The sequence below is a fragment of the Arachis hypogaea genome, chromosome 17, assembly GCF_003086295.3.
Source record: "Arachis hypogaea cultivar Tifrunner chromosome 17, arahy.Tifrunner.gnm2.J5K5, whole genome shotgun sequence".
NCBI lineage: Eukaryota > Viridiplantae > Streptophyta > Magnoliopsida > Fabales > Fabaceae > Arachis > Arachis hypogaea.
The window spans coordinates 25,719,563-25,791,651 of record NC_092052.1 but is presented as its reverse complement, the minus strand read 5'-3'; the positions used below and the strand labels follow the sequence as shown (position 1 = coordinate 25,791,651).

Here is a 72,089-nt window from a genome sequence, read left to right as displayed (position 1 = left end):
GGGAAGAACCACCGCGCACGATGGATGGCAGAGAGAAGTTGCGACGGTGAACCGTCGAAGCAGGGGTGGATGTTTGCCTGTGTGACGGTGACTCTGAATGTGCGGCACAACGACATCAACTAAATGCCAAGCTAGACTGCTCCATGCCGGCGTCACAGGGGAGACGGCGATGAGGGCTCACAATGGCTGCAGTAGTGTATTGGGTGTTGTGAAGATAGCGTTTAGGGTAAGTATAATTGGAAGTAGGTAATAGTAAATGGTGAAAGTGAAATCAAGAATCTGGGTAATTAGGTTGGGATGTGTGTTTCATGGTAATTGGGACTATGTGAACAGCCCGTTGTTCATGTTATTCACAACTCTTGTTATCTACCTAGCGGAATTGTAATAAGAAATGTAACACTACTTAAAAAGGGTTAGTGGATCCCCATCTCATGTGGGGCCACAACTTAAAAAAAAATAAAAGAAAGAAGAAGTGGCTTTGAAGAAGAAACAAAAAGAAAAATTGAAGAGAGAAAGTGTATCATACATTGAAAGAAAGAAAGAAAATCAGAGAGTGACGGAGAAGAGATTTATGAAGAGAAGAGAAAAGGGAGGAAAAGAGTAGTTCCCATGTGCTCCTATTGAACCGGTAAACTTGTTCTATTTCTTATGAAATTTTAATATGTTGTTTTTAATGTAGAGATAAATATTAGGATATAACACTACAAGAAAAATACTGAGTACCATCGGATTTAGCATCACAGAGTAGCGGTAGAGTTATCGTCGAATTTACTAGCGATAACGACGTCGAATTCGTAAGGTTAAGTAATTACCAGTGGATTTACGTTTCAGATGGTAAATTCGCCAGTAATATTTGGAGGAAAAAAATAAATTGGCGCGTCCTTTAGGGTCTGATTGATCGTCAGAAAAATTCGACGGTAAACCTACCTAGTGAAACGTTGCGTTTTGGTAACCTGCAATGGTTTACCATCGAATTTTTCCGACAGTATATCCGACGATAACTAGGTCCTAAATTCAAAGCGCAAACCATCTTCCCCCTTCATTCGAATTTCACTCACTCTCTCTCTCTCTCTAACCCTCTTGCCTTCCTCTCTCTCTAACCTTTTGCCCTTCTGCCCATTCTCTCTCTAACCCTCTCGCCTTCCCTGTTGCCGCCGGCCACCCTAAGCCGCCGCCTCTCCCTTCTCTTTCTTCCCTTCTCTCTCTAACCCATTCTAGCTCGGCCCCTGTCATAGAGCCCATGTTCCTAGCTCGTTTTGGCTAGCTTCCAACTTCAGCGATCGTTCATTTTCCGCTTCTCGCACCGAAAACATCATAGTGCCACTGCAACTCCTTTCATCTTTTTCGTTTCGTTTCGTTTTGGTAACCCAGGTTACTACTCTATTTTTAATTTCTGTTTCAGTTAATTTTGGTTTCATTAATCTTATTTCTAATTAGTTAGAATTAATTTTCTATTAGTGAATTTTAAGTCGCTAGGATAGGTTAGATTAGGTTATTAGGTTCTGGATTGCTAAAAAATATTTGGATTATCTGGTGTTGATTGTTGATTTGAAATTGGGGTTGTTAATTGCTATTTGATCTTGATTTTTCATGCTTAATGTCTGACCAAAACTTTTGAATTTTGAATGATTGAGGCATTTATTTAGTAGTACAAAGTTAATTAAGTTGGTCATTTTTAACCCGATTAGGTTAACTTTAATTGGTTTTGGTTTATATTAGGGATGAATTTCAAAAATTGAAATTAATTGGTTCTAATTTCTATTCCTTATTTAGTTCTAATATTAGGGTACTGAACTTGTTTTAGACTTAGGATTTTCTAAAATTCTGAACTTAGGTTACTAAACTTGTTTAGTTTCAATTTTAATTAGAACATGTTCTGATTTCTATTCCTTATTTAGTTTGATTTATTCCGATTCTAATTAAAATATGTTTTGATTATTGTTGATTTGTTTTGAACTAGTTATTATAATTTATAAGGTTGATTTGTTATTCTGAATTTCTGATTATTGTTGATTTGTGTTGATTATTGTTGATTTAGTTTGTTTTGTTGGATTTCTGAACTAAGTTTAACACAGTTAATTGGTATGCTATTTGCAAACATGACCACCGGTGGAGGTTCAGCGGATCAGGCAACTAGTTATGGACGTGGTGGTGGTCGTGGCCTCCAACGAAGAAAGCCGCAGCCCCGGAGTCCTTTCACAGAAGTGAGGCAATTGATGCCCCTCCACCACCTTCTATACGGTTGACGATTTGGCCTGATGGTTGCACGAGGCAAGTATCACTTTAAGTCTTCTATATTTCCTGATTATTGAATTGCTGAAAGTGTCTGATTATTGATTCTAGTTTAGTGAATTTAGGGTTGTAGGTTTGAATGGCTGAAAGTGTGTCATATTTTCTGATTATTGAATTGCTGAAAGTGTATGATTATTAATTCTAGTTTTATAGATTTAAGACTGTAGGTTTGAATGGCTAAAGTGTTTTATATTTTCTGATTATTGAATTGCTGAAAGTGTTTGATTATTGATTCTAGTTTAGTGGATTTAGGGCTGTAGGTTTAAATGGCTGAAAGTTTTTCATGTTTCTTGATTATTGAATTGTTGAAAGTGTCTGATTATTGATTCTAGTTTAGTAGATTTAAGGTTGTAGGTTTGAATGGCTGAAAGTGTTTCATGTTTCCTGATTACTGAATTTCTAAATGTCTGTTGTTCATTGATTGTTGACATTTGGTGCTACTTAAGTAACTATTGATGGAAAGAGTTTGTGGTACTTTTTAGTTATAGATGAAATATTGCCAAAATGTCTATGAAAATCTCTATATATTATGGTTATTTGCTTCTGAAGTTTTAATTTATATTGCCATATTGGTTTATTTGTGGATTGTTGATAGGTTCACACCGAACAACAACGCATGTACTCAAAAGATGACCAACGTCATCAAACTGATGTACGACCATCTTTGGCTCAGCTACAAGAAGATCCCATCTAAGACCAAAGAGCGATGATTTCAGAAATGGACGGTAACTATTTTTTAGTTTCAAACCTTTTAGTGAGTTTATATCTTCTATTTTGATTAACTAATTTTAAAGTTTCTTTGTGCATCTGCACTTTATATGGGACGCCTCTCACGATACTCTCATTAGGAAGATCTACAACCATCGAATGGGTCGGTAGTTGCAGCAGATGCTAGAGGATGTTTGTGAGGGGCGATACCACCTGATGACCTGGCTCCGACTGGAAATAAAGAAGGTTCTGTTAGTTCACTGGGAGACCGATGAAGGGTTCAGGCATTGGCATTTTACCAACAGAGCTAACAAGGCATTGGTCAGGTCATCCAAGTATACCAGCGACTTAGCATTATGTAGTGTCTTTATTTTTGTTATTAACTTAGTTATATTCTTTTACATATCATTACTAGGCATCCTAATCATATTGTTTCAATGCAATGTGTAGTTGAAGTCGTTGCATCACGAGGCGACATTGGCAGAGACGTTTCAAATACACCTAGAAGTTGAAGGAGAATAAAGCGAGATTTACTGATCAGCAGTCTCAGGATTATTATGTTATTAAAAATACATCTAATTTTCAGATATAAAATTAGAGATTAACTGTATAGTTGTCGTACTAATCACAATAACATGTGTTACACAGGAGTCCTACACGCAGATACTAGAGGTCACAACTCAGCAATCTCAGCAAAGTGGGGAGGATGCTGCCAATGAATCTGATGCTTTAGTCGTCGATCCCAATGCAGTTTGGCGCGAGACTGCCTCAGTGCTGTACAAGAACCGCATGGACGGGCTAGGGTCATTCTTCGCCAGCAGCCTCCGCATCTCCACGTTGAGGTCATCGTCCGCCTCTGCCACCAGTCAAGCCGTCGAGTCCAAGGAAGGTGTGAATTTGAGGCCGTAGGTGTAAGAGCTCACCCGTAGCCTTCACCAGCAGGCTCAGGAGTTGTACAATTATCGGGGCAGGTATCAGGAGATCTTCACACGTGTAACAGACACTAATGAAGTGGAGGGAGCAGCTGGAGCGGCTTCAGCAGATGCAGGCTCAGATGGAAGTGTACCAGGTTCAGATGCGTGCCGCTGGCATCATCTCTACTGGTGGCACACAGATATCACCGCCTTCTGCGCTGCCTCATCGGGACCACGGAAACGATGACGACGACTATCTGGATCTTTAGTGATTAGTGTTTCATTTTATTATTTTATTGTATTTATTTGATTTACTTTACTTTTAATTTATTTGATCATTTTATTATTTATTTTAAATAATAGGTTTCTATTATTTATAAATTGACTATTAATTGTGTAAAAAATAAATTTAAATAAAAAATTAAAATTGACCATTTATTTCACAATTTTTTTTTGAAAAAAAATTCAAAAAAAATTGACATTACCGTCGGATTTATCGAAAGAATAATCTGACGATAATAGTGCGGGAAACAACATATTGTGGCGCCAACATTACATTGAAAAAATCTGCCGTTAACCAAATAGTTTTTCGAGTAGGTAATCCGTCGCAAAATCTAACGGTAATTACCGTCGGACGAAAAATTTTGACAGTAAACATTTACCAGCGAGGTTTATACCGTCTGATTCTTTTCGACGGTAACTTAATTACTGTCGGATTTTGTTCATTTTTCCGACAAAAAATCTGACAGTACTCAACATTTTTTTTTTGTAGTGTAACTTACTATTTGTATTGCCTTCTCTTTCATCTGAATTGAAATACCCATTTTTGTGGAAGGTTTATGTTGATTCTATTGGTTTTGATAATGTATTTTATTGATTGTTGAGATGTCTTAGTATTACTAAAAATATTGATTGTATACCCATTATTTTGTGTACCCATTATAGGTATCGTGTGTTTTTTGTTTCTCTTTTTTAAGAGTTTTTTTACAATAAAAATTTTAATATGTGATTATTTAATTTCTGTTACTATATTTGCGGTTTTAAATATTTTTGCAGTTACCTATTTAATTACACAGATTGTAAAAAAATTATTTTTGTGTTTGACTAAACTTCAATTTTTCCCTACAAAAAATGACATTATTATAGATAGCAAATAAAATGTTGGATTGTAGGTTTTATTTTGTAATTTTTTTTAAAAGAATGTATGTATCACACGCAATAGATTTTAATTTTCAAAGATGCTAAAGATTATGACGGATAAATTGCTCTCTAATAACAAAACCCGTAGAAGTTCCCGTATATTTTTTTTATTAATATTTTTTTTTACTAAAGATATGAAGACTCAAATTCGCGATTTTTAAATGAGTATGATAACTTATTAATATATTTTTTTTTATTAATATTTCTCACATATATCTTACATTTAAAAATATAAAATCACATGTTTTTGCAATCCTATCTTCTGTCATTATTCATTATCATAGGGTTTCATATTTTATAGCATCATTCATTGTAATTTGAATAAGACGTATCCCTGATAGAGAAAAGTAGACTGTACCAAGCGAACTTGTTCGTGGCAACTTAAATCATCAAAGGTGAAATAGATGACATAATAAATGATGATATATATGTTAGGAAATTATTTTAATTTTTTAATTTGTTAATGAGTAATACATATATTAATTATAATTACAAATTATGTTATTTTAAATTAAATGACTTATATAATGATAATCTCATTTATTACTATAAATACTAAATTGAATAAGTTATAATTATTTTTGATTTAGAATAAAATGAAAATAAAATCAGATCTTATCTTTTGTTCTTTAGATAATTATATTTTAGATTTTAGATATATTATTTTTTGGACTTTAGATACTATTTTATTTGGGTTTTAGAGTTTAATGGGTGCCATGCTCAAATATAAATAGTGTCTTCAGAGTTTCGGTCTCTAATATACCAAAGCCGCCTTTGATGCTCTTTCCCCCATCAAAAGAGTTGCAATTCAGCCGCCTAAAAATACAGAAGGTTTTGGTTGAGGAAGATCGAAAGAACTACAAGATTGAGACAATTCTTTCATCAATCTCTGATCTCTAATTCCTAATTTTTATGAGTAAAGTTACGCTTCCGCATTATGATATATTTTTGATGATTCAATATAGATGATCTGAATTATTGAAATTAATTTATTCCAACAAATAATATCAGAGCCATCCATAATTTAATCATCGAAAATATTCAATTTTATTATTTTTTTGGATTGATACATGTATATGTATGCGCTACCTACATTGAATATTGCTGCGCAACAAAATTATGAATTAAGAACAATCGGCTGTAACTCTGTTTATTGGAGTCACACATATATTTTATTATGTGTGTGCGTCATATGCATTTACTACTGTTGGACAAACACAGAGATTAACTTTTTTTTTATGCTAACGGCGTGGATTGCAGTTCCTTATATGCATATACATGTGTATTATTATGTATGAATATTTATATATATTATCATTATTTAGTTATATATATATATATATATATATATATATATATATATATATATATATATATATTATATGAGACTGATTTGGTAGAGTTATTTTTTTTTATAATAAATATTGTAAAATATTTATAAAATATTATTAAATTATAATTGTCTCAGATTTAATTGTGTGTATCATTAATTTGGTATAAAGTTAATTGAATTAATTTTTTGGGATATAAGAATTATTATGTATATGTCACTTATGCGAATATTAATCTACCCAAACGAAGATTTATATTTGGCCAAGTTATGTGTACACAGTACTAGGGGGTCAGCAACTTTTGTGTTTTGTAACCATCAATTAGCCATCAATAGTATTTTTAATAGTGTGAGATTAAATCCAATAGTGTGAAATCATTCAATTTTCTTTTGATGGTTAAATGCTGGCCAACTTTTTAAAAAATTGCTGGCCTCGAGACTTTTCCTTAATAATATTTGAGTAATAGAAAATAATGTTATTATTTAATTGTTACATAAAAAAATGAGTAACAATTTGGCTTATTATACCCACATATTTTATAAAGATTTGGTTTTGAAATAAATTGATTGAACATTATGCTGCCAAAGTAGCCTTTTTTGTGAAAATTGATTTATTTAAAACAAAGGAATATGGTGATATATAATTCATGCGAATATTGGTTATCCCAAAGAAAGGTCTATATTTGGCCGAATTATATACACATATTGATGGTAAATACATGTTTGGGTAACTAATTAATAATAAAGTAATGCTTATTATTTATGCGGACAATAATCGGCCCAAAGGAAGCTTATTGTTTGGCCAAATAATAAGCATTGCACACTTTTGTTTATTTTATATTAATTATGCGATAAATAATCGGCCCAAATGAAGGTTATTGTTTGGCCAATTAATAGAAAATATATGCGGTAATAAATAGGTTGCGAAGTTTAAGTTTGAGATAAGCCTCAAAGTGGTTCCTGAAGTTACCATCGAGCCTCATAGTGATCCCTGAAGTTAAAAATTACTCATATTCATCCCTGAAGTTACAATCCGGAACTCAGACTCGTCCTTCCGGTCAATTTCGTCCAGCTGGCGCAACCGAAAAGCTGACCTGGACTCATTGGTGACACGCTGTCAGCACAACGGCTAGCTGACGTGGCGACGTAAACTGTTTTGACTCAATTTGGTCCCTAAATTGAGGTTAAAAATCCTAACACCCAATTGACTCTCTTCTCCTCTCTTCTCCATCGCACACTCTCTTCTCCTCTCTTCTCCATCGCACCAGAGGTGACTCTCCTCTATTGCTTCTCCTACAGTGTCTTCTCCATCTTTGAAAATCACACGTTATGGCTAGCGCGAGCAACGCAGCTGGGAGCTCCAACAACCCACGATCATTTGGAAGCATCATGAGGAGAATGAATAGAAACAGAGATGCACGTTTGCCAGAATGGTGTGAGTGCAGGTTGAGACCAGTGTTGTGATGGTCAGCAACAGATTCTAATCCAGGAAAACCGTTCGTGGGTTGCCCAAATTACAATATAAGTGTTTGATGCTATTGTTTGCTGTAATTCTGGATGTAAACTTGGTTGATTCACTTTCCAGGGTGCAGACTGCAGGTAAGAGGTAGTGTGGGTTGTTTCTGTGGGTGGATAAAATTCTGGAAGAAGATGCGGTAACATGTGATGGTAGAACAAGCTCTTCAAATGACAACAAAGAATGTGATTATAAGCAAAACAAGCTCTGTTTCATATTAGATATGCAGAGAATCATATGTATATGATTGCATATGCAATTGTCCCTGTTGAAAATACTGAAAACTGAAGGTGGTTCTTGGAATTACTTCATGAAGACTTGGGAGATTATAAGCAAAACAAGCTCTGTTTCATATCAGATAAGCAGAAGGTACGTTTTAAAAATTTATTTGTTGTATAATTAGTATTGGCTGCTGTGATAATAGAATAAGTGAGAAGATATTCATTACAGGGTAGTTGGATCACTGCTTATATAATGAACTGCTGTGTATATATTGAACTACTGCTTTACTTAGTAGATGGACTAATGCTTGATGAACAGCTGTGTATATAATGAACTGATTTGTATGTAAAGAATAGGGACCATTTTGATGTCACTTATAAAACTGAAGGGACCATTCTGATGTCACTTATGTAACTCTAGAGCTGCTAATGAGGATGCTGCTGCTGCCCAACCCCTTGCTGCTAATGGTGGTGAAGTCACCCTTGTCCCACAACCCCCACCGAAATTCAGCTTGAACTCAGTCAACCACCCATGTCACAAACTGATGACTCTCAATAGGTTCAAAAAATTAGATGACATTCATTTTATTATGTGCATGTTCTTATGCACTTTTACTAACTATTTTACATGTCTTCACTAATAGGTTTTGCCTTCTCCTGTGAAGCCACCAAAACTCTCTCCCAAAAGGAAGTCCTCCAAATAAGAAAAGGCAACTCCAAGAAGCAACAATCAAGCAACAACCACCCAACCAGCAACCAGTTAACCCACAACAAATCATCTGTCTCATCCTATGCAAGGTGCATCACAGGAGACCGTTACAAGGCTTGCTATTTTGATGAAGCAACGTGCTTTCTGAATTTTGAACCCAGTGTTGGGAATTTTAGTGTTCAAAACTTGTGTTCTCAATATGTTAAGAAATTTGATATACTTGTTGAATATTGTCCTGACTCTGTAATGCCTATTTTAAATATGTTTTCTGCATTATGAATATATGAATATGGATTATGACTCCCTTAAATTGAGCTATGGCAAATTTTTTTTTCTTGGTCTCTGATATGCAATTAAGATTAATTCCATTAGATGAATCTATTAGTAGTGCAGGAACAATTATTTACATATAACCTCTTGTTTATTCAAATTCCAAATTATTCTTACACAGTCATGTCAAACAATTTAATCTGCATTTCTTTCAACCAAAAGGACAGGTACAAGTACATGAACAAAACAACATATGCATATCCCATGTCACATATTTTTTTGCTAAATACAATTGACTCTGTTGCCTATCCAACCTTAAGACAAGCACAACAACTGTAATCAATAGCAGCAGCATACATGTAAACAGCAAAATCCCCCCCCCCCCATTTTGAGAACTCTAACTTCAGAATCTAATCTTCATCCTCCATTCTTTGTTGTCATTTGAAGAGCTTGTTCTACCATCACATGTTACCGCATCTTCTTCCAGAATTTTATCCACCCACAGAAACAACCCACACCACCTCTTACCTGCAGTCTGCACCCAGAAAAGTGAATCAACCAAGTTTACATCCAGAATTACAGCAAACAACAGCATCAAACACTTACATTGTAGTTTGGGCAACCCACGAACGGTCTCCCTGGATTAGAATCCGTCGCTGACCATCGCAACACTGGTCTCGACCCGCACCCACACTATTCTGGCAGATGCGCATCTCTGTTTCTATTCATTCTCCTCATGATGCTTCCAAATGATCGTGGGTTATTGGAGCTCCCAGCTGCATTGCTCATGCTAGCCATAACGTGTGGTTTTCGAAGATGGAGAAGACACTGTAGAGGAGAGTCACCTCTGCTGCGATGGAGAAGAGAGGAGAAGAGAGTCAATTGGGGTTAGGGTTTTTAACCTCAATTTAGGGACCAAATTGAGTCAAAACAGTTTACGTCGCCACATTAGCTAGCCGTTATGCTGACAGCGTGTCACCAACGAGTCCAGGTCAGCTTTCTGGTTACGCCAGCTGGACGAAATTGACCGGAAGGACGAGTCTGAGTTTTGGAGTGTAACTTCAGGGATGAATATGAGTAATTTTTAACTTCAGGGATCACTATGAGGCTCGATGGTAACTTCAGGGACCACTTTGAGGCTTCTCTCATTTAAGTTTCCATGTGTGCATTCAGTCCGTCCAAAGAAAGGCTTAATGTGTGACAGTAATTTTGACAATATTTGATTACTGCAATGAGAGTATCACTTACAGTTAATTTTCTATCCAAAGATTAAAAATTAATGTTGTTCTAGATATCTCAATATGGATTTTTTCCCATTATTTAACTAATGTTTACTGCATGTTCTTTCATTCTAATCCAGAAACTATGACTTCAGCTACCAATGTTTCTGCACAAATTAGCAGTATTTCTATGCTAAATGGTTCAAACTTTAAAGTTTGGAAGAATACCGTGGAGATTGTCCTCGGTTGTATAGCTCTGGATATAGCTCTTCGAGAGGAGAAACACACTTCCACTCTGAAAAATTTCAATGAGGCTAAAATAGAGAAGTGGGAGAGATCCAATCGAATGAGCATTATAATAATGAAACGCTCAATTCCTGAGGCGTTTCGGGGCTCAATTACTGAGGATAAAGATGCCAAACAGTTCCTGAAAGATGTTGAAAAATTCTTTGCTAAGAATGAAAAGGCGGAGGCAAGTAGCCTTTTGAGCAAGCTTGTCTCCATGAGGTATAAAGGTAAAGGGAACATAAGTGAGTACATTATGAAAATGTCTCATCTTGCTTCAAAATTGAAAGCACTAAATTTAGAGTTATCTGAAGACTTACTCGTGCATTTCATTTTGATCTCCCTTCCTGCGCACTTTGGGCAATTCAAAGTGAGTTATAAAACTGTGAAGGACACTTGGTCCTTAAAGGAGCTTATATCTCACTGTGTGCAAGAAGAAGAGAGGCTACAACAAGATAAGACTGAAAGTGCTCACATGCCTTCATCTTCTCAGTATAAAAGAAAGCGTGATACTACTGCGGATGTGCCTTCTCAATAGAAAAAGGGTAAGAAACAAGATCAAATTTCAACTTATTTTTTCTGTAAGGTGGGACACATGAAGAAGGATTGTACCAAATATGCTACTTGGCGTGTAAAGAAGGGTATAATTCTTACTTTCATTTGTTCTGAGACTAGTTTAAGTTATGCACCTATTGATACTTAGTGGGTAGATTTTGCTGCTACTACTCATGTAAGTATTACTATGCAGGGTTGCCTGTGGAGCCGATCTCCAAGTGATGCTGAAAAATACATCTATGTGGCAGACGGCAATATAGTTGCAGTTAAAGCTATAGGAACCGTTAGATTATGCTCCACGAGTGGATTTTACTTGGATTTATTAGAGACATTTATGTACCGTCATTTATACGGAATTCAGTTTTTATTTTTTGTTTGGACAAATCAGGTTATTTTTGTTCGTTCGAAAATAATAAAGTTAGTGTCTTTTATAATTTGAATAATATTTGCTCTGGTCATTTGGTGGATAATCTATATAGACTTGATTTGAATTCTTATAATAATGAAATACTGCAAACATGTACAAAAGAAAACTAAATGAGAATTCAGCATCATTATGGCACAAACGCCTAGGTCACATCTCTAAACAGGAAATTCAGAGGGTCGTGTCGGATGGAATTCTTAAACCCCTAAATTTGGCAGATTTTGAAGTCTGCATTGAGTGCATAAAGGGGAAAAAGGACAAACGAAAGGAAATTAGGTGCCGAGAGAATTAAAGATGTCTTAGAATTGATATATACCGATATATGTGGCCCATTCCCTACTGTCTCTTGGAATGGACAACGGTACTTTATTACGTTCATAGATGATTACTCTCGTTACGGGTATCTATATTCAATTCATGAAAAGTCCCAAACCTTGAATGTATTCAAGTCTTTCAAAGATGAAGTTGAAACTTCAACTTGGAAAGAAAATTAAAGATGTCAAATCTGATCGGTGTGATGAATACTACGGAAGATATAACGGTTCAGGTGAGCAACGTTCTGTGCCTTTTGATCTTTTCCTAGAGGAGTGCGGTATTGTTCCGCAATACACCATGCCAAGCAAACCTAGCATAAATGGTGTTGTAGAGCAAAGGAACCGAACTCTTAAGGACATGGTGAGAAGTATGATTAGTCATTCTTCCTTGCCTGAATCACTCTGGGGAGAAGCCTTAAAGACCGCAATGTACATCCTTAATAGGGTACCAAGCAAAGCAATTAACAAAACTCCATATGAAATTTGGACTGGGAAAAGACCTAGTATAAAGCATCTGCATATTTGGGGATGTCTAGCTGAGGTGCAACCTTATAGGCCACATGAAAGAAAATTGGATTCAAGGACAATTAGTTGCTACTTTGATTACGCCGAGCTTTTACGGGGTACAAGTTTTACAATCCTGCATCAAAGTCTATTTTTTGAAACGGGAAATGCGAGATTTATTGAGGGTGTTGAGTTTGGGGGAAAGAAAATATTAGGAATATTGCTTTTGATGAGGATTCTGTAACTGACAATGACCAAGTCTTTGTACCTATTATTGTTCAAGACACAGTTATAGTACAAGAGCACAATGAAGATCTTACTGTAGATCCAGTTACAGTATAAGAAAACAATGAGAATATCATTATTGCTCAAGATACTGCTACAGCACAAAAAATAATGAGAATCCTCCTCAATTCCAATCTATACAGCAAGCTCAACAACCTCAAGAAGTGTCATTAAGGAGATCCAATAGAGAAAGGAGAAAATTTATCTGTGATCTCAAACAAGCTTTCCGTCAATGGTATCACAAGTTCATCAAGTCATTACCTCATGATTTTGAGGTAAATATCATAGATGAGTGTATATACCACAAGTTCAGTGGGAGTAAATACATCTTTTTGGTCTTATATGTTGATGACGTTCTACTTGCCGGTAACGATATAGGCTTATTGCATGAAACTAAAAAATTTCTATCGATTAAATTCGAAATGAAAGATCTTGTTGATGCCTCTTTTGTATTAGGAATTGAGATACTAAGAGATCGCTCTCAAGGTATTCTTGGATTATCACAAAAGAACTATATCAAAAAGATTTTAAGTAGATATGGCATGAAAAGATATAGACCAATGGACACACCCGTAACTAAAAGAGACAAGTTCAGCCTCAAACAATTCCCTAAAAATGATCTTGAGAGGACAGCAATGCATGATAAACCTTATGCATCAGCACTAGGGAGTTTAATGTATGCTCAAGTCTGCACACGTCCTGATATATCATTTATAGGGGGAGTATTGGGTAGATACTTGAGTAATCCAAGCATGGATCATTGGATAACTGTTAAACGCGTAATGCGTTATTTAAAGAGAACAAAGGATTACATGCTTACTTATCGGAGATCAGAAAATTTGGAGATCATTAGGTACTTTGATTCCAATTTCATGGCATATGGTTGCGAAACTTTGTCACTGAGCTTCGTATAGTAGATGACATTGAAAGGTCATTAAAGATATTTTGTAACAATAAATCAGCAGTACTATACTCCAACAACAATAAGAACTTGACAAAATCGAAGCATACAGACATCAAGTTCTTAGTTGTTAAGGAGAAAGGTTGAGAAAAACATATTTCCATAGAACATATAAGAACAGAGTATATGCTAGCAGACCCATTTACCAAGGGATTGATCCCTAAAGTCTTTCATGAGCACACTGCTCGGATGGGTGTCAATATTTGTGATGCCTTGATTTAGTGGGAGTTTATTTTATGTTATATATCTTATGACAGATATTAAATTATTTTTTTGCAGAATTAAGTTGATGGTTTATTTCATTTGTTTTGTATTTGATCTCAATAAAGTTTTAATGTTGGACCAGCTAGAAATAGACATGCATGAGATCACTTGACATGTAATTTCCATATTACTAATCCAAATTTGATCTATGCATTAAGTATGTTATGATGGTAATTGTCATGGTTTAGTCACGACATTAATGTGATAAAAGCTGCAGTGATTCCATATCTAATATATGAGACGGACCAGATTGTTAAAGTAATGAGAGATGTAGCATTCAGATGCGCGCATAAAATTTATAAGATGTGATTATGTCAAAAAAATATATATGTATAGCCCAAGTGGGAGATTGTTAGGAAATTATTTTAATTTCCTAATTTGTTTGTGGGTAATACATATATTAATGAAAAAATATAATCACAAATTATGCTATTTCAAATTAAATGACTTATATAATGATGATCTCATTTATTGCTATAAATGCTAAATTGAATAAGTCATAATTACTTTTGATTTGGAATTAAATAAGAATAAAACCAGATATTATCTTTTGTTCTTTAGATAATTATCTTTTGGATTTTAGATATATTATCTTTTGGACTTTAGATACTATTTTATTTGGGTTTTAAGGTTTAATGGGTGCCATGCTCAAATATAAATAGTGCCTTCGGGGTTTCGGTCCCTAATATACCAAAGCCGTCTTTGCTGTTCTTTCCCCATCAAAAGAGTTGCAATTCAACCGCCTAGGAATACAGAAGACTTTGATTGAGGAAGATCGAAAGAACCACAAGATTGAGACAATCCTTCCATCAATCTCTGATCTCTAATTCCTTATTTTTATGAGTAAAGATACGCTTCCGCATTATGATATAGTTTTGGTGATTCAATATAGATGATCTGGGTTATTGAAATTAATTTATTCCTACAATATATATATATATATATATATAAATAAAGTCTAAGTAGTTGTCACGACAAACTTGTATTTATGTGGTGGTGAAGAACATGAAATCTCAACCATTGAAGCAGTTGTCTCCTAATAAATTCTTTTTTACTACTGTAACATATATATTGGTTTTTGGCTGATAAGGAAAGAAATAAATTGCAGCCGACGAACGAAGACAAAAGTTTAAATCGAGTAGTAGATTGTTGAAGATTGGATTTTCTATCCTCACAAGTCACAATTATTGCCCAATCATACTTGAAGAAAGCTAGCAATTCCAAATCAAAAGCTTTATAAGATCACAGCAGCTGTATTTTCAAATGGTGTCACCTAAAGTTTAGTATGTATAGCACAAATTAAAAGTGAAAACTCATAGGTAATTGTTTTCATTTGAAGTTGTTAATTAAAAATTATTAGATGATTTGACATATTTGATTAAATTGTTATCTAACGATCTCAACTAACAATTTTACATGAAGATAACTGCATGTGAGCTTCTATCCAAATTAAACGTAGTTATAAGTTATTTATAGGAATAGGTGCAAAATAAATTTAGTATCCTAAGTTTAGAATTTTCAATACCCTAAGTTCAGAATTAAATAAGGAGCACAAATTAGAATATATTCTGATTGAAATTGAAACTAAACAAATTCAGTATCCTAAGTTCAGAACTAAATAATCAATAATAATCAGAAGTCTCAAAACAGTAAATAAACCTTATAAATTATATCAACAAATCAAAATTTTAGAAAATTCTAAGTTCAGAAGCAATACCTAACGAAGAGCACCAGAGCTGAGAAGAAGAAGCAGCGTAGACAGCAACGACGTAGGCAGTGGTAGCAGCGGCATAGATGGCGGCAAAAGCAGTGGCATAAGCGACGACAGCAATGGTAGCAGCTTGTTCAGAATCCGATAGGTACAACGATGACAGCGAAAAAGATGAGGAGTGGCTCTTGGAGAGAGAGAGAGAGAGAGAGAGAGAGAGAGAGAGAGAGAGAGAGAGAGAGAGAGAGAGAGAGAGAGAGAGAGAGAGAGAGAGAGAGAGAGAGAGAGAGAGAGAGAGAGAGAGGGGGTTCGCGCTTCAAATTTATGGCACAGTTAATGTTGGTTTTACTCTCAAAAAATCCGACGGTAATGTATTAGTATTGCGAGTCGTCAAAACAAAGCATTTCACTAATAAGTGGGTTTACCATTAAATTTTTCTGCAGGTAAATCTGACCCTAAATGACGCGTCAATTTTTTTTTTCCCTTTAATTATTACCGGCAATTTTACCGTTGGAATCATAAATTCGCCGAAAATAATTTGACCTGACGAATTTGACACTTAACTCGTCGGTAAATCTACAACTATTTTGTGATGTTAAATCCAACGGTACTCAACGTTTTTTTTTGTTAATTTAGTTAATTTAGTTTAATTAATTAAATAAAATAAAAATATCTTTAAGACAAAACTACATCTATCAATTTTTTAATTAGTTATAATTGATTTAGGGTTTAGTGTAATATATGCATTAATTAAATCAATTAGTTGTATAATTTATTTGTTATAATTAATTAATTAATTATAATAATTTGTGTAATACTTGAATATCTAATTAAATTAATTAATTAATATAATTAATAAATTAGATTTAATGAATTAAAATAAATAAATTAAAAAATATTTTTAAAAATATGCCAATTTAACTCTATTATTTAGTATAAAAATTTAATTTTTATATAATAAAATTAGTATATATTTTCATATACTGCACGAAATAATATATAAAAATATATAAAATTTTTTATTAAAAAAATTAAACAAAAAATATATAATAATTATCACTATAAATATTTTATAAATTATAATTAAAATAAAATAACGATTTTTAAGGAGGGGTTGATGCTGGTCCGCACCTTTGCTGCTGGGCGGCTGCTCCCCACATGATAAATAATGATTTCATAGTCCACAATCATCTGACCACTGCTGAACACACTATTTCTTGTTGAACCATTATTTGTTAATCATCTTTTGGTATGGAGGATAATAGCAAAGCGAGCATAGTGAAAAAGCTCCAAGCTGTGAAGCAGGAGAACGGCAAGTCGTACAGTGAGTTAGCGGAGGAAACCGGACTGACCAACGTGTATGTTGCCCAGCTCCTGAAAAGACAAGCTCAGCTCAAACCCCAAACTGCCCCTAAGCTCCGGGCAGCCCTCCCCGAGCTGACCGATGATCTTTTGGAAGAGATGATGAGGCATCCCTTGAGGTCTTATGACCCTCACCTCATCCAAGACCCCACTGTATACAGGTTCTTCTTCTTCCTCCTCACATTTCAGTGCTGTAAATTTGGTTTAAGTTCAAAAAAGGAATTAATTATGAAACATGGTGTAGAACTGAAACCAATCTATCACTGTCTGAGAATGGATAAAGATTAATGCTATTGTCTTCGTTCTCTTTTATTTGTCACAACGAAATTTGGTAAATTCTTGGACCAGTGTATCTGAATATAAATTTAGATAAATTAATTCAAGAATGTACGAGATTAGTGACTGATAAAAGGGGAATGGAGGCAGTGGCATTCAATTCTATATGAGCAAAATATAAGGTCAGTAAAGATATAATACCTGCTTCAGCTTTTGAAAATGCTTCTGTTCACTCAAGGAATATGTGACATACTTCATTCCAAGTGGTTTACAATTACATGTACTTTGTGGACCTGTGTTACTCTCTTTTTTGGTTTCTAATATTAGGAATGTATTACGCATGATGCATCATATTACTTGCAGTTTTTGGAAGCTTAGTTTCTCGGGTTTTATTGATATTCTCTTTCATAGGTTGAATGAAGCTGTTATGCATTTTGGGGAGAGCATTAAAGAAATAATCAATGAAGACTTTGGTGATGGGATGTAAGTTTCGAATTTTTTATTTATAAATTTCTCTTGCTTGATCAAATTATACTCTATTTGTGATGCTTTTTTATATTGATAATGCTATGCCGCAGGTCATATATGCTATGCCATTCAATTTTTACAGCTTATTGTTTAAAAAGAGGATATTAGATTAGGTCTAAGGAATTCTCTAAATTATTGTCAAGACTGGTCCTTATTGAAAAATTGAAACTAACTCTTGCCGCTGAAATCAATTTTGATTTTCTTATAACGCAGTAGGCTATGTATGTTATATATATATATATATATTCTTAAGTTACAAATATAAATGTACACTAAATATGTTGAGGCTTATTGAAACATGGTTTCCATGTTAGAGAGAATATTCAACTGATAATACATTATGTATTGATATTCATATGCTTGTGGTTATGCCATTTTCAATCAGTGTTGGGACATTTTTGAATCCTTGTTTTCAATATGAAGCGTACAAATTATTAAGCATTGTTAACTGATAATTTAAATTAATAATTCAAAGTGCTGATATAATATACTCTGAAATCAGGATTTTAGAATTTTAGGATTCTTTATGTAATATTGATGTAAGGTTTTATACTTTTGATTAAGATTATGAAAATTGAACCAATCATTGAACCGTTTTAATTATTGATTTACTATTTTATAAGTTCAACTAGTTCAACCGACACACTTAAATATAAATATATTCTAATATATATCCTAAAAATACATAAATCAAAAGTATAACTAAAGTCTCACAATCCTATATAAATAAGATTTTAAAAATTAATTCGTTAAACTACCAATTCAAAAGTTTAATTAAACTGTTCAATTTATTTAATTGGTAATCAAACAAATTATATTAAAATAAAATGAAAAATATATACAAAATTATTGTATTATATAATATATATTGTGAAATAAACATCGAACAATAAAAATATTTATCATTTAATAATAATAATAATGATAATAATAATAACAATAACTAATATTTTTTATTCTTTAAAGTTATTTGTCTCGACATTTAACATATAAAGGTTCCTTAATTTTGATGTTTAAATTAATATTTTTTATTTTGCCTTAAAAATATAAGTGACAAAATGGTTTTTTTTTTTTTTGTACAAGTGAGTGATAAAATTTTTAATGTAAAAAATGTAATCACAAGGAAAAAAAAGAATGTAACCATAAATTTGGACCTACCTCGATATCCAATGAATATAATAAAAAAAGTTTTCTAATACAATAATACGTTAAGGGAGTCACTCAGATAAAGACACATAAAATATCTTTTTTTTTAAATGTTTTTTAATAATTAAAATTTAACACATATAATCGATTAGATGGTGCTATTTTTGTTATAATTAGGTTAGACAAATTAATTTGACCAAAAAAATAATGAATTAAATCTTAAACTGGTCTAAATTAATATTATTTTTCATAAAAAATGAATACAATATCCTTATTATAAAAAATGACTAAAATACTCCTATTATATATATTAATTTTAATAATCATAAATTCTAGCCCTTTACTTCTCTATCGTCATAAGTTAGAATTTAGAGTTTTCGATATATATAATAGGAATATTTTAGTCATTTTTTATGATAAGGGTATTGTAGTCATCTTTTATAAAAAATAATATTAATTTAGACCGTTCAAAATTTGATTCACTATTTTTTCAGTAAAATTAATTTATCTGAACTAATTTTGACAAAAATAACACACGGTTTAATCGATTATATGTGTTAAATTTTAATTACTAAAAAACATCTTTAAAAAAAGACGTTTTAGACGTCTTTATATGAGTGGCACCCATACACTAATACCAATTCAGTAATCTCCTTCTCATTCTTGACATTGTGTCATCGTCCTCCCTAACTACTTCCTGCAACAAATTAAAGAAGGCAGAAGGTTAATAAATGACGGAAAATAACACGGGTACAATCCAACAAAGAAGAAGAAGAAAACGATAATGGAAGGAGTGGTGAAGATAATGACGGAAGGGGCTTCTCTGGTGAAGGGGAGGCGAGACGGTAGCAGAGGGATGTGCAGCGGTTGGGTGCGAGGAAGAAGATGCATGGAAATGGAACCACTAAACCTTGGGTTTTCTGGCCTTAGGGGATTAGGCCATTAAAGTTAAGGGTTACCGTTTTTTTCTCTAATTAATGAAGGAAACGACATTGTTCAAGCTTCAAATGTGAAAACCTATTGGGTTCCAGTTCGGATCGATTGGACGGTTTCCGTCCGGTTCAGCAATTTAAAAGCGGTTTCTAAAACAGGCAATTATACCTACTGACCAAATTGTTTTTCGTCGGTTCATAGTTTGACCGGTCTGACCGACCGATTCGAACCGATTTCAGAACCTTGCTTTTTATGATAGAACCAACACTAGTAGAACGGGTAAGTTTTACTGCTACACGGGAATCACCAATTAGCACTTCCTAGAAGATTCTATACAGTTAGAACTACCAACTCAGGGAGAGGGATTCTCTCCAGTTTCTAACAGAATTCATAATAGAAAATGCATAGTAAACTAAACTAACTATAACCTAACTATTTAGTAATAGAGTCTAACAACATATCAGCCAGTTAGACTATGCTAAAACTTCTAAACTGCCACTTAATTGCTACTTACCTCTCCTTTGGTAACACAACTCAAACCTGATAGTAGTATGCGTCTCTCTATCAATACTTTCCCCTTGAACAATCACCTTGTCTTCAAGGTGAAACTCCAAAAAAATATCCCGCAATATTATCACTCGCTCCAGCTGTCCTCACAAGGAGAGAGGCCCTCCCAACACACCAAATACTCCAAAGTCCCATCTTTTGCGGTACGCGATGCCACGATCTAAGAAGGATTCATCACCAGCTCACCATCCTCAGCCAACCCAATGGAGGCGTCTGCACTTGCTGCTGTGGCGGGACAGCCTTTTTCAACTTGCTAACGTGGAAGACCATGTGAAGTCTTCACCCTAGAGGCATGGCTAACCTGTATGCCACCGTCTCTATCTTTTCAAATCACTTTAAATGGCCCATAATAATGCGGGCTCAGCTTTTCATTAATCCTTCGAGCTAGTGTCTGCATCCGATAAGGTTGCAAATTCTAATAAAACCACTCGCCAAGCTTGAACTCCATATCCCTTTGATGCCCATCCGCTGCTGTGCTTGCAACAAATGCATCTTTAGCTCTGCCAAAATAGCATCCCTGGCATCGATCAATGCTGTCACTTCCTCGACATGTGATGTAAAATGTCTCTCCATGGAAAAGAACTAGTGCTGGCACCCTATAAAGTGCTTAAAATGGTGTTGTTTGGGATGAGACATTATAGGAGGTATTAAACCAAAACTCCCATCCATTTCTTCGGGTAGCCACCCACAAAGCATCGCAAATAAGTTTCCAAACAGCGATTCACCACTTTGGTTTGGCCATTGATTTGTTGATGAAATGTCGTGCTATACTTGAATTTTTCCCATGTGGCTTGGAATAGTTTGGACTAAAACTTACTTATGAACACCCTATCCTTATCCGATATGACTGACTTGAAAAACCCGTGTAGTTTAACCACTTCCTTCTTAATAAAGGCTTTTGTCTTCTTTGGCACCACCAAAGGCACCTGTGTTTCCAGAGAAGAAATATCAGAGTGATAATCAATGTCATAAATCTCATTGAATGAATCATTTCCAAAATCTTTGGATGGTAAAACCAAAAGATTCAGAGATCTTATAGTAATAAAACTCTGACAGAATAAGAAAAACAAAGATAAAAAATATTCTGCTTTGTATTTCTTGATTGAAAAATCATAAAAGTAAAACTGAATATATATACAACATTGCCTATGAAAGATAAGAACCAATAAAGATAAGATAATAAATAAAGATAAGATAAGAATAAATAAAAATAAGGTAAGAATAAATAAAAATAATAAAAGCTAAAATTGTGGCGAAATTTATGTATTCTGTTAGACTGAATTTGTAGGTTGGTGTGTGAATTTTTTGTTGTTATCATGGGCTAATATGGAAGAGAGGTTTAATACGCTCCCGCGAGCTGGAGGATGAAAAATGTCAAGAACTCCAAGTTTATTTAGATTAAGATGGAATGGTTGAGGTGACAAAAGCTTAATGAAGATGTCAGTTAGCTGGCCAGAAGAAAAAATGGGGAAAAGTTTCATCATAACAACTTGAGCTTTCTGTCGAACCAAGTGAGAATCAACCTCCAAATGTTTAGTCTGTTCATGAAAAATTGGATTAGCAACAATATGAAGCACACTATAATTATCACAATATATAACTGGTGGTCAGATAGGAGAAATGCATAAAAATTATAACACATTAAGTATCCATTGAAGTTCACAAGTTGTATTGGCAAGTGCATGATATTCTACTTCAGTAGATGAGCAGACAATAGTGGTTTGTTTCTTGGTCTTCCAAGAGACTAAAGAGTTGCCCAAGAAGAAATAATAGCCTGTTAAAGATCATTGATTATCAGGACATTCGACCCAATCAGAGTCACTAAAATAAAAAATCTAAATTTCTGAACTTCTGGGAAAGAAAATTCCTTTTCCAGGGCTACTCTTTAAGTACCCCAACACTCGCTTTGTGGCTTAAAGATGAGACTGAGTAGGAGATGTCATAAATTGATTTAATTGTTGTGTTGCAAACATGATGTTTGGTCTCGTGGTGGTAAGATATATGAGGCAACCAACCAAACATCGATAAACAAAAGGATCCGAGAGAAGGTCATCCTGATGAAGTTTTATAGCACTATCCATGGGAATAGAAGCCGGTTTGGCACCTAACAAACCAGAGTCTTCTAAAATATCAAGACAATATTTTCTTTAAGAGAGAAAAATTTTCTTTCCTGATTGAACAACTTCAATACCCAAAAAATATTTCAAATGACCCAAACTTTAATTTTAAAATGATGGTTCAAAATTATTTTATCAGCAGTAAGTTCCAAAATAGAATTTCCAATTATAACAATATCATCAACGTAAACCAGAAGAATAGAGATTTTAACAAACAAATTATGATCAGAAATAGTTAGCTGGTATTCATGAGATAGTAAAAGATTGGAGAGTTTCTCATACCATATGTGACTAGATTGTCGTAAATCGTATAGAGATTTTAACAATTTGCAACATTGATTCGGATGAGTTGGCACAATTCCAGGAGGCAGAGGCGTATAAACATCTTTCGAGAGATCACCGTGCAATAAAGCATTATTGACATCTAGTTGGTGTATAGGCCAGTACTTCATGGATGCCAAAGACAAACTAATCTGATAATGACAGGCTTAACAACAGGAGAAAATATCTCCAAAAAATTAATAACCTTCAATCTGAGTGAATCTCTTAGCCACAAGACACACTTTATATCTATCAATAGAACTATCTGATTTACATTTGATTCGGTAAACTCATTTACAACTAATTAACTTAACACCTGCAGGACAATCAACAAGACACCAAATTTTGTTTAACTCAAGAGTATCCAATTCATCTTTCATGGCACACGCCAACTAGATGATTGTTGACATCCTTGAAAGACTTTGCCTCAATCTCAGATTATAGAGATAGAAGAGATGTTTTATAAGTAGGAAAAATAGAAGAAAAAGACATAATATAAGAGATTAGATAAAGGCACCTTGAGGAAGAGAAATTTGCGTAGGTGAAAGAGAAATTACAAACATAATAAAAAAGGTAGATTGGTGGTGGCGAGCTTGGTGGCTGTGACAGGAAAGAAGGGGCTCCTCTAGTGAAGGGGGTGGTGATGATGAGGCTAATGAAGAAAAGAATTTGGAGGAAGATGGTGTTATGTTGGATGTAGAGGATTGAGATGTGTTTTGGCTTGGTGCGGCTTCGATGGAGACTAAAGGAAGAATAAGAGATGTTGATGTTGTAGGTAAAGATGAAAGAATGGGTGGGTTAGTGGGTGGATTAATGAAAATGAGGTGTGAGTCAATAGAAATAGGTTCTGGTTCAATAAGAAAACTAACTGAATCTTGCTTTTGTGAAGATGTGTTTAGTAATGTTGAGTTGGGTGTATGGAATTAGACATTTTTTATGACTAAGGGCAAGATCATTTTATAAAAATCACGTTTTTAAACATTTTAATTCTTTTATCTTCTAAAACATAAATAATATATCCTTTAAAACCATGTTGAAAGCTAATAAACACAGTCTTTTTTAGCTCTTGGATCAAATTTTGATCTATTTGCCATTAGGGTAGAAATAAAATATAAGCATCCAAAAATTTTAAAGTCATGAGAATTTGATGGATAATTAAATAAAATCTCAAATGGTGTTTTAAAATTAATTGCAGATGATGAAACTCTGTTAAGCAAATAAACAACATGATTAACGGCATAAGACTAAAAAGATGATAGTTAGATTGAAAAATAAAAGCACGAGCTATATTCAAAATATGTTGATGCTTACGTTTTACCTTTCTATTTTGTTGAAGGGTTTCAATACAACTATATACGTTGATGAATAATGCCCTTTGAAGCACAAAAATCATGTAAAATAAATTCTGGTCCATTATCGGAACTGACAGTTTTGACTTTTGAGTTGAATTATATTTCAACTAAATTAATTAAATTTTTTATATGATTTTGTACTTTTTCTTTTGATTTTAATAAAATAATCTATGTAAAGCGACTAAAATCATCAATAATAATTAATAAATATTTATGATTTAGAATAGAAATGTAATAAATCAAAACTTACATTAGTTTTATTAAAGTTTTGAGAAAATGAGAGTTTTTTTTTCTTAGAAAGATGACAAATGTCACAAGCTTCATCATGATGCATAGAAATAAAAGAAAAATATTTATGTAAATGATTTAAGTCTTTGTCTAAAAAAATATTCTAAATGATTAATGGGTGAGAATTGGATGAAATTTATAGAATGTGTAGTGAATGAATTATTAGTGAAGTTGTGTTCAAGGACATATAATCTCTCTCTCATTCTACCTAAACCAATCGTCTTCAAAAAGAAAATGAAAAGGTGAGTGTATATTTGAATCCGGAAGTAATTTTTGAAATAGAGATAATATCAAAATTGAAATAGGGTAAATAAAGAACATTATAAAAAATTAAAGATGGTGAAAATTGAACAATGCATTTATAAAAAATAGTAATACTATTTGGTAAATAAACAATAATAAAAAAAATTTTGAGTGTAAAAGATGAACCAAAATAAATTTAATAAAATGTGATCTATAGCACCAAAATCAATGATTTAAGTGTTCAAAAATAAATTTCGATTTTAAAAAATTATTAACAATAAAAAAGTACTTAAGAACAAAAATAATGATTACTTGGACTTAACAAAAGTCCAAATTAATTGGAAGCACTGATTTTTTTTTTTTTTTTTTTTTTTTTTTTTTTTTTTTTTTTACTAAAAGAATGGTTGTTTCTGTTTTTACAATCTAAATAATGAGTTTGAGTCTTCCTTAGAAGTGTCATGAGAGAAGAGTTTTATTCCGAAGCTAATGGGAATATTGTATTGTTAAAAGGTTTAATGTTAAATTGTGTTTATTAATAATGTCTTGTTAGGAGGATTTCAGACAAGACACCAAGAGACATTCTGGTTTTTCTGAAACTGAGTCCTGGTTAATGATCTCTAATAGTCTAATTGAAACCTTGGTCTTATGCTTGTTACAACCGGATGCTTATGAATGATTTTCGGATGAGGAATCTAAACCTCGCAAGGCTCAACCACATACAAACATGCTGTGATTTAATGATCGTATTCCTTATATGTTATTTCCTAGTTAGCCAGCATTATCTCTTTCTCCTAGAATATCAGGTTATTGTTTTGTCCTGGATGTCCATTCATATGTTCTTAAACGTATCTTCCTGCACCCTTCCTGTGACAAGAAAGGGTATCTTATCGTTATCAGAGTGCAAGTTAAAATTGAAGGAGCAAAGTCGGAAGTGAAGAAATTTGAAGTTCTTTCTTTGGAGATTGAAAGTTTACCACTCACAGTTTATGACATACATTATTATCACCTTTTATCCTTCTTTCGTCTTTACTATCTCCATTGTCCAATCTATAATGGAACATTTTCACTTAAACGTGCTTAAGATCTCAGCAAATAATAAAATTCTTGTGGAAAGCAAACTGAACATTTTATTTTTAGAAGATTTCCCTGCCTAACAAATAGTTTTTGTTAATTTTCATTTTCAGCACGTCAGCAATAGATTTCTACTGCTCAGTTGACAAAGTCAAGGGAGTAGATGGGAAAGATCGTGTGGTCCTGACATTTGATGGAAAATTTTTGCCATATTCGGAGCAGGTGAGTTGCATCTTATGTCTTTTTTCTCTTGCAAGATTTAGCTGCATGGAACAATGAGCCACACAACGGGAAAATATAAATAAAGATAAAATTAAAAAAAAAAGTCAGGAAAATAATGCTAATACCATGTAAAAGCGGGGATAACAGAAAATTTCTATAATTCTGCAGCCTCAAGAGTGTCTCACTTTGCTAACTTTACTGTCGAATTGACTTGGCTGTTATGAACATTCTTAGTAAGATTTTGAAGCCACAAAATAGCTGAACGTTGGTTTCTTTTATGGGTCAGCTACATTGTTCTGATCTGATCAAGTTGATTTCTTTGAACTACATAATCATGTTTATCCTATTAAAGTCTACTCTGGTTCCGGTTGTGTATATTCGTCATGAAGCTTTTCTTCTTTTGGACTATGAATATTGTTTTTCTTTGCTTCAGCTATACTTATGTCCAAACTTTCCCATTGTGAGCAGAAATCAGAGCACATGGTTTCAAGACAAAGGCCACACAGAAATTAATGAGTGCGGCGATGCGTCAACCGAAACCAAAATTGTACGTCTTTCCGCACAGACAGATTCCTCTCTGCCTGTGTTTCGTATTACTGCATGATGTTTTTGTTCGCTGTTGTCTTGTTTGTGCGGCTTATGTGTGTTAAAGCCAGAATAAAAGGTATGTCCTAAAAAATTTTTGGGTGTCTCTAGCTTGACCCAAAACAAAATAATGTACAAGTTTTTAGGCTAGCCAATCTTGGCCGTGTATGGCTTTTGGGATTCATGGCGTTTGCATCTTAATTCTTAAGTCTTTTAACAGTAAATAAGCTTTTATTGAAGTCAAGGAAACTTAAAAATGTTCATCGTTATTCCGTCCAACATTGTAAATTATCTGAAGTTTGGTGTTGAAAACCTAGGTATGTTTATCAGTAATTACATTTACGAATAGGTTTTCTCAAGTTCAAAATTTATGAAAAATAGTAGTTGGAGACATGTGAAACTGTGAAGTGTGAACTACATAATTTATGTAAAAACTAAAATATTAAAATCAAAATCTGTAAAAATTTATGAATAATAAAAATGTGGTTTGATGGATACAATGTCTAATCTGAAGTTATATTTGTTATAAATTATGTGTTTATATAAAAAATGAAAAAAATAACAGCTTGTAAATTTTACGGTTTTACCTCTCATTACTTAGGACTTGTTTGGATAAATTTAAAAAAAAAAAATTAGTTATTTAAAAAAAATTTAAAAAAATAAAAATAATTTTATATTTAACTATTTTATACAATTTTTTTTATTTATCAATTATATTTAAGTACAATAATATAAAAAATATATATTTTTTTATATTTTTTAATACTTTTACTTTTATTACAAAAAATTTATCACACTAAAAAATAAAAAAAATTATTAAAAAAAACTTTTTTAATCAACTTAATAACATCCAAATAAAAACTTATTAAAAGATATATTAATATATCCTATATTTATTAAAATTTATTAATATTTTTTTCTATAACAACTTTTAATTTTTATTTAATGAGATCCAATGATTTTAGGAAAAGTGACATTTTAATACGCACAAAATTACCTTTCTTATTTTAAACACACCCCAATAGTCCAATTAAAGACTCACTAATGGTTATAATGACTTGAAAATTCTCAAACATTAAAACTAATATAAAAAAGATAACAACAAATATTCTAAAATATCCACCAAATAATTTATACAAATTTAACTAAAATAATACAAAAAGTTATTCTTTAATTCTGCACTTGCAATACTCATATAAGTAATTGTGTTTTGAGAATGGCTTCATTGAGTTTGTCTCCTAACGGAAACATATGCCCTGCACCTGGCAATTCATGGTACTGAATCCATGGAATGTTTTGAGCAAGATAGCGTTGTAGCATAGCAGGAACAAGCTGATCATCTTCACCTTGCCATACATGAACCTGGCCTTCATTCTTTGGAAATGGGTTATCAATCTTGAGGGGATCGAAGTCCCAAGCTCCAAATCCAATGATCATGTCACGGCAAATGGATTCAGATTCACCTTGTTGCACCGCCTGTGACGACAACAAGAACGTACATCACATCTTGTTAACAAACAAATGCCTTTCTCTTAGATATATTCAAATTTATCTTTTAGGTTAACTTTTTAGAACATCTAATCTCCATAGATTTTTTTTTCTCTTTTAATCGGGGAGGGGATGAGAGTGAAACACATACTTTCAAACTGAAATAAAATGTAAAAGATTTAACCATTAAGATATGGATTCATTCTGTACCATATTAAACTTAATACTACCTTTTGAATAAATAATTTAAGAGTGGGTAGTCCCTCGAAGTTTATTTTACAAGATATTTTATTTTACTAATAACTTTTAAAACATCAATTTTATAAGATACTGGGGTCCCCCTCATTTGTAATTTTTAAGGTATATTTCGTTCAAATTACAAATAATTTCTTTAAGTATTTTTTAAGCTACTAAAAACTTGTTTGGGTAGACTTTTATAAAAAGATTTTTTTCTCCTAAATTATCCTTTTTGAAAGAATTTTTTAAACATATGTTTTTCTTTTTAAGACTTATGTTACGATATAATATTAATTTTCTTTTCTATAAACTGAAAATTGTAAGTTTTTTAAAATGATTTTTTATTGCCTTTTTCTAGGGATATAATAATAATAAATCTTCAAATTCTCTTTAACTAGTTAGAACATCGATCCCATTTAAAAGAATAAAAAATAATAGTAGGTAGCGTCGAAACCCAATAAACATGAAATATAATGTGTGATGAGATCTGGTGTGAAAGGTGTGGCATATCACTATACTTGGATATGGGAAAAAGATTGCAATATTATATTTATTTGCTAAACATGGAGAAATAGAGTTAAATAATTGAAATACTTACCTGATTTTCTCGACCTTTTGAAAAATTAGAAGAGCGAATTATGGATAAATCTTGTTGTGAGAAAATAGCAGGATTGTATTCCACAACACTTGATGTTGGAAACCACTTCTGAGTGATCCACCAATATGTTAGCGATGGTAAGTAATGAGCAATTCCAACAGCCCATTGGTCTTGTGCAGGTTGCTTGTAGTAAGTCTTTGTAAACAAGTTAGAAGGGAAAGCATTCCACCAGTAGTTGGTAACTGGGGTCAATAGTGTTGCTCCAGCAAGTCTGTGCAAGTGTGTACCATTTATATATTCTTGTCATAAAGGAGCAAACACTTATATTCAAATAAATTGTATTAAATGTTGTATATAATAATGTGTGCTACAATTGATATAAATATTAAGTATAAGTATATCTATGTTATTAGAATTTGATCTAGCTAGGTGTATCAAAAGTTAAGCTTACATTTATCTAATCGTTGTAGAAATATAAATTTTTAGACTGGCTTTCTAAAAGGTTAATGAGATAGTAAGTGACTTTTTCAAAATAATTAAAATTTTATAATAGAAATATCAAATATGTCATAGTCAAATAATCAAATAATTTTATAGCACTGTAATCAAAATTATATATTTATATGATTATTAATTATTGACTGATTTTTAATTCATATACAACATTGTTATTTTAATATAGCAAACTTATTTGATTATTTTAAAAAGGTTAAAGAAACAAATCAAACTAATTGGTGGACAAACATCCAATAGGCATTAACTGAGAAACGGGAGTAAGTTGCGACAAAATATTTTGTTTACCTGTGAGGGATGTACTTGAGGACACCCCAAACAGCCTGCCCTCCCATGGAGTATCCAAAAACATAAAACTTGGGTCCAAGTCCCAGCTTATCTGCAAGCTCTTCAACATCAAAAGCCAAACTTTTGGGTGTTCGGATGGGATCCGGATCACTCTCCCCATACCCTGGTCTATCAAAAGACACTATATATGCTCCCAGTTCCTCTAGAAGACCCTAGTGATCATTATCATCAATTATTGTTATTTAGCGAGGCTTTACAAAATCTAGAATCAATCCAAGTAAATTCAATTACTTGTCAAAATGGTCAAATCAAAAGCTTCTTAAGCCTTTGTTTGGGAACAAAACATTTTTATAAAATTTTGAGGATATTAAAATATGATTATTAAAAATAATACTAGTAATAAAAAAACTTAAGAATGTATTTTTAAACAAGAAATATATGTCTTTCTTAAAAATTAAAAGTTTAAGAATGCTTTATAAAATATTTACTAAATAAATATTTTTTTTTTAAAGTCTCGGGAGACGCCAATTCAAACACAAGTAAATTATCTCTGTATTGGGGCTGGTCTTGGTGGTTTGAATGGTTGTTGTTTGAAATGGGAGAACTTTACATGAAAAAACATAAGAAAAAGGGAAAAAAAATTAACTCCAACCCTTTCTACTACTGTATGAGAAAAAAAAAAGAAAAAAACAAGCATATGAATTAAAGGAGAATACCGAAGGAAGATTCACTGTAATCACAGTATCATGTCTGGTAGAAGCAAAGCCGTGTAAGAAGACGATCTTGTTCTTGGCTAATTCTCTAGGAACACCATGTTCCTTGTATGCCAAATGCCTCCCATCTCTAAGCCTTATTCTTGGTGCTGTGATGGGCGGACCACCCGGTGAACCGCATGTTCTTGGGGGAGGCGGCTGGATCGCCCTGTATGCCAACGCTATCAAGGCAACCAATAAGAAAATCAATGTTCTTTTTTGTTGCATTATTGTTTTGGGAACAAAAGGGATCACAAATGAGTGACTATGGTATGCTCTAGTCAATGATCTTAAATAATAAGATATTTTGTTTTTGGTGACTCAACGATCTTAAATATTAGTTATCGTAATGAAAAATTCACCTATGGAAATTAAAATAATATTTTCTTGTACCTTCTCTTCAAAAGTATACCAGTAGCGTCAGACACAATATACAAATCAATATTTTTTTATTATGGAGTTTCAACTTTCAACATTGGTAGGGCATATAGGGGAAGAAAAAAAATGGTTGTAAGAACCGAACCGACATCAACCGGTGAAATGACGGGTTCAATGATTTAATTGAGATCGAATCATAATTAAACTGATTTATTTAAATATACAATGAAATTATTAAAAAATTAATATATAATTTCAGAAATCCAAACCCAATAAGAACGGTAGAGATCCTCAAACTAAGAATCATACAATTCTAATACAAAACAAAATTCAATTCAGTTACAAATTTGTAAACCTGCTGAATATAAGAGAGCCAAAGCATATATAATTATATTTAGTTTTTGAAATTCTAATCAATTGATCAGGAACGTGATTCTGACTTCTGAATCCAAATTAAACCAAAAACACATTAGCAACAAAGACTAAATTGAATCCAATTCCAAACTAAGAATTCAAATTAAATTGATTCAGAATCACATCAGCATTCAACAAATCAAATAAATAATCCAATTCCAAAATCACAACACAAACTCAGCTCAGAATCTTAAAAATTAATTGGAAAAACAAAAGATGAACCCCCAAAATTAATTTAAGAGTAACTGAAAAACCCACGGTGTCCATATAGGGAGTCAGGGAAGAACGACAAGGTTAGAGGCGAGGAGCTTACCATGGACGACGTCGAAGAAGCAAGGAGCGGCATCACTCGCGGCGGAGAACGGAGAGGCGAGCAGAGAGGTGATTTGGGCGGCGAGCCGGCGACAGAGACGAAGCAAACAGAACCGTGAAGTAGCAGGGAGAGGGCCGCGGGTGAGATGACCGACGCTGGTTGCGTCAACGACGGCGACAACGATCACTGAAGCATTGAAGATTGAAGAATAACTCAATAAAATTTTTGAAAATAAAACTCCACGAAGCACTGAAGCAAGCAAGCAGCAAGGAGTGGCTAGTGAGGGAGGAGCCGAGGTGAGCAACAGCGAGGTGAGCAGAGGCCGGAGACCGCAGAGGCGAGCTGACAAGATGATCGATGTGCGACAGTGAGGTGGGCGAATCGAGCGACGGCGATGTCTCCGAACAGAGATTCCACGCCGAGGAGAAGAGGGCGACTGGCAGATGGTGGTGGGGGCTGCTCTTGTCTCTGATAGGGTTTCCGTTTAGGTTTGGTTTGTGAATTCACTGAATTGTGAGAGATGAGAGGGTTTTTTTTGTTTTTTATTGCAAAAAGCCGGAAATCTTTAAAAAACCAGCAGGTTCTATCGGTTTATTGCCGGTTCGACCTTTCTTTTACCGGTTTTTTCAGGTGGTTTTCTGTTTCAACCAAACCAGCTAAAAACCGATTCAAGGTTAATTCGGCCGGTTCGATTCGATTTTCAGAAAAAAAGGTAAATACTATAGTAGTGTTGTAAAATAACTAAATAAATAAGGAAGATGTAAATATAAAATAGAGAAATATAAACTTGCTCTTATCTCACTATAATATAAGTAGCTTATCTATTTACTAATATTATAAATATTGTAGTTTGAAATTACAGAGGAATAAAAGAGAGAAAATTTATTAACAGTGTATAAAAAGAAGAATATTATAGAGAGAAGAAAATATTTTATTATTTTTGTGTACTCCTTCTACATCATGTCATGCCTATTTATAGGCGTACAAAAGCATTGATATTTGGTTTTATTAATTTCATTTCATATTGAGAAACTAAGTTCTCATCCTGGGAATAGAGAACCGCCTATTAAATAGGCATCCACATCACAAGGCTTATCTTAACACTCCCCTTGGATGACCATTTAGGAATATGTCTCGTTAAAACCTTACTAAAGAAAATCCAATGGGAAAAAAACTTTAGTGAAGGAAAAAGAGTACAAAATCCTTTGTGATGGGGACTGCCTCATTAAAAACCTTGTCAAGAAAAACCCAATGGGAAAAAAACCTGACTAAGGAAAAAAAGAGTACAGTCTTCCCCTCTTGTCAACATCATTTTATGTCTCGAAATCGACGCATCCCAATCCCATGTACCAATCTTTCAAAGGAGGATTTTGGGAGTGACTTTGTAAATAAATCTGCCAGATTGTCACTTGAGCAGATCTGTTGGACATCAATTGTCCCTTGATTTTGAAGATCATGAGTGAAGAATAATTTGGGAGAAATATGCTTTGTTCTATCACCTTTGATGTATCCGCCTTTAAATTGAGCAATACATGCTGTATTATCTTCAAATAGGACAGTTGGAGCTATCTTATGATCAATCAGTCCACATGATGACAGAATATATTGAATCAGACTCCTGAACCAAAAACACTCGCGACTAGCTTCATGAATCGCCAGTATTTCAACATGATTAGAAGATGTTGCAGCAATCGTCTGTTTCGTGGACCTCCATGATATAGTTGTACCTCCATATGTGAACAGATATCCTGTTTGAGATCTCCCTTTATGTGGATCAGACAAGTAGCCAGCATCTGCATAACCAACTAGTTGTGACTTGGATCCATAGGGATAAAACAATCCCATATCAACCGTTCCATGAAGATATCGAAAGATTTGCTTGATTCCGCTCCAATGTCTTCTGGTTGGAGAGGAACTATACCTTGCTAGTAAGTTCACAGCAAATGATATATCGGGTCGTGTATTATTAGCAAGATACATTAGCGCTCCAATGACACTAAGATATGGTACTTCTGGACCAAGGATATCTTCATTTTCTTCTTTAGGACGGAATTGATCCTTCTCCACATCCAAAGATCTTACGATCATTGGAGTACTCAAGGGATGTGACTTATCCATATAAAATCTTTTCAAGATCTTCTCTGTGTATGTTGTTTAATGAATAAAGATCCCATTTTTTATATGCTCGATCTGCAAGCCGAGGCAAAATTTAGTCATTCCAAGATCTTTCATCTCAAACTCTTCTTTTAGAGTTTTTATAATTGTTGGAATCTCTTCAGGAGTCCCAATGATATTTAAGTCATCAACGTACACAGCAATTATAATAAATCCAGATGCAGATTTCTTTATGAAAACACATGGACAGATATCATCATTCTTGAATCTATTTTTGGCCAGATACTCAATAAGACGATTATACCACATTCGTCCAGATTGCTTCAGACCATATAAAGATCTTTGCAATTTGACTGAGTATAATCTTTGCAATTTGACTGAGTATTATACATTTGCTATTCTTTGCAAATGTATAATCTTTTGAACTTCTAGTTCACATTGCCCTGATCGAGGATCTAAATGCATCAACGATGATGCATTCCAATTAAGTTCCTTTTCAAGAAGCTTATTTTCTCCCCCTAATATTGGAAATTTTGATTCATCAAAATGACAATCTGCAAATCGGGCTTTAAATACATCTCCAGTTTGTATCTCAAGATACCTTACTATAGAGGGAGAATCATATCCAACATATATTCTCAATTTTCTTTGGGGTCCCATTTTGGTGCGATTAGGTGGTGCAATGGGAACATATATCACACACCCAAATATTCTTAAATGGGAGACATTTGGCTGCTGGCCAAAAGCTAATTGCATAGGAGAGAACTGATGGTAACTCGTTGGCCTCAAACGAATAAGTGCTGCGGCATGTAAAACAGCATGCCCCCAAACCGAGGTTGGGAGATTTGTTCTCATAAGCAAGGGTCTAGCAATTAATTGGAGGCGCTTAATAAGTGATTCTGCTAACCCATTTTGTATGTGAACATAAGCTACTAGATGTTCAACACTTATTCCATTAGCCATACAATAAGCATCAAAAGCTTGGGAAGTAAATTCACCAGCATTATCAAGACGAATTACTTTGATTGAATTTTCTGGAAATTATGCTTTTAATCAAATAATTTGAGCCAGTAATCTCGCAAACGCCAGGTTGCGAGAAGATAATAAGCACACGTGTGACCATCTCGAAGATGCGTCTATTAGGACCATAAAATATCTAAAAGATCCACATGGTGGATGAATAGGTCCACATATATCACCTTGAATCCTTTCTAGGAATTCAGGGGACTCAAATCCAATCTTTATCGGTAATGACCTTAAAATTAACTTTTCATGAGAACATGCAGCACAACAAAATTCACTAGTTTTAAGAATCTTCTGGTTCTTTAGTGAATGTCCATGAGAGTTTTCAATAATTCTCCTCATCATGGTTGTTCCCGAATGACCAAATCTATCATGCCAAGTTATGAATTCATTTGGGCTAGTAAACTTCTGGTTTTCAATGGCGTGTGATTCAATTGCACTAATCTTGGTGTAATATAACCCAGATGAAAGTGAGGGTAATTTTTCTAATATAATTTTCTTATTTGAATCATGAGTTGTGATACATAAGTACTCATGACTTCCCTCATTCATAGTCTCAATATGATATCCATTTCGGCGAATATCTTTAAAGCTCAACAAATTTCTTTGAGACTTGGTAGACAATAGTGCATTATTTATTATGAATTTTGTTCCTCCGGGAAACAAAATTATAGCTCTTCCGGAGCCTTCAATCACATTACCTGAGCCGATAATAGTATTAACACATTCTTCTTTTGGCACAAGATGGGTAAAATATATATCACTTTTGAGAATAGTGTGCGAACTTGCACTATCCGCAAGGCATACATCTTCATTACATATCCTTGCCATTTTCTTCAAAGACAAATAATAATAAAATGAGTAGTATGCATAGTTAAAATTGAATACTTGATCGGAATTATTTTTCTAAGAAATACTACACATAAAAATAATGTCATATACTAAAACTTTATTTTAAAATTTGACACATTTAATGATTTCAAAATTCATAAATATTAATATTTTATTATTTATATACATCACATTTGAAACTTAAATACATGAAAATAAAGCTTAATAATAAGTTCTTTACATTATTTATTTACATAGATACTTCACAATCCCACATATTAAACTATTCCATCATCGATCAAATGACCAATATTTTCCTCAGGGTCCTCAAAGAAATCAGATACATCATAATGAGTGGTGGAATTTTCAGCATCATTTGAAACAAAATTTGACTCTTTTCCCTTGTCGTCCTTTTTTAAAAATGCCTGGTAAAGATCGACTAGGTGCCTTGGGGTACGATAGGTACGTGACCAATGGCCCTTTCCACCACAACGAAAACACTTATCCTCTGTTGATTTATTCTGCCCGATATTTCTTTTGTTATCCCACTTCTGATGAGATTCTCTCTTTTGAACATAATTCATTTTCCTTCCATAATTGTTAAAACCTTGCCATTTACCTCTTTTGGGGTAATGAGTTGCCGCATTTACTTCAGGAAATGCGGCGGCGCCAGCCGAGCGCACTTTGTGATTCTTTAAAAGCAACTCATTGTTGCGTTCAGCAACAAGAAGGCAAGAAATTAACTCAGAATATTTTTTAAATCCCTTTTCTCGATACTGCTGATGCAGGAGCACATTCGAGGCATGAAAGGTTGAGAAAGTTTTCTCCAACATATCATGATCAGTTATCTTTTCCCCACATAATTTCATTCGTGAGGTGATTCGAAACATTGCAGAATTATATTCATTTATGGATTTAAAATCTTGTAAACGCAAGTGCGTCCATTCATATCGGGCTTGAGGAAGTATCACCGTTTTCTGATGATTATACCTTTCTTCAAGGTCTTTCCAAAGATCTGTAGGATCTTTTAATGTGAGATATTCATTTTTCAATCATTCGTCAAGATGGCGACGAAGAAAAATCATGGCTTTGGCTTTATCCTTCTGGAATGCATTATTTTCAGCCTTAATGGTATCTCCAAGATCCATTGAATCAAGATGAATTTCAGCATCTAGTATCCATGATAAATAATTGTTTCCAGATATATCAAGAGCATTTAATTCAAGATGAGAGAGTTTTGACATAATAAAAATTTGTTACATGAGTCTTCCTAAAAATTTGATCAGAGTCTCGTGCTGATAACGTGTTGTAAAATAACTAAATAAATAAGGAAGATGTAAATATAAAATAGAGAAATATAAACTTGCTCTTATCTCACTATAATATAAGTAGCTTATCTGTTTACTAATATTATAAATATTGTAGTTTGAAATTACAGAGGAATAAAAGAGAGAAAATTTATTAACAGGGTATAAAAAAAAAGAATATTATAGAGAAAAAAAAATATTTTATTGTTCTTGTGTATTCCTTCTATATCAAGTCATACCTATTTATAGGTGTACAAAAGCATTGATATTTGCTTTCATTAATTTCATTTCATATTGAAAAACTAAGTTCTCATCCTGGGAATAGAGAATCGCCCGTTAGATAGGCATCCACTCCACGTCACAAGGGTTATCTTAACAAATAGATATATAAATAGATAGATATTAATAAAATGAGTTTTTGTTCTTTTGTTTTGGGCCTTCCAAAGATTAGTGATTTAGTGCGTAAAGCAAGTAGTGGTTATTCCGGCTTGTGATGGAGGCCATAGCCCAAAAGCAAGTGTAAAGAGGGCACGGGCTCCACGCACACTCTCCCTATAAATTCCGAACTAGTATGTTTGTTCCCCATTGCTGCGAAAAGAAGAGATCGGAAGCCCTGGTTCGTTCCATCTTTTTAATCAAAGGAATCACAGTTGAGGGCCAAGACAACCTCGTACTCTCTCTCTCTCTCTCTCTCTACTGTGTTCCTTTGGTTAACCAGATGTACTGAATCATCATCATCTTTATTCATCGGCTTTTCGGAACCCTAACATGAAGAATTGAAGGTTATGTTCCAATCATTCTTATTATATGCTCGAAGTATGCATTTGAGAACATTTAGAACTTTTGTGAATTAGGTTTTAGAGGAAAGAAAATATTTTTAATATTAAATTTTAAATTTTGTACACTGCTAATCTTTCCTTTGGTTTTGATGTCAGCTCGAAAACAACCGAATCGAGGAGTAAGTTTGTGGTCCTCGGATAAAACAGAGGTTGTTGGCTGAAGATCGAGTTTGAGGATGTGGCGCCAGTGGCGGACAGGGTTAGTGGTGGAACTGGAATCTGACGAACAGGGTTTTGGACTTTTGGTTTTAGGAACTACCAGATTTTAGATGGATCACCGGTGGTCCAGAACAAGACAGGACCATAATATACAACGTGTACATTATAATACTATTTCCTTTCATTATCAAATATCAAGTACCAATCCGGCTAAAATTTTTATATATGATTAATTTTAATGTGAAATACAAAAGTATTTGATTATTTTAGTGTTTTACATAATTGTGATAATAGAATGATATTTTGCAATAAAAAATATTATTTTAATTATTAAAACACAAAACATCGTCGACGTTTTGATAAAACACAAGACGTCAATGACGTTTTGTAAATAACCATAGCAGTATTTAATACATAATTTGGTGAGTTGAAACTTATTTTGGTCCTAGAATTTTCGATCGGCCTCAATTTCGACCATTTAACTTTTGTCATGTCATTCACTCATCACATATCCATTCTAGCAAGTTGGGTGCCACGTGGATACACATTCTGTCAATTTAACGTGTTATATCAGATCTCCGTAAATGAAGATAGCTACATGTGCAAACGTATGTCACAATCTAATATTTGAGGGTGTTAATTGGATAACTATAAATTTAAAAGTCGAAATTGAAACAGGTCGAAAATTTCAGGAATCAAAATGATTACAACTCATAATTTGGTCATCATGAAGGATTTCACACTTAGTAATACAATATAAAAAAAAAAGTTCTACCAAAGTGATAATAATGCAAACTTAAAAGTTAAAATGAGGTCAACGACATTTGGTAAATCTTATCAATTGCATGTTTAATAGTATTTGAATTTAATTTTGATGTAAAATGTTTTTGATATAGCGGTAAAACCTAATTCAAAAGCAATTAATCAGCTTTACGTTATAGTTTAATACTGTATTATCACTCAATGAAAATGATTGACAAAAGTGTAATTCATCTCACCTATAAAAGGTATGTTATTATTTTATCTTCGGTAATATACACACTAAATATATAATACTGACTTAAAATACCGACTTAAACATTTAAGTACCTTTTGCAGGTACATTCTCATATTCATTATTTAATAACTCAAGTACTCTTAATCTCATCTTATTTAATCTACTTTAATATTATTTAATTTTTATATCCATTAAATTAAGGATTAAGTACGATTTTAATTTCTAACGTAGAGACAAAAAATTTATTTTATCCCAACTTTTTTTTCACTACACAATGATCTCGAATGTTTCAGTTTGTTTTAAAATTATTATTTTTACCAAATTTTAAATTTTTATTCCAAAAATACCCCTAACTAAAAAAAAACAAAACCTTGAATAAGGAGGAAAAGGGGAAGAGAAGAGAGGATAGAAGAGGGAAGGAAAGGGAAGGTGGGGAAGGGAAGGGAAGGGCCGCTGCCGCTGCTCTTCACCCCTTCGCGCTAACCCCAGAGCCACTGCGACCTTCTCCCCTCCTTCCTTCCTTCCCTGTCTCGAACCTCCTCGAACCAGAGCTCACCCCCGGCGATGAGCTATCACAACACTCCTGCTGTCCACCAGTGGCGAGGCATCTATGGCCTTTGGTGGCAAGGAATCTGAAGTAGGCAACTGGTCCGAGACTGATGCGACGTTGGTGGCAAGGGAGGCGGAACAGGCAGACGATGGCGGCGGTGGTGATTGCAGAGTCTCAGTAGTGGATTTGGACTGTGCGCCGCGGACAACTTGATCCCATGGAGAACCTGTTCCACGCTTTTGATTCCATTGAAGAAGAAGATGATGTGTTTCACTTCTATTTCTTCTGTTTTTGTTTCTGATTTCATTGAAGGAGAAGAAGAAGAATGTTTTCTGTTTTCTATTTTCATAATTCAGGTTATCATTTTGCTTTCAATTTCTGTTTTCGGTTTGATTATGGATTAATTTAGCCGAATGTTGATTTTCTGTTAGTGGATTTTAGGAAATGGTTATTGTTGTTGATTTGATTCTATTTTTGGTTTGATTCTGGATTGCTTTTGCTTCTGATTCTGCTTTTGTTGTTGTTCTTATTCCATTATCCATTGTTATTGTTGTTGTTGTTGTTTCATTGTTATTGATTCTGCTGCTGTTTTCTGCTTCTGCCTGCTTCTATTTCTGCTTTTGCTGTTGTGCCTCTGCGCCTTTATTGCTGGTTGATTTTGGGAAGAAAGGGAATGGTATTTTCGTCTGAAGGACGATTTTAAAACTAAGTTAAACCTTCGAGACCATTTTGTAGCAAAGAAATGCCGGGGATGAAATAAATTTTCGGTCTTTACGTTAGAGACTAAAATCGTACTTAACCCTTAAAAACACAACAAATCCTAATCAAACACTTTATTAAACAAATTTAACCACTGATTTAACCTAAACCTTAACAAAATGCTAAAGTCATAAATTTAATATGTAAAAAATAAAATCATACCAACAATAAATCCGATGATAGTGGTTGGAGGGTCTCTCTAATGTGGTGGTGATAGAGGCGGCAGTGATGGCGACGTGAATGCCAACCATGGCGAAGGATGCAGTGGGAATAGCAGCAGCAGAACGACGACGACGTGCGCGACGGCTTCAGTGGGTACTCTAGGTGGCGGCAACGTTGACAACGAGGTCCCGACAAGCTCCCGACGTGGCGATGGTGACAGTTCGACGGCGAGGGAGAGAGAAGACAAGAAAGAGAGAGAGAGTTTGGACAAGTGAGGGAGAAGGGTTCCGCGTTTGAATTTTAACCCAATTTTACCGTCAAATTTTTCGGACAGTAAATGACCAAAACAACGCATAAAATCATTATACCGGCAAAATACCAACGGTAAATTCAACAGTAATATTGGTGCCGTTGAGTTATATTTTTGCGCCAATAATTACCATCGACTTTAGCGATAGAAAATCTCTTCCGACGATAACTTTTTATGGTGACAAATTTCTCCTCCTTTCTGTCAGAAAATTCGACGATAAATCTACCGGTACAAGTCAACGCTAAACCCGATGGTAACTCAACGGTACTCAACATTTTTTTATTGTATGAGAGCACAAAAAGTATTATAAAATATTTTATCAAACTAGAAATGTCAAAATTATTAGGCAATGTTTGGTTACTCGCATCTTCCCATTAGTACAATGACAAAATTATTAGGTAGGTTAGTGGTCTTCATGACACAAATATAGAAAGAGTTACAGATATAAAGATGTACACATTGTTTACTATATTTGCTGATGGGTCATTTATAGCATACAGATTGATTTATACAGATTGAAGGAGATTATGACAAGTGGCACAGTAGGGAACATGCTTGGCAAAGCTCTGTCACCTTGTCTGGGCTTGCTAATTGAATGGAGCCGGCTAATAGAATCAGGAGACAAAGTTGCAAATTTTCAACTGGATTTAAGGAAATGGGCTGCCCTATTGTTTTTGTTTTTTTATTTGGGTCATCAGTGATGGGCTCCTTTAATCTAATTGGACTTATACATCTTCTACCTTACTTCAGGGTTTTATAGAACAGAGCACTACTGTAATCCCTCTTCTCCGATCGCTGTCATCGTGTTCCTTGCTGCTAGAGCTAGGGCCTTGTTCTTTCTGCTCTGCTTCGCGGTGTTCATCTGCTCATGCCGTTCTGAAACTTCTGCTCTGGTTGGCGTTCTGAAACCTTTGCTCTGCTCCGCCGTGGTGCCGTGCTCTGTCGTCTCAAGCAAATCGAGAACTATCCGCCGTTCACCTCTTTCTCTCAAGCCTCTCGCATCATACTCAATCCTTAGGTATCTCTTCCTCCATGTCTTTATTACTTATTTCTTCCTAGTAATTTCATGGAAGTTCTATTTCGGATCATTTCTTCTGATGTGCTGTTATCAAACTACCGAATTTAGAGTTTTTCTCTTGTTGATTTTGGTTTTGGTTTCATTGAATTTTGATTTTGGTCCACTCTCTACGATTGTTAATTTTGTGATTGTGCCGCTACTTTAATTTTGGATTTCAATTTTTAATATTTTTGCTAATGCATAAGTACATAAAGCAGAATAATGACATTGCTCTCTGTGCACCCGGGATGGGTATCAATTACTTTCACTTCTCTACTTTCTTTTCTTCGTACACCTTATTGCCTCATTACTTCTTTTTCCCTTAGCTTTCATGAAGAAAATTATTATTATTTTAATATAACCGATATGGTACAATTACTTGATTCATTGTGTCAAAAACAAATAAGAATTAAGATACAGGAATCTTAGATATGATTAAGTTATCTTGACCTTGTTAATAGTTTTGAATTTTCAGATATAATCCAAATAAAGAAGCTAGTATTAGTAGTTTTGAATTTTTAACCAATAACGAAAATCCATCTTGCATTGTTTCTTCTCGAGTTCTCTCCGTGCTTCTTGAATTCACATCACTTTTGGCTAATGGAGTTGAAGCAAAAGCTGAAGTAGGTGATAACTATGTGTATGCAACTATTGATTTGTCGCCTCATGATAAGTTGTTAGTATATTGATAATTCATATAGTATATGAGAATATAATATATTTTGGAACTAAATTATGAGGGTTTTAATCTTTTAAGTAAGAAATAGGTGTTTTACTCTAACTTAATTATGCCGTGGATTTAATGTATTGGTGCATGACAATTATATTCACAGGAATTTTTTGAAAAGCTCATGAGCAATGCTGTTAATGCCTAGGCACTACACTTAATATGAGCTGTGTATGTAGCAATATTTGAAGTGCTTTTATGATTTTAGCATCTAATTTATAATTGAAGTTTGGTGTTTAAGTGCTGTTTTGGGGATATCAATTGTACCTTTAGGACTCTGTTGAAATTTATATCAATTGTTGCTCCAAAAAGAATTTAAGACTGTTGAAATTAAAGCTTTACCAAATTGAATTTAAGACTGTTGTGACTGAATTTGTTTCTTTGCCATGTACAGTGGTGACTAGGGGTGTTCAAAACCGATCCGGACCGAACTAAACCGAAGGATCAAACCGAAAAAACCGAAAACCGAATTAATCAAAAACCGAAAAAACCAAAAAAAACGTTGTTTTGCTGTTTTTTGCAGTTCGGTTCGGTTTTTGGTTCTTACCACCAAAACCCTAACCGAACCGAACCGAATCGGTTCTACAAAAACCCTAAAAATTAAAAACTACCTACCCCACCCCCCCACCCCCCCAAGACCCCCACCCCCCAAACGAGTCCTAGAGGTGTTCTACTGCTGCGCGACTCCCTCCATCCCCAAATCCCCATGGAAACCCAAATCCCAGATCGGAGCCAGCCTGAGCCACCATATCTCGCCCTCTGCTGCCTGCGCACCCACTCACCCAGCCACGGAGCCAGCCTGAGCCACCCACGTCCTTGAGTCTCGAAGCCTTCCTCCAAATCCCACCGCCGAAGAGAGCAGATCCCCCACCGCCGGTACACCACGAAGACGAAGACCCAGCTCAACACAGCACCTCGCCTGGCTCGCCACCACCCAGTCACCCACTGACCCAACAGCCACAGGGCAGCACAGCAGACAGCACCGACGGGCGACGATCAACACAGGACCTTCGACCTCGCCACCTCCGACCTCGCCGCCTCCACCCAGCAGCGTTTCTGGGTTCTGGGTTTAGGGTCACCCACGATCAAGACACTGAAGACAGCACCTCCCAGTCTCCCACCCAGCCACCGATTCAAGTGAATATGGAGCCCGAGCCATCTATTCAGGTAATCTTTACTGATGCATTGTTGATATTGCTGGTTATTGATTTAATTTATTCAGTTTAGGGTTATTGTTGGTATTGATGTTTACCATCTATTCAGTTTATTGTTGGTAATTTGGTCTTGCTGATTTATTGTTCAGTTTAAGGTTATCAGTTTATTGTTCAGGTTTTGTTCAGTTTATCAGGTTTTGTTCAGGCATTGCTGATTTATTGCTGGTTATTGATTTAAACTTTAGTTTATTGTTGGTTTCTGTCCTTGATTTAGTGTTCAGATTATCGGGTTTTATTCAGTTTAGGGTTATTGTTGGTATTGCTTAATCATTGCTTAATCAGGTTTTATTGATTAAACTTCAGTTTATTGCTTAATCATTGCTGTTTATTGATTTATTGTTGACTTGGTAATTTGGTATTGTTGCTGCCTTACTGGTTATTGATTCATTGTTGTGACTTGGTTAATTTGGTTAAATTATACTCAGCATTGTTAATCATTGCTGTTTATTGATTTATTGCTGACTTGGTAATTTGGTATTGTTGCTGCCTTGTTGGTTATTGATTCATTGCTGATTTGCTGGTTATTGATTCATTTGTGACTTGGTTAATTTGGTTAAGAGAACTTCTAGGCAGGGATGAACATTGTTGTTATAGGCAATTTTTGGTAGTGATACATTGTTGCGCTATCTATAATGATGAACATTATGACTTGTTTAACTTTCATTTATGTTTTCTGCCTTTATTTTGCATGTGCAAGTTTGGGGCTGATGTGATGGAAGTAGTTGCATCTTGGACAAAAGCCTTGTGCGTTGACATCTCTCAAGGCCGCATACCAAATCATGTTGATGATGTTAAAGCTGAAGCTAGTGAATTAGGAAATAAAGTTTTGTCTAGTTGAAGTGTACTTGACATTGGGACAGGCAATAGTTTGCTTCTCCAAGAATTAGCTAAACAAGGGTATGGTATTTCTTGCGATGTTCTGCACTTTTAGTAATATATGCTGTATAATTCTTTTATATAAAAAAAGAGAAAAGAAAGACTTTGTTAAAGTTAGCAAATTTCTGAATTACTATTTATTATAACAAAATGTGTATTGTTGGAAATCGGAAGGCATGTGAATCTTGTGCCATATAAATTTGTTCTACACAAATATATTTAATTGTTAATTAAATGAGAATTCCATAGCATCAAAAGTAAGGTGTGAATATGTGAAAATCATGAAAAACAAAGATATATTCAAGTAAACAAAGAAAGTTGCTACATAAAGGTGGCATGGAAATGTATATACTATTATATGCTTTTTTTGGAGGGAAGGTACACTTATAAGTACTTGGAAGTTCTGCCTATTGGTTTCTGAGAGATATCTGGGTTTTTTTATGTTGCATTGCATGTGTTATTAATCTTACTCTTGCTACCTTTCCAGGTTCTCTTATTTGACTGGTACGGATTATAATGAAGGGGCCATCAGCCTTGCTCAAAGCGTTGCTAATCGGGATGTATTTTTTTTGAATTGATTGAAAAAACCGAACAAACCGAACTGAATCAAACTGATTTTAATTGGTTTGGTTTGGTTCGGATGGCTTCGATAAAAAAATCGAACCAAACCGAACCGCAGTTTAATTACACGATCGAATCGGATGACTTTTTCCTCAAAAATCGAATCAAACCGCACCGCGAACACCCCTAGTGGTGACCACACAGTAATGATAATTGATTGTGAAACTTGATAGCTTAATAAGCTAATCACAAAGTATTAAACTATTAATCTTATTATGATCATGTGATAATTTCTTGCTAAAGGCATGGATAATGCATAGGCCTGCTTTATTTTATGTCAAACCACTAGTTAATTATAAGCATTATTCACCACGCCTGATGTTTGAGAAATCTAAAAGTTGGATAAATGTGAATTTTATACCTAACCAAAGATATTTTTGCATCTTACTTTCTAAGTTTGGAATAATCTTTGTTGACTGAAAATTGCTAGAGACAGAGCTAAGTACAGCAAAAAGAAACATGGTGGGGGTTTATAATGATATTCATTGTTCAAGACATCAGTCACCGAAAATGGAAAAATAGAAGCTAAGCAAAAATGAAGATGTACGGAAAATGGAATAATTAGTTATGCCCTTCTTGTATTGCTGAGTCATTAGATTTGTATTCAACTCTTTTTAAGTCAGAATATATATTTTGTTTAGAAGTTTTTTATTAAATCGACTTGTCATATATTGATATTTGAACTAAAAATCTTTATACAATATGTATAATGTTTTTGAAATTTTAACATGATAAAATTTATTGGTTATCTTTTTTTTTTTTTGTGTGTATCTTTATTATTATTGGATCCAAGTTATAATGGAATGCTTAAAAGTAAATTAAAAGTAAATTATGTTTGTCTTTTTGTCATTCTTTTAACACTTGTCATTAATAATTGATAACATGAAATATTAATAAAGTATTTTTTGACTGAATTATTTAGTCTAATTTTGAAATAATGGTAAATATTATATTATATGAATTTTTTATATATAAATAAATAATTTAAAAAATATTTATATTTTTATATAATTTTACGTATTTTATTTATAGTGCAAACAAAATAAGTATATATATACTTTGAATTATTAATGTTATTCCTATTAAAGATGGATTGTTAGTTAGAAAAAGAATTATTAATTAAAAATTTTAAAATTATAAAATTTATATTTAAATTTAAATTTTTATGATTACACTTAAATAGGAAAGCATTGTTAATACTATCTTATATTAGGCTAGAAAAACATGATAGTAGTTAGAGGAATAAGCAAGTTGTTTTTCCAATACAAAAATAGTAATCAAATTTTGTTTTTAACCAAGTTTAATCAAATTAAAATTTGCCTATGCATATTTTTTTGTATGTTTTTTTTCTCCTTTTTCTTTATTATTTACTAATTGTTCCAAGTTTATAAGGTCAATAGATAATTTATCTTGTAATATCTGTTAAATAAATTTAATTACTCTATCAAAAAGATTAATAAGACAAAATCTAACAATAATGTAATTCTATCAACTCTTAATCTTTATTTAGTTCTTATCTTCCTTATTTATGTTAACCAAAATTTATGTGTACTTATTTAATTTTCAAATAAGAATAATATAAAATTTTAGATGAAAAATAAGATACAGTTTATATAAAATTAGGCATAATCTTAGTTCACCAATAAAAAAATATATTGACAAATATATCATCTTATTTTTTTATTAAAATATGAATAAAAATGAACTACTAAATCAAACAAATTCTACAATGGTAAAGTATTTTAAATGTGCTCAAATCATTTATGTACAGATAAAAAATATAAATAATTTTTAAGTTTGACATAATGCTTCACTAAAGAGTATTTAAGTTGTTAAACTGTATAATAAATTCTAGCGAAACCTCTTTAAAGAGAAAAAAATTATCTTCTATGATAAATATAATAATTATTGGATGAAATAAATTATGTCATCAAGATAATTAATATTAACTTTTAATTTAACTTGAGTTTTGACAATAAAATTAATTAATTATAGTAAAATCACTTGAAATTCATACTTATAAAATCATGCAATTCTTATATCAACTCCATAAACAATTATAAAAATCACTCTTACTCAATTAACAACTTGTCTACTTTATTTATTTTAAATTTGTGATTCGGCATTTTAGTTTTTCTTTTTATTTGTTCTTTTTTAATTTTTTTTGTATTGTTAGATCTAATTAATATATGTGTGATTTAAAAAATATATATATAAAATTATAAAATAAGATCTCTCTTGTAATTCTTATAATTTACAAAAAAAATTTAAGTATATTTAATTAGTTTAGTTGTCAAAATTTAAGTTAAATTAAGAATTAATATTAATAACATAATTCATTTCATTCCAACCACTATTAATTATTATAATTTCTCATGCATTGTTGCCGTTTTTATTTTTATTTATCATTTTGATCTGTTGTTTATTTTAAATATCTAAATGTATAATTATTATAGAGATATTTATTTTTCACATTTATTTATTAAATAATATTTTATTATTTTAAGAAGATATATAAGATATAGCATTCAAAATTTTTGTAAAGTAACTCCTCTACTTTTAACACTACTTACAATAATTCTTAATCTTTTTTTGGATCAAAACATATGAATTTCTATTTTTTCAAATAATAAAACTTTTATGCTTTTTTAAAGTTTCGATTAATTTTTTAAGGATTTAGGATTTAGGATTTTTTTTATATTTTTAAGAAATCAAATTTTTTTTTATTTTTAAGTTATAAATTTGAGATTAAAAAATTTAAAAATTAATAAATAATAAATTATGAATAAATAAAAAAAAATTATAAGTTATTTTAATTTTTTTTAAATTTAAAATAATTAAATTTGAACTAATTTAGGTATAATACTAAAGTTATTACGTTGTTATTATATGTAACAATTATGATAAAAATTTATAAATGTTTGTAATTTTATTTAATTTGAAATAAATATAAAAATTTATATTTAAAATATATTTTTGTCGCAAAATTTTAATGGCTAAGAAAAATTTTATTATTTTCTCCGTTCACTGCCATGCTTCGCCGGCAATCTCCTTTAATTCTCTTCCATCCAAAATTTCATATCCATCCTATTTTCTGTTTCGATCTTCGCCTGGACCATCACGTGTTGTTGCAGTTCAAGCACGGTATTTATTGCCACCTTCAAAGTCCTCTTCCGCTTGCCGAGTGCCGTCTCCGTTCCACGTATTGCTCCTCCTTTCAAGGCATTTGTCTTTTTTTTTCTTCAACTTCTGTTTCGTTCTCCTTTGACTGTTATAAGAAATAGGAAAATCTCATGAAACGTAAAGAAGCCCAAACAATTTCAGCCCATTTTTCAAAAAATCCATAATCACACACTCACATCAACTTTCTTAAAGTAAACAGCCGACACACTCTGATAACCATCTGCTATAATCTGCGCTGCCAAGCTTTTATGTGCGCAGTCCACAGAAGAACGAAGCCAAAAGTCGCAACATGCTCCATGCCACAACGGATCCATATGTATGGATGTTTGTTCCAGTCCATACTAGAGAATTTGCCTTGTTTATTTTGTGATAAATTTTTTAGTTTCTATTTTTTTTTTTACAATTTTCTTCCTATTATAGTAATTAACTATGAACATAACTTACATTATGTGTTTCATGGTTGTATATATTTATTTATGAATATATTATTCTTTCTATTATTATATTATATATGATATATCATCTCCTTAATAAACCATTGTTGGTCTAACAAATAATGTGAACATTATTTATTGTTACATTTGCTCTGTCCAGAATCAAATCTAAGAGAAGACTGTCTAAGAAGTAATACTATACTTTATTATCTTCAGAAAAGTTGTTAATAATGTTTTATGATTCTATGTTCTTTATATCTTAATGGTGAAGGTAATTCTTGCATTATATAATTCCGTGATTGTTATGCCATAAAATACAATTTTTTGGTTTAAAACTAGATCATTTATATTCATCAATTAGCTGAGAATAATTGCATGTGATTATTTTATTCATGTTCGTGCGTAGCACGGATCCCGACTCTAGTTTAAAATATAAAAAGTTGGAGAGTCCAAGTAAGTATTTCCTCTAAAAAGTTACTGTAGTAATCTCTAATAGAACAACATTTGGCATCCAAGTTATGATAATCTAATGATAATAGAAGATAAATAAACCATATCATTCTGAAATCAAATAAAACAAAAAATATAATAGTTTTAGTTCTTATTCTTATTTTTGGTACTTTCAAATAAATATGACCAAATTAATTAACTTAAAATATAAAAAGTAATAAAAAATTAAAATTAAAATTAAAAAAAGAAATTAAAAGTGTTATTCCATGGTATTTAGAAAGGAAAGGACTATTACTATTCTTTTTTGTATTTACAAAACAAATTAATATTTATCACTAAAAATATTTAATATCTTTTAGGGAGTGACTATGGTGTGGATAAAAAATTATCTACATTTGTGATGACATGCCTTAGAATATAATTGTTAAAATTAGATCAAACCGCCTGATTCGATCGACAAACTAACGAATTAGACCTTAAATTGATTCGTTCTAACATTCAAAAAAATTTTAACATACCGGTAGTTGGTTTGAGATAGCCGTCTAATAAGAGTGATATGACGATTCCAGAGATGAACGAACTACTTGATTTTCAGATTGATCCTTGAATCAAATGAAAAAAGATAAATATAATAGTTTTAGTTCTTATTCTTATATCAAAATAAATTTTTTTAAAAAAATAATATCGTATAATATAAAAAATATTAATTGAAGTAAAAAAATATAATATGATGTTAATAATTTCACTCTAAAATATATTTTTATTATAAAAGGTCACTCAAGAATATTATCAACAAAACAGTCTTTAAATGATTTAAAAATATAACAAAAACAATTCATAAATATTATATTTTTTAAGTAATAAAAAAATTTTATATTTAACAAATAGGTTATCTATTAAATATAAATTTTTTTGACAATATTTAAATAAATATTTTAGAAAATATAAAAAAAAATTTAAAACTCTACATTTTTTTACTTTATAAAAAAAATATAGTCATTCATAAAATTATCAAATTTTAATAATAAAAAATTTATTTTCTAAATTTATGGATTGTATTATAAAGAACCTCAGTTACATAGTCACTCACTTGCATACTGAGACCAAAATTATCAGAGATCCACTGCCAGAGAAAAATGAAAAATGCAGTTTACACGTGTGTGTATTGGGTTTGTTTATCCTTATATCAGAGATCCACTGCCAGAGAAAATTTGTTTAGGGTTATATGTGTAAAAAAAATTTAAAATTTGTCAAAAAAATAAATTTTGACACTATTTTAACTATGAAAATATGTTAATAAAAGTTTTATCAAAAATAGTATTTTTAACATATAAGTAATTGTGAAAAAAGTTTAAATCTTATTTTGATAAATATTGGCTGTCAAAAATAATTTGTTAGAAAAATTTGAGAATATATTTTCTGTGATACTTATTAACCGTCAAAAATACTATTTATTTTGACATTTATTGACCATAAAATATTCTCAACAAAAATTTTTAACAAAGAATGAGATGAGATCTTGAAACTGAAGAATAAATTAAGATTTTGAAGATAAAGAATGAGTAGTAGATCTCAAATTGAGAGCAGTGTGATGTCAAAATTGATAGAACCCGGAAAAGAAGAGAAATAATGGAATAAATTGAAAATAAATGAGTGTCAAAATTGAGAAGTAATTTTCTACGGTCAAATTATTCATCAAGAAAACATAGACAATTTGACATTTGTGATATTTGTCAAAAATATATATTAATTTTGACATTTAATTATGGTGTTAAAAAACAAAGTGTTAAAATAGCTCTCTTTTCTTGTAGTGTCCAGAAACAGTGTTCTATCTTTTTGGACACAATGTGAGGATGGCACGTCCCCTTGGTTTAGTATAGGGGTCTTTGGTTCTGAACGCCCGAAGGCTAGAGTTCTTAGTTTCTTGGGTAACACTGTGTGAGAGAGAGGGGGAGACGATGAGAGACCACTGTGCGAAAAATGGTTGGAAATGAAAAATGCAACTTACACAGTATGTATGTGTGAGAGAGAGGGAGATGATGAGAGGCCACTGCGAAAAATGGTTGGAAATAAAAAATGCAGCTTACACAGTGTGTGTGAAAGAGAGGGAGACGATAAGAAACCACTGCGAAAAATGGTTGGAATTGAAAACTGCAGTTTACACAATGTGAGAGAGAGGGAGACGATGAGAAACCACTATATATGCAAAAAACGGTTAGATATGAATATGTTAGTGGTGGCATGGTTAGAAATGAAATATGGTTATACGTGATAACCGTACGTTTCTGATGATCCCTGATGTACGTTCATCACAATGCAAACGCTCATGTTTACGTATGATAGAAAAAAAATTTTTGCCGTATATGCTCATATTGTAATAACGCTCATAGTTAGTTTAGTCATTTACTTATTTATTTTATATTTATCCACTTCATGTGGTAAAAAAACAACGTATAGTTCAAATAAATGACTAAAATTCGGATAATACAAATGTAGGCTATTTTTTTAACTATGAAAAAAAGTGTTATATATACACTAAAATTAATTATAAAAGTCAACTGTAAAATATAAGTTGGAATATAAATACAGGTTAAAAATAAATTAAATCACAATTGTATTTATACACAAATACATTAATGATTGATTTTAGTGTACGAATATCATTTTTAATAGAAAAAACATTGGTGTTACACAGTAAAATATATATTTATACAGTTATACTGTTATAATACCAGTGCAAATCGCAAGTTGAAAAACGCAAGTTGTATTTTGTATTTTCAAAATTTGTTTAAGAATAACAAAATGGAGGTTGCGTTTTAAAAATAATAATAACAACAATAATAGTGCTAATAATAATAATCTAATAATAATATAATAATGTTAATAGTACTAGTATTTCTAATATTAACTAACAATAACAATAATATAACCAAAACTGGTGAACAGTCATAACAATAATAAATATATAGTTTGGGTTAGAAGTGAACCGAGTTGAGTTGAGTTAGATCAATTTTAAGCTTGATTCATGAAAATTGAGCTTGGCTTATGACTTGACTCATTAAAAATTGAGCATATTTCTTAAGCTCAAATTCGGCTCACCGAAAATTCACGAGTTGGCTCGAACTCACGAACTGTTTCAAATAATAGACACATAATCTATAATTTTATATCAATAAATTATAATTTATATATTTTAAAAATATTTAAAAATATTATTTTTATATATTATTTATCTATCAAAGTAGACTTTCCTCAAAAAGGCAAAATAAAAGAACCACCAGCGCGACAAACTGACTTGCGAATATTACAAGCAAGGGAATAGTAAAGGTATGAAAAAATCCTCCAACATACAAAGCAAAGCATAACTGATAGTAGAAGACATAGAAAGGACTAACCTTTATCTGTAGACGCAAAGAGGAGCAAGCACAGTAACGACAAAGTACTCCGAGGAGGAAGGCTAAAGAATTTTTGCCTTTGAATGAGAAAAAACAAGAAGTGTAGGGTGTAGGCAAGAAGCTTCAGAAGATGAAAGAAAACAGAAAAAAGAGAGGGAAAAGTATTTATAACACACCAGGGGCATAGTGGTGAAACAACGCGATCATTAAAGAAACGCGCTGTTACCAATGTAGCTGCTCCTACGTGTAAATGCGAAACCCCAACGGACGCGACGTTTGATTAGACATGACGGTTGAGAAACTTAAAATCACGTCGGTTTTAAAAATTACGTCGGCTACAAACCCGAGTTCAATACTCGAATCCCAACTCATAACCAAAAGAGATCGGACTCGAGTAGGGGCACTGTTTATACCCTGACACTATGGCTCAGGTCCAAATAAACCAAAAGGCCCAATCCAAAGATTGGCCTTTAATAAACCACTATTTTATGGTTTATCTTGTGCTCAATTGAGTGGTTTCTATCTACTCTTTACCCACTTATTCATACTATTTGCATGGTTTTACATTTGCCTTCCTAATTATGTGCGTTGATTGAAAACATGCTTCTTTGATCTTATATTTGCTTATTATTAATCCTCTCTTATTACCATTAGATACCTTGATATGTGTGTTAAGTGTTTTCAGATATTATAAGGCAGGAATGGCTCAGAGGATGGAAAGGAAGCATGCAAAAGTGGAAGGAATGTAAGAAGTTGGAGAAATTGCTAAGCTGTCCAGCCTGACCTCTCTGCACTCAAACGGCTATAACTTTAGCTACAGAGATCCAAACAACGCGGTTCTAGTTGCGTTGGAAAGCTAACGTCCGGGGCTTTGATTTGATATATAATATGCTATAGTTCCCCTGACGCTAGGCGACGCGACCGCGTGATCTATGCGGCCATGTCGCAGTGACGGAAATCAGCGCAGTTGAATTCGAGACCAGCGAATTCTGGGCTGTTTTTGACCCAGTTCTCGGCCCAGAAAACACAGATTAGAGGCTATAAAGTGGAGGAATGGATCCATTCATAAGAGGGCTCTCATATTCACAATTTTAGGAGTAGATGTAGTTTTTATAGAGAGAGGTTCTCTCCTCTCTCTTAGGATTAGGATTTAGGATTTCTCTTAGTTTTAGAGTGACTCTCAATCCCAGGTTCTTTATTTTTATTTATTTTTATTTAATTTATGAACTCTTCCGTATTACATATAATTTTCTTAATTAATGTTATTTGAGGTATTTCATACTTATGATTGCTCTCTTTAATTTATTAATGCTCTGTGTGTATCCAAATTATTTTCATTCATGTAGACATTTTTCTCTTTTGGCTTTGGTTGAGACCTTGGTAACTCTTGAGTTATCAAACTCATTGTTGATTGAAAATTGGAATTAATTTGTCCACTTAACTTACCTTCATAGTTAGAGGTTAATAAGGTGGAGGAAGAATCCAATTCTCATCACAATTGATAAGGATAACTAGGATAGAACCTCCAGTTCTCCATACCTTACCAAGAGATTTTATTATTGTTAATTTATTTTACTTGTCATTTAAATATACCTGTGCACATTGCCCAAACTCCAAATTTCTCAAAACCTCCCAATTTACAATCTTCATAACCAATAATAAGAACATACCTCCCTGCAATTCCTTGAGAAGACGACCCGAGGTTTGAATACTCGGTTATCAATTTCAAAGGGGTTTGTTACTTGTGACAACCAAATGTTTGTACGAAGGGATTTCTGTCGGTTTAGAGACTATATCTACAACGCAACCGTTTCTATGAATTTCTTTACTGGTAGAAAACCTAACGTCAAAATGGCGCCGTTGCCGGAGAATTGCAAACATGTGCCTTATTATTGGTTATTGTAAATATTTTTTTTGCTTTTTGTTTGTTTAATTGTTTTTATTTTTGTTTTTATTTTTGCTTTTTCATAAATTAAGAGGTTATTGGTTTTTATTTAGTTATTAAAATTTTTTTTTTCAAAAATTTGTTCTTAATGTTCATCTTGATCTTCAAGTTGTTCTTTGCGTTTGTCTTGACCTTCAAGCTGTTCTTAGTTGTTTTCTTCGTTTTGATCTAAAAATTTGAAATTTGGTGTCATTTTATTGTTTTTCTCTCTCCTCATTAAATTCAAAAATATTTTTTATTAATTTTTTTCGAAAAAAATATATTTTCAGATTTTTATTTTTAAAATTTTTATCTTATCTTATTTCAAAAATCAAATTTCAAAATTCAAATTTAAAATTTTTCAACATTTAAATTTAAAAATTTTCAATTTTCAAATTTCAAATTTCAAAAATTCAAATTTCAAAAATTTAAAATTCAAATTTCAAGATTCAAAATTCAAATTTTCAAATTTCAAATTTCAAAATTTAATTTTTAAATTCAAAATTTAAATAACCTTTTAATTTAAATTTATTTTTATTTTCATTTTTAATTTTTATTTTGTTACTATGAACTCTCACCCCTTTGGCTATGAGTCTGGTTACAATAATGTTGCAGGAAGAAGAAATTACAATGAGAACAGGCATCAAGGTTGGAACAATCAAAGATGGGAGGAGCCACAAGGATTTGATCAACCCTCATGGCAACAACCACCTCCCGTGGACTATCAACAACCACCACCATATGCCTATGAACCCTTTCCTCAACATGACTTTGGACCACCATACTCACAAGCCCCTTTCCACCATTCACCTCCATATGACCCTAACCTACATCCACCATACCAACCACCTTATGAACCAAATGAACCATACATAGATCCACCCCAAACCTCCATGGAGAAAGCACTTGCCAATCTAAACTCTACTATACAAGCTCTCGTCGCCCAAATCAGACCACCAAAGACCTTCAACAATTAACCCTCAAGCTCTAGTGCACTTCCTTTTCAACCACATAATGATCTTTTCATCCCATCACCACCCTCCATGGAAGAGCACCCACATCCATCAATCCAAGAGCAAGATGATCCCAATTATGCTATTGATATGGAACAGGAAAGAAGGAATCATCTTCGCGAATCCATACTTCATAAGGAGCTAGAGGAGGCCCTAAAGGTGAAGGTAGTAAATACCCTTGAAGATAAAAGAACAATTGAAAGGAGTTGTCATGGAAAGAAAATCATCAAGGATGAGTACGATTTTATATTAAAACTACTGGACAAAGCAGTAATTATTAAGGAGGAAAAAGTGGTTGAAGACTTGCGAGATGCTGAACCTCCATGGGAAAGTCAAGACATAGAGCCTCCTTCCAAGTCGGTTGCATTTGATGTTGAGGAGGGTGTACAACCTCCAAGGCATACCCTAGTTGAAGACTTGGAAGAGGTTGCAATTGAAGAAACTTACAAGGAGGTGGAAGTCGTCAGAGAAGTGCACAAGGGAGTGGAGCTTGCAATTTCATTAGAAATACCTCCCCCTAAGTTACCATCATCCTTCACAACATTCAAGTGGGTAAAATTCATATCCCTTAGCTTTCTAATTCCACTTGAATATGGGCTACTGGAGACGGATGGTCAACTTAGAGCTCTTTGCGGCATTAAGAGTAAGAGGAAGATGGCCAGTGGTAAAAATTGTCCTGCAAGGTTCATCATGGTTGAAAGCTTTAAGTTCAAACGCAAAGGTTGGTATAAAGCTCAACTGAATGGGTCTAGGAAGCTGTTTGGTCGCTGCAGTGAGAATTTAAATCACCTTTCACCCGGCTGGAAAAATGCAGATCGAGACAAAAACGGGTGTAAAAGTAAAGTTTGAGATCCTGGAATCTGTTCTGGCATTTGTCACCCCGGGAGCCTAAGAATCTGTTTGAAGCTTCTTAAGGGCTTTACATGCTTAGTTTGGGACCCCGGAGGTTACTGGAGATACAAACATTTGTGGAGATTCCTGGATGAGTTCAAGCACAAGCCACCATAACAGGAAGCTCACCAAATGTCCAACTTAAGGACTCTAACTAAAAGTGTTAGGTGGGAGACAACCCACCATGGTATAATCATTCCTTTCTCAATTTTAATTTTATTTAGTTTTGTTTGTTTTTGAAATTTTATTTTATTTTATATTGAATCTGGAGTTTTGCATCACATTCATATTAACACTGCATTCTGCATCTTTTCAGATAAAAAAAGAAGGCGCCACGCGACGCGACCGCATCAGCGACGCGTCCGCGTCGCAAGGAGAGAAGAGAAAATAAAAACGAACAGAGAGTCACGCTGGAGTGAGGCTGGAGGCGTGCCAGTGGCACAATTCGTCCCACGCGACCGCGTCGCTGATGCGTCCGCATCGCAGGGGAATACTGGCCTCCCACGCGATCGCGTGCTCCACGCGGCCGCGTAACCTGGATTTCGACGTCAAGGAGTGCATGGCCGAAAGTTGAGCTGGAGTTGGGCTGGACTCGTGCTGGAAGCCCAAGCCTCACCACGCGAACGCGTGCCCCACGCGTCCGCGTCATTTTTAAATGATGGCCACTCACGCGATCGCGTCGACCACACGATCGCGTCACTCAGAATTTTGGCAAAAAGAGTTTCGAACAGAGAGTTGCGCGACCGCGAGGCTACACTCGCGCTAATCGCACAAAATAGGCCACGCGATCGCGTGGCCCACGCGTCCGCGTCACCTGACCTTCTTGCGCACCACGCGACCGCGTCACTCACGCGTCCGCGTCACAAGCGGCGCACAGAATATCCAGATCAGCCAATTTTCTTATCCTTTCTTCTCTATTCCTTATTTTTCTTGTCTTTTCTTATTTCTTTCTTCTTCCTTTCTTATTTTCCTTCACCTCTATTCTATTTTATTTGCATATTTCATTCATTGCATCTTAATTTTGTGCATATTTTTATTTGCTTTTCCAAAATTAATTATTTTTCTCTTGGTGTTAAAATTTTCTTATTTCACTGTTGCAATTTTCTCTTGAATTATTTTGGGTGCTTCATGACTTGTTTTATTCTGATTGCGTAATATTATTTAAATCAATACTAATTTTTATATTACTGATATTCCTTTTGCATTGACATGAACTTACATTGTCTTTCATTACCTACTCTCTTTCCTATTTGCAAATTTTTGCACTCTTGATCTGCCATGTACTTCTATTGTTTTCTCACTTGCATGTTGTAGCTACCATGTAATTGAGACCCTTATTATTTGGCATTAACACCCATATTTTAAATTATTTCCTATCTTTATTTTTGGGTTACTTTTCTTCCCTTTTTCTTTCAGGATGACCACCCGGAAGGGAAGCGGAAGACGTTTTACATGAGGAGACAGACAAGTCCATTTGCACAATCTATAGAGAAAAGCATCAGTTGAAGCCACCCGTCCACTTGCACATCTTAGCATGCACCGAGGACGGTGCAATCTTTAAGTGTGGGGAGGTCGATACCGATCTCCATGGGTTAGTACCTTTCTGTTTCAACACCAATGTTTAAATTTTTCTTGTTAAATTAGTTATTGCATTTGCATATTTGTTTGATTTTATGCATTTAGTTACTACTTGGTTAAAGTAATAAAATTCTTTTAAGACCCTATCTTTGAAAAAAAAATTTCACTAATTTAAATTGAAAAAATTTTTTTTATGTTAAAACTTGTTTGAAGTTGTATTTGGAACATGGTTTTTGAGCCAAAGAACACACAACCTGTGAGATTTGAGCTTATTTATATGGTTACATTATTTAACCATAAATATTTTATTCCTGTGTATTTCCTTCTCTATGATTGTAATCTATTTTTTGTTCTATTCTATATGTCCAATATTTAATGTATTTACATGCTTGCATATGATTGAGGCCATTGTTTGATCTTAGCTCACTTATCCCAAAATTAGCCTACCTTTTACATCACCCTTGTTAGCCCCCTTGAGCTTTTAAATCCCTTCTGTTTTATAACCACATTACTAGCCTTAAGCAGAAAAACAAAATAAGAATCCCAAGTTGAATCCTTGGTTAGCTTAAGATAGATATTGTGTAAAATTTAAGTGTGGGAAATTTTATGGGAACATGGGATGATATGAAAAAGTAGGAAATTAAATTGAATAAGTTATTTGAAAATTTGGGAAGCATGCTCATGTGAAATCAAAATAATTAAATTACCATGTGCATTGAAGAAAAATATATTAAGTAATTAAATAAGGGGATACAAAAAAAACTAAAAAAATAAAAAAAAAAAAAGAAAGAAAAGAAGAAGAAAAGAAAGATGAATATATATATATTACCCCAAATGCAAAATAAAAAGAATCAATGCACATGGGACAAAATTCAAAAATAAGTTTGATACATGAGCATGTAATACAAAAGTGGGAAAAATTTGGGTAGTTAGGTAAAGTATTTTAAAATTGTATAAAGTATGTATATGTTAGGTGAGATCTTAGAATACTCAGGGATTCACTTCACTAGCTCACTTAGCCTTATATATATATATATACCCTCACCCTTACCTTAGCCTCATTACAACCTTGAAAAGACCTCATGATGTTTGTATTGGTATACTAAATATTTGTTGATTGATTAGATGAAGAACAAAGTTTAGAAAGCATGATTAGAGAAGAGTAGAGTGATTTACCCTAGACACTTGAGAGTTAGAGTGATATACACTACCAGTAAGGGTTCAATGCTTGATTCTATGTTCCCTGCTTTCATGAGCTATCTTCTTACAAGTTTACTTGCTTTTTACTGTATGGTTTGAATTAGTGAAATCTGATTTATGTATATTCTTGGAGAATTTGATTTACTTTTAACCAAGTAGGTAGAAGCATTTCACATTTAGTTGCATTCATATAGATAGGTTGCATTTCATACATTCTACCATTCTTCTTCATCTTTATAGTTTCTCTTGAGCTTAGCATGAGGACATGCTAGTGTTTAAGTGTGGGGAGGTTGATAAACCACTATTTTATGGTTTATCTTGTGCTCAATTGAGTGGTTTCTATCTACTCTTTAACCACTTATTCATACTATTTGCATGGTTTTACATTTGCCTTCCTAATTATGTGCGTTGATTGAAAACATGCTTCTTTGATCTTATATTTGCTTATTATTAATCCTCTCTTATTACCATTAGATGCCTTGATATGTGTGTTAAGTGTTTTCAGATATTATAAGGTAGGAATGGCTCAGAGGATGGAAAGGAAGCATGCAAAAGTGGAAGGAATGCAAGAAGTTGGAGAAATTGCTAAGCTGTCCAGCCTGACCTCTCTGCACTCAAACGGCTATAACTTTAGCTACAGAGGTCCAAACGACGCGGTTCCAGTTGCGTTGGAAAGCTAACGTCCGGGGCTTCGATTTGATATATATGCTATAGTTCCCCTGATGCTAGGCGACGCGACCGCGTGATCTATACGGCCGCGTCGCAGTGACGAAAATCAGCGCAGTTGAATTCGAGACCAGCGAATTCTGGGCTGTTTTTGACCCAGTTCTCGGCCCAGAAAACACATATTAGAGGCTATAAATTGGAGGAATACATCCATTCATAAGAGGGCTCTCATATTCACAATTTTAGGAGTAGATGGAGTTTTTATAGAGAGAGGTTCTCTCCTCTCTCTTAGGATTAGGATTTAGGATTTCTCTTAGTTTTAGAGTGACTCTCAATCCCAGGTTCTTTATTTTTATTTATTTTTATTAATTTATGAACTCTTCCGTGTTACATATAATTTTCTTAATTAATGTTATTTGAGGTATTTCAGACTTATGATTGCTCTCTTTAATTTATTAATGCTCTCTGTGTATCCAAATTATTTTCATTCAAATAGACATTTTTCTCTTTTGGCTTTGGTTGAGGCCTTGGTAACTCTTGAGTTATCAAACTCATTGTTGATTGAAAATTGGAATTAATTTGTCCACTTAACTTACCTTCATAGTTAGAGGTTAATAAGGTGGGGGAAGAATCCAATTCTCATCACAATTGATAAGGATAACTAGGATAGGACTTCCAGTTCTCCATACCTTGCCAAGATATTTTATTATTGTTAATTTATTTTACTTGTCATTTAAATATACCTGTGCACATTGCCCAAACTCCAAATTTCTCAAAACCCCCCAATTTACAATCTTCATAACCAATAATAAGAACATACCTCCCTGCAATTCCTTGAGAAGACGACCCGAGGTTTGAATACTCGGTTATCAATTTCAAAGGGGTTTGTTACTTGTGACAACCAAACGTTTGTACAAAGTGATTTCTGTCGATTTAGAGACTATATCTACAACGCAACCGTTTCTATGAATTTTTTTACTAGTAGAAAACCTAACGTCAGCCTTCGCTACCCACCGACCTCCGCAGAAGAGGTCAGGTTCAACACAGACTCCTTCCCAAAGAAGTCGGGTTCGATGGATAGCTGGCAGATAACACTTATTCAAATAAGCAACTGTCCCTAAAATCTCTCAACCCACTTCTAGGAGCAATATCCCAACTACCCTAAGATAAAGGGACGGTTATCCACTTTCAAAAGTGGAACTACTCCAATGGTAGTTATTGGATAGTCACTATATATACCCTGACACCTCTCAGGTATCACTAAGTTCCAATACTCTCTAAACCTGCTTACCCCTTTGCTAACTTAGGCATCGGTGTGTCTTTGCAGGTACCATCCCCCATTCTCAAAACACACAATTCGAACGGCGGCTCCCAGACGTATAGCAAGTCGGAGACCACTTTCCATTTATACTTGGACCAATCCTTCGAACCCAATTCACCTATCTCAAGTTACCTACGTAACAATATCATAATCATATAATGAAAGGTGAGGTGCGTAATACATATCATAATCATATTAAATACGTATTATTTTACATACAATTCAATTTTAAAAATATACTTAGTGATAATTCTAGTCAATATATCATTTTATTTTTTTTTTCAACGAAACAAATTAATAACACTTACCTTATTAGTATAGTATCATTATTCATTATCCAATGATACAACTTTAATATATATCTACCTAAACTAGCTTGAAGTCAACTTAGACAAAAAAGATATTTTTAAGTCAAATAAATTGTCCAAAACATTAACAAAATGGGTTTCTTTCCTTCTTTTTTTTTTCAAGACAAAAAAGGTATTGAGGCTCTATTGCTACTGTGAAACATGGGTTTTTAATTTTTTTTTTCCTATCCCATTAACAAAATATAAAATATTTGAGGTCCAATTCATCTGTTGGGATATCCAATTTATTGCTGCCAAAGCTCACTCCAGATGTCCAATAGGTAACATTTACATGGACAGCCTTGGCTTAATCATAGTTACCATCCACATCCGACAAGCCCTGCCAACACCTGTACCAACTTGTATCTGCTAGAGCCACGTGTCAATTGATGGTAAAGCAAAAAAAAACTCTATATATATATATATATATCAACTTGCTTTTGTATCAGAGAGTGACCCTTGCTGATGATATACATGATATACTAAATTAAAACAAATGTCAATTTTATTCTTTCATTACTTTATTACTACCACTAATATTATTGCTTTTCACTACACTACTACTAATTTCTCAACTCAAATTAGTGAAATTACTACCATCAACGATTCTAATTTAATAATTAATTTAATAATTATTAAAAAAATGGTGACATAAAGAGAAAAAGAGACAGTTAGACAAAAATAGAGACAGTGGTGGGAGCACCAAAGGTGGAGCATAACAAGAGGGGGGTTAAGAGACATTAGGGTTAGAGTAAAACTTAATTTGGTAAAATTTTATAAAAGGATGCTTGTGAAACTATTTATTTTGTGTTTAGTAAATAAAAAAAAGTATGTAATTGTGTTTGTAGCTTTTAAAAGATAAGAGTATTTTTAAAAACACTTAAAATAAAATTTTTTAAAGATGATTTATATTCATCAAAATTAAAAATTCTAATATAATCTCATGCATTAATTAATTTTTAAATTTAACTCTTATATTTATGTTTATTATAATATTTTTAAAATATAAAGATTATTTTATCAAATATAATTGTTGTTGCTTATATTTTTTAAAAATTATTTTTTATTTGATTTACCAAATATAGATACTACAAATTTTAAAAAGTTATTTTTTAAAAGCTAATTTTTATAAGCTATTTTTAAAAAATAAAAATTTTACCAAACTAAATATAAATAACAAACTAAAAGTTTTAAAAATAATAAGAAAAAAAAGTAGAAAAATCAGTGTCTCATAAATTATATTTTAATATTGCAATTTTAAAGAGATATACTAAAAATATATTATGTGTATTGATGTACTTTCATATTCATTAAACTTTTGTGTCTCAACAAAATGGACATCTATCATAATATTTCTAAGGAACATAAAAAGTAACCATACACTATCTTATTAAGAGACTTATTCAAGACAAAAAAAAAAAAAAAGAGAGAGAGAGAGACTTATTTAGTATGCTTAACTTAATCACATTTAAAGGACTAAATTAAATTAATGGAATGACCAAATTAAAGCTTTACCAATCAGACCTGTTTTGAGCACTCTATGGATTTGAGTTAATGTTTTTTGTCCCTTTAAAAAATTCGAACAAGTATGGGTGTCAAAAAATCTTTGTGACGGACACAAACAATAAGGTTACATTTAAAAAGAAGATTTTTTTTCGAAGATAGTAAGTTATATTTCATTAATTATTGAAAAATGAAATATAAAAATATCTAAAAGTAGGACAGCATAATAAAAGGTGGGGATTTTTCAAAACACAACACTGAAGGTATTCATCTAACGGTGCGTGGTCGAAAAATGAAGAAAAATCTTAAAGAAAAAAGAATGATAAATCAAATTGAATGAAACTAAGAGTTTGCCTCATGGAAAAGAGGACTTAAACTGGGAGTTCTTTGTATAAATAGGAATAGCTTCTCCCACTGTCTTAAGCAATACATGTCTACCACCTGACGAGAGAAGATTGCGCTTCCACTCTTGGATTCTTTTCCGAACCTTCTCTTTGATCATACTAAAAGAAGCTTTTTTCGATTTAGAGGCTGTAGAAGGCAAACCAATGTATTTATTCTGAGCCCTAATATGATTAATATTTATAGAGTTAGCCAGTAGTGTACGAGTAGTGGAGGGAGTGTTGTGGCTAAAGAATATAGCAGATTTATTAAGATTTACCATCTGGCCACTGATGCTTTCATAAGAATTTAATAAATACAGGATGTTTAAACATGCTTCAGGATTAGCCTTACAGAATAAGATGAAATCATCATCAAAGAGGAGGTGGTTGACCTTGGGACAACGCCTATGTATCTGAAGACCCTGAATTAGTCTGTTTTGTTATGCCTTGTGTAGCAAGAAGGAAAGACCTTCTGCACAGAAAAGAAAAAGATAGGGAGATAGAGGATCTCCTTGTCGAATACCTCTATTTGGTTTGAAGAAATCATAGGGTTGTCCTTCCATAATAACAGAATAAGAAACAGTTGTCACTAATTCTCGAATCCACATGATCCACCGGAAGTCAAAACCAAACTTCTCCAATATAAACCAAAGAAAGTGCCATTCCACCCTGTCATATGCCTTACTCATATCTAATTTTAGCGCCATTTTATTTTCGAGTTTCCTTTTTTTGTTCTTCAAGTAATGCATACACTTGTGAGCAATTAGGATATTATCAGAGATTAATCTGCCTTTAATAAAAGCACTATGCATAGGGCTAATTAGTCTATTCATCATACCCTAAAGTCTATGTACAAATACTTTAGAGATAATCTTGTAAAAGACTGAGGATAGGTTTATTGGTTTTACCTGAGTCATATCTTTAGCATCAGAAATCTTAGGAATAAGACAGATCTGAGTGTGGTTGAAACCCTTCAAAATTCTGCCCCCTGAAAAGAAGCTCTTAACTACTCGAAACACATCATCACTGAGTATGTTCCAAAAGCTTTGAAAAAATTTTGCTGTCATACCATCATCTCCTGGAGCACTTTGAGGATGAATGCTAAATGTTGCACGTTTCACTTCCTCCATAGTCACAGGTCTTTGAAGCCTATAGTTCATATGATCTGTAAACTTACGTTCAAAATCAGTAAACAGAGGTTTAGGGTTCTCATGACAAGTGGAGGAAAATATGTTCTTGAAATAAGATTGAGAGACAAAAAATAAGAATTTTTATTATGTTTAGTGTAAAGTGTACATAGTTAAATTATGTCTCAATATCTTGTTTGATTTAAAATAAATATAAAGACTGAAATAAATAGAATTACTTAAATATTCTCGTTAATTAAAAAAATCCTAATCTTGTTAATTTTTTTAAAACAAAAACAGAAACTCTCTTTTTCATCGTCAAAATTCACCTAATTTTTTTTACCAAACAAAAAGAATCAACCTCATTTTTACTCAACACACACACCAAAGAAAAAAAAAAAGAAAAACAAGAAGAAGAAAGAAGAGTAAAGTGACGATTAGATCCCTGAAGATTTTGTGTTCGGACAATTTAGAGCCTAAGAAAAGGTAACAAATAGATCCCCCAAGAAATGAAACGTGAACATGTTACATCATTCTGTTAATAAGACTAACGTCGCCTCCAACGTGGACTGTTAATGTTTTGAGGTCTCTGTTAAATGCTACATTGAAATTACTCTAGATGATGAGGACAAATTGGTCTGTCTATGTTGTTTGAATTTAAAATGCCCGAAATCCTAATTTTTTAGAATCCCCAATTATTCACTTTGAAACAAAATCCTAGCACAACGTAGAATGACTACCACCGGAAACTCTAGAAGCACGAGGCGCCAAAGGGAAAGGAATGAAGGCAGTGGTGGAAATTGTAGGGGTGACTCAACACATGGAAGAGGTTTCAGCAATAAAATCATGTCCAAGTGTAACTATCAGCTATATACAACAATATACAAGTCTGAAACCGTAGAGAATCCAGATAGGTTGTTCTTAGGATGCCCAAACTATAGGATAAGTGTTTAATTCGAATTGTTTTTATTATTTGAGTTTTGAGTGTTCCATTGAATTGAAATTCATAGCTGTCATTCATGGTATGTTTTTTGATTCTATTTACAGGACAATTTGCCATACTGCAAGTTCTTTAGATAGTTAGATGATGTTGCTGGAGATATGGAGGTTCAAAGTTCTAAGCAAGGGGTGGAGGATAGATTAATTGATTTGGAAGAGAGAATTCTAAGATTGAAAATAGATTGTAGAAATAAAGAAACTCCAAGCAAAATAACTGGTAGTAGATTTAGGAATGTTGTGTATTTTATGGCTGGTTTTTTAATTGCAATTATTGTGAATGTGTAGAGCAAGGGTTCTGGGTGAATCAAATTAGATAGTTAAAGCATGAATATAGTAATATTTATAATTATATTATTATGAATGCGATAATGAATAACTATTTTTGAATCATTGTATGATCTATGATGGATGTTGGTGTTAATGAATTTGATGTTCACATTGATGAAATAAAAGAAATCAAATAACTATAATAGACATAAAAGCATTGTTATATTATCTAAGCTTCCAAAAGATTATTTTCAATTACAAGGGTTCATCCAAAAAGAGATTGAACACTTGTCTGTGTTACTAAATAAAAAAAAAGCTTGCATAGCAACATTATCATAACTGCACAATATATTGTGCTTAATTCAAAACAAAAATTAAGTCCAAAGAAAGTATATCCAAAATACTAGTCGATCATATCCAAATTAATAATCCATCATATCCAAAATACTATAGTTTCATCCATTGAAGACTTCAACTAAGGCTTAAATCTAGGGGTAGGAATAAAGTGAAACATTCTTGTAGCTAAAATTTCTGTAGAAATATTATCAGTTGAGCTTGTTGGTTGTTATGGTGGAGGTTGTTCAGGCCTTATAATAGATTACTTTTTTCTGAATAAGGCTGGATTCAGTGGCCTAGCAGCAGAGGATTTTGACTGGACTTGAGTTGGATTTTTTTCTTGGGTAGTTGTTGTTGAAGGGGGCTTATTATTGCCTTGAGATTGGGCTAAAAACCTGATTTTGACTTGGGCTTGTTTAGGAAGCCTGAACTGGACTTGGGCTTGACCAGGAGGTTTGAACCCTATGGACCTTCTTATCCTCCTTTTTCTCTCTTTTACAGCATCTTCCAATTGGCCTTGCAATGTTCACAAAAAAATTTAACATGATCCACATCCATTTGATATTAAACAAACAAATACAATAGACATAATATCCTCCACAAAGAACTTACAGTTGCATAGTTACAATAGTGTCAGATCTAGTTGTTATAGTTTCATGTTGAACAGCATCATCAGAATTATTTACAACATTTGTATTAGTGGCAGCTCCATTAGTCACAGACCCAGTTGGTTCCACATTTTGAGTAGTGACAGTGGGGTTAGTATTTTCTGCTTGGACTGGATTTGACTAAATAGATATGAATGAAAAAATTGCTCCAATATCAGAGTAAACATCTAAATAATCGATTAACCATTTTAATAGTAGGACCACTGGTGCACAAAATTGTTAATCTCTTACAATTTCGCACACATGACCAGCAAGTGCACTGGGTCGTTCAAGTAATACCTTACGTGAGTAAGGGTCGAATCCCACGGAGATTGTTGGTTTGAAGCAATCTATGGTTATCTTGTAAATCTCAGTCAGGAAGTCAATTATATTTATCAATTGAATTGTGAGTAACCAGTAGAGCATAAAATAAAAGTTACTTGTTGTGTAGTAATGGAGAATATGTTGGAGTTTTGGAGATGCTTTGTCTTCTGAATCTCTGCTTTCCTCTGTCTTCTTGTTCACGCACGCACGTCCCCCTACGGCAAGCTGTGTGTTGGTGGATCACCGTTGTCAATGGCTACCTTCCATCCTTCCAGTGAAAACTACGCTCACGCGCTCTGTCACAGCACGGCTAATCACCGGTTGGTTCTCGATCCGGTTGGAATAGGATTTACTATCCTTTTGCGTCTGTCACTAACGCCCAGCCTTCAGGAGTTTGAAGCTCGTCACAGTCATTCAATCCTTGAATCCTACTCGGAATACCACAGACAAGGTTTAGACTTTCCGGATTCTCATGAATGCCGCCATTAGTTCTAGCTTATACCACGGAGATTCTGATTAAGGAATCTAAGAGATACTCATTCAATCGGATATAGAACGGAGGTGGTTGTCAGGCACACGTTCGTGGGTTGAGGAAGGTGATGAATGTCACAAATCATCACCTTCATCACAGTTAAGCGCGAATGAACATCTTAGATAGGAACAAGCGTGTTTGAATGGAAAACAGAAATACTTGCATTAATTCATCGAGACACAGCAGAGCTCCTCACCCCCAACAATGGGGTTTAGAGACTCATGCCGTCAGAGAATACAAAGTTTAGATCTGAAAATGTCATGAGATACAAAATAAGTCTCTAAAAGTTGTTTAAATACTAAACTAGTAGCCTAGGGTTACAAAATATGAGTGGACTATGATGGATGATGCAGAGGTCCACTTCTGGGGCCCACTTGGTGTGTGCTGGGGCTGAGATTTGAGTGAGTCACGTGCAGAGGCCATTTGTGGAGTTGAATGCCAGTTTTTATGCCAGTTTGGGCGTTCAACTCCAGTTTTTGATCCTTTTCTGGCGCTGGACGCCAGAATTGGGCAGAAAACTGGCGTTGAACGCCAGTTTACATCGTCTATCCTTGTGCAAAGTATGGACTATTATATATTGCTGGAATGCCCTGGATGTCTACTTTCCAATGCAATTGGAAGCATGCCATTTCGAGTTCTGTAGCTCCAGAAAATCCAATTTGAGTGCAGGGAGGTCAGAATCCAACAGCATTAGCAGTCCTTTTTCAGCCTGAATCAGATTTTTGCTCAGCTCCTTCAATTTCAGCCAGAAAAATACCTGAAATTACAGAAAAACACACAAATCATAGTAAAGTCCAGAAATATGAATTTTTCCTAAAAACTACTAGAAATAGACTAAAAACTAACTAAAACATACTCTAAACTATATGAAATTATCCCCAAAAAGCGTATAAAATATCCGCTCATCACAACACCAAACTTAAACTGTTGCTTGTCCTCAAGCAACTAGACAAATAAAATAGAAGACTAATAGGTTGAGAAGCAATAATATCTCAGAGTTTTTGATTGAAGCTCAGATTCTAATTAGATGAGCGGGACTAGTAGCTTTTAGCTTCTGAACAGTTTTGGCATCTCACTTTATCCATTGAAGCTCAGAGTGATTGGCATCTATAGGAACTCAGAATTCAGATAGTGTTATTGATTCTCTTAGTTCAGTGTGATGATTCTTGAACACAGCTTCTTTATGAGTCTTGGCCGTGGCCCTAAGCACTTTGTTTTCCAGTATTACTACCGGATACATAAATGCCACAGACACATAACTGGGTGAACCTTTTCAGATTGTGACTCAGCTTTGCTAAAGTCCCCAATTAGAGGTGTCCAGAGTTCTTAAGCACACTCTTCTTTTTGCTTTGGACCTTGACTTTAACCGCTCGGTCTCAAGTTTTCACTTGACACCTGCACGCCACAAGCACATGGTTAGGGACAGCTTGGTTTAGCCGCTTAGACCAGGATTTCAGTCCTTTAGGCCCTCCTATCCACTGATGCTCAAAGCCTTGGGATCCTTTTTAATTGCCCTTGCCTTTTGGTTTTAAGGGTTATTGGCTTTTTCTGCTTGCTTTTTTTTTTTTTCTGCAAGCTTTGTTCTTTGCTGCTTTTTCTTGCTTCAAGAATCATTTTTATGATTTTTCAGATTATCAATAACATGTCTCATGTTCATTATTCTTTCAAGAGCCAACATATTTAACAGTCTTAAACAACAAATTCAAAAGACATATGCACTGTTCAAGCATTCATTCAGAAGACAGAAAGCATTGCCACCACATTTAACCAATTAGAATTTGTTTTATTTAAACTCGAAATTTTATTGCTTCTTATTCAAAAGATCTACTACTTTATTCATGTTTAATGATGATGAGAAAAATAAACTATAGCTTAATTGAAAATAAAATCAAATAGATACTAATTACTATTATATGACTTCTAAGGTAGACTTTTTATAAGGACACTGTCACAGAGTTAAGGCAGAAATTGGAAATTAACAACCTTTATCTGGGGGTATGGGGGTTCCTCTGATCCTTGGGAGGCTTGGTATCACAGAAGATTTTTGGCGCTTCAGTTCCCTTAAGTCACGTCCCTGCTCCTCTTGTTCTTTAAGCATATGGGTCAGCATTTGACTGTGTTCCTTCTGTTGTTTTATTATTTGCTCCATAGCTTCCTGTATCTTGGTGACAGACGTCTCAAGATATTCCCAATATTCTGCTTGAGGAATCTCTGGGAGGAATTCCTGTGCTCTCTTCTTGATAAGATCCTCCTGTGCTTGTTGTCTCTCCATTGATGCTTTGGTGATTGACTTTTCAATTAGGATATATTCAGTTATTCCCATCTTGACTCCAGCGTCCTTGCAGAGCAGAGAAATCACGCTTGGATAAGCCAACCTGGCCTCTCTTGAATTTTTGTTAGCAATCTTATAGAGCTCTGTTGAAATCAGCTGATGAACCTCCACTTCCTTTCCCATCATGATGCAATGAATCATCACTGCTCTTTTAACTGTGACTTCAGAACGGTTGCTGGTGGGCAACAGAGAACGCCCAATGAAGTCCAGCCATCCTCTGGCAACTAGTTTGAGATCTTCCCTCTTGAGTTGATTTGGAACGCCCTTTGTGTTGGTGGTCCACCTGGCTTCAGGGATACAGATGTCCTCTAGAATCTTATCCAGGCCAATGTCTACTCTCATCATCCTCCTATTGAAGGAGTCTGGATCATCCTTTAGCTGAGGTAGCTTTAATATCTCTCTAATCTTGTCAGGGGTGGTATGAACAATCTTTCCCCTGACCATGGTCCGAAATTCGTAGCAGGCTGTTCCAGATAGTCTTTGCTTGTCAGTCTGCCACATATTAGCATAGAACTCCTGGACCATGTTCCTTCCTACTTTCGTTTCAGGATTAGCTAGGACTTCCCAGTTCCTGATTCGAATTTGCTCCTGGATCTCCGGATATTCATCTTCTTTCAGATCGAATCTAACTTCCGGGATCACTGATCTCAGACCCATTACTTTAAGATAATGGTCTGAATGTTCTTTAGATAAGAACTTCCCTTGATTCCAAAGTGGTTTTGGAACGCTCTCTTTCTTGCCTCTAGGAGTGTATTGTTTCCCTTTGAGAGCCATAATCTTAGTAGTGATCTCGGATAAACACACCAAACTTAGAAGTTTGCTTGTCCTCAAGCAAAAGAAAAGAAAGGAGAGGGATAGAAGGAGATTGAGTAGCACTTGTTGATGAAGGAGGGGGGGCCGAACCCAATTTAAAGGGGTGGGGGGGGTGGGTTTTCGAAAAATTGGAAGAGATAAGATAAAAAGATTGAGTTGAAAAAGATAAGATAGAAGATAGAGTTTAATTTTGAAAAGATATGATAGATTTTTGAAAAAGATAACTCTGAATTTTGAAAAAGATAATATGGATATTTGAAAAAGATATGGATTAGTTGAAAAGATTTTTGAGTGAAAAAGATAGATTTGTTTTCAGAAAAGATTTTGAAAAGAGTTGGATTGAATTTGGAAAAATGGATTTTTAGAAATTAAGTATTTTAGAAATCAGGGTTCTTGATATGTTCATGTAAAAATCATGCATTGAAGCATAGAACTATAAATTAGAATGGAAATACGTGTGGGATAAATGGATTTGGCTCCTCCCTGGCTTCCTGGCGTTTGAACGCCCAAACACTGCCTGTTTTGGGCGTTCAGCGCCCAAATGCTGATCTCCTGGGCGTTCAGCGCCCAGTTGCTGCCATTACTGACGTTCAACGCCCAAATGCTGCCATTACTGGCGTTCAGCGCCCAGTGGTGGGCGCTGAACGCCAAAAATGCCCCTTTACTGGCGTTTTCTTGCCGTTGAGCTCTTTTTCTCTGTTTTGTGTGCAAATTCCTTCTGTAACCCTGTAAACTTATGCAATTGATTCTTTACCTTAGTGTCAGTAAACTTTATATAAACAAATAAAAAATAAAAATAGGGCAAAATGCTTAGAGGATTGTTGCCCCATGGCTGGGTTGCCTCCCAGCAAGCGCTTCTTTATTGTCTTTAGCTGGACCTTGCTGAGCTTTTAATCTAGCTTCAGCCTTGAGCATTCTTGCTCAGTGTTGCCTTCAAGATAATGCTTGATTCTCTGTCCATTGACAATGAACTTCTTATCAGAATCAATATCTTGAAGCTCCACATAACCATATGGTGACACACTTGTAATCACGTATGGTCCCTTCCACCGGGATTTCAATTTCCCGGGGAATAACCTGAGTCTAGAGTTGAACAGCAGAACCTTCTGTCCTGGTTCAAAGATTCTAGATGACAGCTTTCTGTCATGCCATTTTTTTTATTTCTCTTTATAAAGCTTGGCATTTTCGAAAGCTGTGAATCTGAA

The 72,089-nt window shown here is 33.6% G+C and overlaps 2 protein-coding genes and 2 long non-coding RNA genes across 6 annotated transcripts; 3 read left to right on the top strand and 1 right to left on the bottom strand.

Annotated features, from left to right (window-relative positions):
- The first annotated feature begins 16,770 nt into the window (after nucleotides 1-16,770).
- On the top strand, nucleotides 16,771-26,960 carry LOC112766682 (cyanate hydratase). Of its 3 annotated transcripts, none has more exons than XM_025812580.3 (4): nucleotides 16,771-17,203; nucleotides 17,730-17,801; nucleotides 25,998-26,106; nucleotides 26,575-26,960. In XM_025812580.3, exons 1-4 carry the CDS (start codon nucleotides 16,932-16,934, stop codon nucleotides 26,617-26,619), a joined length of 498 nt encoding a protein of 165 aa, XP_025668365.1. In that variant the 5' UTR covers nucleotides 16,771-16,931; the 3' UTR covers nucleotides 26,620-26,960. The 3 variants fall into 3 exon arrangements, with proteins under 3 accessions (XP_025668365.1, XP_025668364.1, XP_025668366.1); XM_025812579.3 differs by having other exon boundaries at nucleotides 26,540-26,960; XM_025812581.3 differs by lacking the exons at nucleotides 25,998-26,106; nucleotides 26,575-26,960 and adding an exon at nucleotides 17,897-18,201.
- Nucleotides 26,961-27,745: 785 nt separating this feature from the next.
- Nucleotides 27,746-30,869, bottom strand: LOC112765316 (uncharacterized). The gene is made up of 4 exons (XM_025811224.3): nucleotides 30,532-30,869; nucleotides 29,816-30,027; nucleotides 29,015-29,285; nucleotides 27,746-28,167 (listed from the first exon to the last, which is right to left on the bottom strand). The coding sequence occupies exons 1-4, from the start codon at nucleotides 30,793-30,795 to the stop codon at nucleotides 27,883-27,885; spliced, it is 1,032 nt and encodes a 343-aa protein (XP_025667009.1). The 5' UTR covers nucleotides 30,796-30,869; the 3' UTR covers nucleotides 27,746-27,882.
- A 6,332-nt stretch (nucleotides 30,870-37,201) lies between these two features.
- Nucleotides 37,202-38,210, top strand: LOC112767352 (uncharacterized). Its single transcript, XR_003184877.3, has 2 exons — nucleotides 37,202-37,730; nucleotides 37,884-38,210. It is a non-coding gene; the product is annotated as an uncharacterized lncRNA (long non-coding RNA).
- A 3,202-nt stretch (nucleotides 38,211-41,412) lies between these two features.
- LOC112765978 (uncharacterized) lies at nucleotides 41,413-45,472 on the top strand. The gene is made up of 4 exons (XR_003183999.3): nucleotides 41,413-41,742; nucleotides 42,903-43,675; nucleotides 44,420-44,619; nucleotides 45,086-45,472. It is a non-coding gene; the product is annotated as an uncharacterized lncRNA (long non-coding RNA).
- Nucleotides 45,473-72,089: the final 26,617 nt, after the last annotated feature.

What these genes read in the sequence shown, in the direction of transcription:
- LOC112766682 (XM_025812579.3), top strand. Translation starts at nt 16,932, where the DNA reads ATGGAGGATAATAGCAAAGCGAGCATAGTGAAAAAGCTCCAAGCTGTG. An exon ending in GAAGACTTTGGTGATGGGAT is followed by an intron (nt 17,802 to 25,997) that starts GTAAGTTTCGAA and finishes TTTCATTTTCAG; the next exon opens with CACGTCAGCAATAGATTTCT. An exon ending in TTTTGCCATATTCGGAGCAG is followed by an intron (nt 26,107 to 26,539) that starts GTGAGTTGCATC and finishes TCTTTGCTTCAG; the next exon opens with CTATACTTATGTCCAAACTT.
- LOC112765316 (XM_025811224.3), bottom strand. Translation starts at nt 30,795, where the DNA reads ATGCAACAAAAAAGAACATTGATTTTCTTATTGGTTGCCTTGATAGCG. An exon ending in TTACAGTGAATCTTCCTTCG is followed by an intron (nt 30,028 to 30,531) that starts GTATTCTCCTTT and finishes AATGATCACTAG; the next exon opens with GGTCTTCTAGAGGAACTGGG. An exon ending in CAAAAGGTCGAGAAAATCAG is followed by an intron (nt 28,168 to 29,014) that starts GTAAGTATTTCA and finishes TTGTCGTCACAG; the next exon opens with GCGGTGCAACAAGGTGAATC.